This window comes from Poecilia mexicana, unplaced genomic scaffold (assembly GCF_051168715.1).
Source record: "Poecilia mexicana isolate PSO_F unplaced genomic scaffold, ASM5116871v1 scaffold_2, whole genome shotgun sequence".
NCBI classification, from domain to species: Eukaryota; Metazoa; Chordata; class Actinopteri; order Cyprinodontiformes; family Poeciliidae; genus Poecilia; species Poecilia mexicana.
In genome coordinates this window covers 33,589,120-33,661,208 of record NW_028263371.1, presented here as the reverse complement: position 1 = coordinate 33,661,208, position 72,089 = coordinate 33,589,120, and the positions used below count along the sequence as shown (strand labels likewise).

General features: G+C 38.4%; 1 protein-coding gene across 1 annotated transcript; it reads left to right on the top strand.

Annotated features, from left to right (window-relative positions):
- Positions 1-12,578: 12,578 nt before the first annotated feature.
- LOC106904869 (prospero homeobox protein 1-like) lies at positions 12,579-63,148 on the top strand. The gene is made up of 7 exons (XM_088015006.1): positions 12,579-13,082; positions 15,568-15,985; positions 16,075-16,665; positions 16,802-18,022; positions 24,131-24,238; positions 33,192-33,386; positions 59,667-63,148. The coding sequence occupies exons 2-7, from the start codon at positions 15,635-15,637 to the stop codon at positions 59,850-59,852; spliced, it is 2,652 nt and encodes an 883-aa protein (XP_087871132.1). The 5' UTR covers positions 12,579-13,082; positions 15,568-15,634; the 3' UTR covers positions 59,853-63,148.
- Positions 63,149-72,089: the final 8,941 nt, after the last annotated feature.

Sequence of the window (72,089 nt, the reverse complement as noted above, 5' to 3'; positions counted from 1 at the left end):
CCGCTGAATCTCAGCTCATCTTTTAAACACTTTTCTCATTTCTTTACATTCCACTTTGCCAGCTCGTTTGTTTTTCCTCATTCATCCATTTGAGCAGCTCCATTTCTCTCGCTCCCCCTCTGCTGTCCTCGTCCCTCTCACTCGCTCTTATTCTGCCGTCACCCTTTGTTGTCGTCTGTGTGTGAAGAGCGGCGATAAATAAAGACAAACAGGGCGGATTTTGTTTGTGTGTTCTTTCGAGAGGAGGACGCCTGCTCTCTGATAGCATTGTTAGCCTCTCCACCGCTCCTCACTCCACTGCACAGGCTTTCTTCTCCCCCGCCATCCCTCCATCCGTCCTGACCCACAGCCAGTAAGGCAGCTTCGAGGCCAAGTTTAGGCCAGGACAGGGGCTCCGCCGGGGGGCTGCAGGGGGCATCATTGCTGGAGGCTGAGGACAGGATCCAAGCCAAGCTCTGGACCCCAGACCCTGATCTGGCTGGCCAGCCTGCCCACAACAGGGCCTTGATGGCCGGACACGGCGTCGGGGAGAGCGGGGAGGTGGAGGGCTGGAGGTCTCAGCAGTGGCAATGGCAGCAGCTAGATTAAGACCTTTTCTCCTAGAGTCACCACAATGGACAAAGTCTACATACACACATATACACACCATCTCTATTCAGCTTCGTCCATCAGAGACAGAAAAGCGTGAATAAGCATGTGAACAGGTTGAAGCTTTACAAGACTGATTAAAAAAAGAACACATACTGAAGGAAAGAATAGCAAAAAAAAGTGGAGATGAATTATTTTTGTAGTGAAAAAAAGAAAAAAAAATGATGATCAGGAGGAGTATTTACAAAATCATCTTTTGCCCTTCTGTAGGTTGGGAAAAGTTGGGATTAAGCCAAGTTTGAACAATAAGTCAACAAAGAAGTTAATCCAAAAGATAGAAAACAGTAAATGTAGCATAATATAGACTGCCAGCATTAAGTAATATCCATTTAATATAATGTTGGTTCTCTGTTTCCAGATAGAAGAGGTTCAACTATCCTAAGCAGAATTTCTTTAGTGGACTGTTTCTTCCAGTAGTCTTATTTCTGAGGCAGACACTGATGTTGGACAAAGTGTTATGAACTTGCTTTTTACATTTTAATGTAATATTTACCTAGTGGGAGGTTCCTGGCAGCAGGTCTTCACATCCGAGACAATTGACATCATCCAAAAAGTTAAAGGTCAGACTGATGGAAATACAGATTAGAAAGAAAGAAAGAAAGAAAGAAAGAAAGAAAGAAAGAAAGAAAGAAAGAAAGAAAGAAAGAAAGAAAGAAAGATTTTTTTGATTTTTAACAACACATTTATTTTTCAATAAAAATACATTTCAGCATTGTTTACTTTAACATTCACATAAACATTGAGTTAAAAACTAGCTTTCTATCACCCACGGAGCACACGACATTATTAAAAAACCACAAAGATAAAAACTCTTTTAAGTCAATGCAAAAAACATAAACTCTGCTTTTACTCTGTTTTTCACCATCAAAATAAACATCTTGTCAACCTTTTCCCCCTTAACACCATTTAATTTATTTTTCCTGCTAATATAAATTGAAAATTTTGCCTGTCCAATAAGAAAATTTAACAAATTCCACTTATTGGCTTCCTTTTTTATATAACCTGCACCAAATATAAAAGCTACTTCAGACCAAGAGACACCACATTTTTTAAAAACATCCTCTAACAACAAAAACAATGGTGAAAGTCGTTTACATTCAAGAAACATGTGAAAAGTAGTTTCTATTTCTTCACAAAAGGGACAAAATTTATTTGTCTTTTTAAAATTTCGACACAAAGCTGTTAACACTCACAGCACCATGCAGAATCCTCCACTGTAAATCACTTGCCCTCTTACTCAAGGGGAGCTTATAAAAAACCCTCCATATCGGTTTCTGATTATCTCCTACTTTGAACTTATCTCTCCAAACAGTATCAGTTCTTCCACTCAACTGTTTCTTATTCAACCCTTGAACAACCAATTTATAAAAAAAAATTCCCATTCAACATGCAAAAAAGAAAACTTTTCTGAGTGAACAAAAGAGGACCCATCAAATCTGAGAAATCAATATTTAGTCCCATCTCTGGAAAAGGATCCGTAGAATCAGGGAGTTCTTCTCCATTATAACAGTCCACCAGCATCTGTTTTTCATCCAAAGTTAATTTTCCAAACCACCGGTCTAAAATAGTCTTCATGACTCGAATCGATTTTATCCCAAGCAGGGAAGCAGTCGCCTCTGTGTTTTGAAGTTCTGGTCCAGCCGTTTCCACAAGATGTCTTAATTTCAGAACTTTATTATGAAGCAATCTTCTTGACAATCCAACTTCATCTTCTAAAGCCAGACGTGCCTCAAAAAATAAAGGTTCTTCTAGAAGCCAAAACAAAGACACAGTTGGTTCCAGTCTTTTTCATTCAAAAATTGTCCATGCTCCAAACACACTTTTATAAAACATTGACATTTCATACAAATTCAACAGTTTGCAGTTTAATAAAAACAATGAACCATCTAAATAAAAACCTCCTACTCTTTTCAAAACAATACTTGTTATTGGTTTCCAAAAAACATCCTCCTCCCTCCCCATTAGATATTTCTGAATAAACTGTAACCTGAACGTGGCAGTCCTGCTCTCTAGATGAACCACCCCTTGCCCACCTTCCTCTTTAGGTAAGAAGAGCACTGCCTGAGATACCCAATGTTTGTCATCCCAAAAAAACTTAAGCATACAAGATTGAATTCTATTAAGTAATCCAACAGGTGGTTCTAAACATGCTAATTTATGCCACAATAACGAAGCAATTAAATTATTTATGATGAGCACTCTCCCTCTATAAGACATCTGCGGTAACAACCATCTCCACTTCTTTAACCTTCCCTCTACTTTCTCCTTCACTCCCTCCCAGTTCTTTTTTTTCTGTGTCCTCATCCCCCAAATATACACCAAGATATTTCAAACCCCCTCTTTTCCATTTCAAACTACCTGGAAGCTGAGGAAGTCCAAAAAACCAACTTCCTATTGCCAGAGCCTCACTCTTAGCCCAGTTGACACGAGCGGCTGATAATTTTGAAAACAGATCAACAATTCTACCTAAATTAATCACTTCTTCTTGATTTTTAACGATAACAATGACATCGTCAGCATAAGCTGATAAAGAAAAAGATACATTGCACCCTGGTAAAGCTAGTCCCTCAATATGTGACCTAATTTTCTTCAACAGTGGTTCAATAGAAAGAGCATATAACATTCTGGACAAAGAACAACCTTGTCAAACACCCCTTGTGACTCTGAAAGGTTTACACAGACACCCATTAATTTTCAGTACACTCTCAATGTTTTCATATAGAACCATAATCTTGGCAATAAATCCAGAGCCGAGACCAAACCTATCCAGCACCTTCCACAGGTAACTGTGCTCAACTCTGTCAAAAGCCTTTTCCTGGCCCAAAGAAACCAAACCAGCATCACATCCCAATGATCTGGAGACGTCCAAAATGTCTCTAATTAAAGAAATATTATCAAACATCGATCTGCCAGGGACACAGTAAGTTTGTGTTTGATGAATAACTTGATCCATCACCTCTTTCAGTCTGTTTGCCAGCACCTTCGACAACAGTTTATAGTCTGTACACAATAGAGAAACAAGTCGCCAGTTTTTAATCTCCTGGAGATCACCTTTCTTTGGCAGCAATGTAAGAACTGCTCTCCTGCAGCTCTGAGGTAGAAATCCTTCAGCAAAACTCTCCTCAAAAACCTCCAACAGGTCAACGCAGAGGTCAGACCAGAAAGCTTTGTAAAATTCACTGGGAAGTCCATCGATGCCAGGCGCTTTCCCTCCTTCCATACTTTGCACTGCAGCATGAATCTCCTCAAGAGTTATAGGTTCCTCCAACTCCTTGGCAAAATCCGAAGAAACTCTTGGAAGATTATTGCAAAAGTCGTTGAAACTGTCTTCATCTTCAATATATTCAGAACTGTACAGATCTGCATAGAAATCAGCTGCTCTTCGCCTGATGTCACCGTCTGCAGTCAAAAGAACATCCGCAGCTGATTTCAAACCATGCATGAACTTGCACTGTCCTTGCTTCTTTTCCAATGAGAAGAAAAACTTGGTTGGAGCATCCATTAAAGCAACTTTCTGAAAACGGCATCAAACTAACGCTCCCTGTGTCCTTGAGCCCAGCAAATCAGCCAAAGCAGCTTTTTTTGACTTGAGGTTCTCAAAACAAGCCCGATCTCCTGTGGATTGTGCAGAAGCCTGCAACTCCACTATTTCAATCTCCAGATCTCTAATAGACTTGGTTAAACTAGATGAAACATTGACAGTGTACTGTTGACATAGTTCCTTAATTTCAACTTTCCCACGATCCCACCACTGTCTTAAAGATGCAAAATCCTCTTTTCTGGTTTTGTGCACTCTCCAAAAAGAAACAAAACCCTCCTTAAAATTAGTGTCCAATAATAAAGCAGCATTAAAATGCCAATAGGCAGACTTATGTTTGATGTTGGCAATAAAAACACTACAAGAAACCAACGCATGATCCGAAAAACTTACAGGATGAATGTTACAGTTTTCAAAAATTCCACAATTATGCCTAAAACTATACATTCTATCCAACCTCGCTGCAGAAAAGAAATTATCTGTAATTGTAGCCGATGTATACTGTATTTTTCTTTGAGTGTGCATTTCTCTCCAAACATCAACTAAAGAAAACACATTAATCAAATGTTTTAAGAGAGTTGTCAAAGCTGGATGAGGTTCAAAATGATTCCTATCCAACTGATTGTTTTCTGTACAGTTAAAGTCTCCACCCAAAAAAAGAAAATCATCCATGTCACATTTACATAAAACATCTTCAAGTTTATGTAGAAAAAAACCCTCTCTCGTCTTGTATTTGGAGCATACACATTTACAAAAACAATATTAAAACACTCATATTTTGCTTTCACTACCAATAATCTACCCTTGATCACATCCTCAAACTCATAAGACACTGGTAGAAAATTTTTTGAGAACAAAATTGCAGCTCCTCCACTGGCCTGGTTTAAATGACTTAAAATAATTTTCCTTCCCCATTCTCTCTTCCAATCTATCTCATTTAACAATCACTGTGTGTTTCTTGTACCATTAACACATTTATACTTTTTAAATTCATTAATTCAAACACACTCACTCTTTTCCTCACATCTCTGGCTCCATTAAGATTTAATGTAGAAACTCTGAAGTCACTCATTACCAAAGATGGAAGGACTAACATTAAAATAAAATATAAACATTTAAGCTTCAAACTCATCATCTTTGTTGAATTCTTGCTTAAGTTTCCCGATCAATTTTTTTAACTGGTAAACTTCTTTATCATCATATCCTCCTTTTCTCTTACTGTTCAACTGTGATCTCATATGCATAAGAAAAAATTTCTTGTCAGGAAAGAAATCTTCAACTCTCACATTTTTCATATTCTTTGTAACTCTCAAAAATGTTTAACATTTTGCACACCATAACCTTTCCTGTGTTGACTTAGACCAGGTGAAAAGAAACTGGCCAAACTATCTTCAGTCCAACTTTCATCATCACCCTCCTCCTCCTCATCCATACTTTCTGACTCTAAAACTTTTCCTGAACATTCCAATTCTGTATCTCCCACATCAATTTCGGTTTGAGAACCAACAAAACTTCCAGAAACTTTTATTTTTTTAGACATTTCAAAACCCCCTTCCTCTGGTGTTTGACTGCATCCCTCCACCACTGTTTCTTCAGCATTTGTTTTTCTCTGAAGAGGCATCAGTAAACTTTGACTTTGTTCTTCTACACTGTCATCTTCCTGGCTTTCTTGTGAATCATTCGCCATTTGATTTTTCAAGATTGGTTCATCATCCTCTAGCATCTTTGTTGAATTCTTGCTTAAGTTTCCCGATCAATTTTTTTTTTATCATCATATCCTCCTTTTCTCTTACTGTTCAACTGTGATCTCATATGCATAAGAAAAAAATTCTTGCACTTCTCTTTCATTTTGAGCATTATTCTCAGATATCTGCCCTTCTGTATCTCTTATCTCTACACTCTCTGAACTTGTAGCCTCAGCTTGATTTGGCAAATTTTCACCTTCTTTATCTTGAATTTGCTCCGCATTCTCAGATTGTTTTTTTTCCAGGACACGCCCGAACCAAGTGACCGACTTCCCCGCAACCAAAACACACCAAAGTGCCCGAGTTTACATAAATAGCGTAATCAAACTCATCCACTCACACATTTAAGCACTAAGTTAAGATCTTCATTATTTTTATTCAGAATCATTAGGACTTGCCGTCTGTGAGAAACAACGTGCTTTAACTGCGGAGATTTACAACCTGACGGCATTTTCCTGATCGCGGAAACAATTTTTCCATGCCGCGACAATTCTCTCACCAACAATTCATCACTAATGAACGGGGGTATATTCCCAACAGTAACTTTTTTAGATGGCGTACTCAAAGGGAAAACGGACAAAAAAACATCATTCACAATAATGCCTTTCTCAATCACCTTGTTAATGACCACAGCGCTGTTCATCCGAGCAGCATATATCACAACTGATATCACAATATTTACCAATATTAATATCTAATATTGTGCAGCCCTATAACAAACTGAATTTTTTTAAACGTTGGCAAATTGCTTTATGTATTAAACTAACATCTCCACACATGTATTTCAGACCTTTATGTTTCCTTTTTGTTCTATTTCACAAGAATGCACTTCATTGTTTTGGTCTATTACATAAAATCCCAATAAAACACATTCATGTTTGTGGTTGTAAGAAGAAAAAGTGTGAAAAGTTTTCATGGAACTGTAGAAATGTGCTCACCATGTGCCTTAGACCATGATTAGCATCAGTTGTCCTTGCTAGCAGTCAAGCTAACGCCTCTCTCCACAGCACTTCGTAACATGACAATGAATGTTTAAAACTGTAAAATATTACATTCCACTTCTTGTTGGTACAGTGATCAGGTAGAATGCTGCAAACCAGGATACACACATAAAGAAGTGGAACTTTTTTGCATATTTTTGCTAATAAGCATCACTGTAAAGCTTTAAATCCTTTAAAAAAATTAAATGTTTTTTGTAGCCTTTCAGTTAAATTCAGTCATGTTTAACCAATCCTGGTGAGAAACTTGTAGTTTACCTGCAAAAATCCCACCATTAAACCAAAAGATTTTAGGCTGTTACACCTTATTTAGGTAACTTACAGTAGAGCTGCTGATTTTTTCACTGATAATTTACTGGAGTTTTCTCTATTTTTCAGCACATTGAGACTTTTTGGACAAAAGAAGACAAAGAAAAAAAAGGAGTAGATTATGTGTCTGTAAGTTCACCAGTATAAATAAACCCATATTCATTTCTCTTTGTGTCTGCTAATGTCCATGTTTCTGGTCACAGTGGAGCTCAGATACCTGGTAATGCCTGCAATAAGACCTTTTTACCACCTCTTACCTCTTCACCTATACCCCGCTCTACTTTTATAGTCAACGTGTGTTCGTGCATGAGTGTGTGTTTGCGTCAGAGCTCTCAGAGAGGACCCTGGGACCCTCCTCAACAGAGAGAGCTTTTAGCTCTTCCTCGCTAATGTCCTGAATAATGGCATCTTGATGGAGACGGAGCACAGGGAAAAGAGGCAGAAGGGGGGACAGAGACAGAAAGAAAGACAGAATGAGAAACCTGCGACCACGTGTCTTTACCTGCCGAGCGGGACCACCATTATTCCCTCTCTCAGCCCTTCTGGTTTCATTATTCCCTCTTTGTGTTTTTCAGGATGATGATCCAGACATTTTGTAAGGAGTCCCTCCCTCCATCCATCCTTTTAGCAGCTGCAACTTTTCATAACAATGTAGCATTATGGAAGAAAAGCTTTCATGTTTTAACACCAAAAAGTTTCATCTAGGCGTACAAAGAAGTAATAGTAACTCTGGATCTGAATGCTAAAAAAAAAAAAAAACAGGAAGTGGATGTGATACAACATATGCGTGTCCCTCTTGAGTGTGCGGCTGAAACAGAAAAAGTGGAACTGGAATAAAACTGCTCAAGACTTACAAGATAGACGCTGCTTCCCGTTTTTTCCCTCAACGATGTCACACGAGCAGCTGCTGCGAGCTGAGATTGTTCTTTCCGTGTTTCTGCGCGGCGAAGTGCCGCTTTTCATGCCCAGGTCCACCTCGGTCGCTCTCATTTGGTTCAAATCTGGCGTTAGCAGCAGCTAATGGCAGCGGCCGCACCACAGTAACATTCGTTTGCGTCATGTGCGGCATCAAATACTGACCACGATTCGGTGTGAGAAAAAAAGACATAAAAGCGCCACTCAAGATCTGTTTTCAACAGTTTTCTTCATATTTTCTCTTTCTGAAAAACGAGGGAAAATGTGACCTCCACCTGTGTTTGTTGCTTCTGACTTTTTTGTTAAAACCTGAAAATAGGTGAATTAGAATTTTGGAACAAAAGAAAAATCATAATACATATATTCAATTTTCACAGAAAGATCTATTTCAAGCTTTATTTTTGTTTATTGATTTTTGCATGGTTTATGACTAATTATAAACCAATATGGAGTTTCAAAAGAATAAAATTAATAATTCAAAAGGAATTTTAATCCAGAACTGGAATGTTAGAATTAACACAATCATACTAACACCTATCAGTTGTGGGTAATCCACAAAAAAATAATTTGTAAAGCTCTGTCTAGGCATTTTAATGGAAAGTTTAATGGAATGAAGAAGTTTAAAAAAAACTAACTGCAGTACTGGGCTGAATGAAGTTTCCAACACATTAGCCCTCTATAGCATGGCGTTGCCCTCAGGCAACAAACCATATATCTGTACCTCATGTTGCTCCTTTATTTTATTTTTGGGGGTTGGTGATTTAAAATACCTCCAGAAATATGTTTGTCCAAATAAAAGAGGTATTGAAGTTCATGTGACCTTTTACTTGGAAGAGGAGCAGTCCTTTTTATGAAGCAGAGGTGCATGCTACACCTTGCCTCCTACTTGTAAGTTATACATCACTTTTCTTCATGTTTAAATTTGGGTCACTCCAACTAAAAATATTTTCATATCTGTGAGTATGTAAAGAAGCATTATAAATCATTTCAAGACATTTTTTTAATAATTTATATGCTAAAACTGTGTTTTTTTTTTTGTTTGTTGCCTCAGAGCAACATTGCGCAGTTGGGGCCCTTTTACTCAGACAATATTATTCTAATGCAATGATATGCAATTGATTACAAAATAATTATCACAGCCAATTTTTTTGAGTTTATTATTGACTAACAGCAACAGGAGATGGATGCAAGGTCATTTCATTGACAAAAGATGCATGGTTCATAAGCTGGGGTCATTCCCAATGAAAACATGAGGATCCATTGTACAACCATTATTTCATTGTTTGTTTATCCTCAAAACTAACTTCAGTCCCAAAGGGTGATAAGCTGGTCATCAATGAACAAATGGCCCCATTCCAAGGCAGGCAAAGACTGAAGCAATACCTGCCAAATCCAAAAATATGGGTTTGCAGGGTACTTTGTATGACTGGTGCAGATGGTGTTCCTTACAACCTATACAGGGCGAGTTGTGCAACCACCAAATCTACCAGATATGGGAGCTGGTGGAAATGTTATCCTTTGCTTGGTTCAAATTCTAACAAAGAATCAAAACTACAAACTCTTAAAAAAAAGAACCTGCACCCCTAACTATAGTGACTGATGTGAATCTGGTTGCTACAACCCATAGATAATCAGATAAACAGATGGTGAGTCCCAGGTACACCAATAATCAAGTTCCAAAAATGTGATATACACTCTTTTTCACATCAGCAAGCAATTCCTTCCTGATGTTTAACATATAATAGGGAAAAAGACTGATTTCAACATCCTTAGTGATTCTAACTCCGCCAAACATACACATGTACAAACACACAAATGCTTGTTTTAGTAATTTGCTCCAATGTATCATTCATTAATGAAGGTTAGTTGTTTATTTTATATTTGGTGAGTTGGAACCATGTCTGATTTATTTTTGTCAAAAAAAGTTTTTTATGAATATAGTTTTTGTTTGATTTGTATTTCATTTCTCATAATCACTGTAGAAAACTTGACGTTTTAGACCCCTTGTAGCACAATGTTGCCCTGAGGCAACAAACCCAAATCCGGTTCCGAGAGGTGTCAGGGTCTAATTTTATGATTGAAATGTAATTAAAGGCCAATAAGCTCCCAAAGAAAGCAGGAAAATATTTTTTCCCCAAAAAAATAAAAAGTCATGCCATAGAGGGTTAAAATGCAATTTATATTCTTAAAATTATTTTTTAAGAATTCACTTCAGAAAGTGAAATTTATATTTTCTTTAGATTTATTACTCTTAGAGTGAAATATTTTCAGTGTTTTCGTTTTATGATCATAGCTTTGACCAAATGAAAAGCTCTGCTTCAGTCGTCCTCAAAAAGAAGAGAGGACGACTGCATTTTAAAACAGATGAAAAAGAATATCTATGTAAAAGATATGACCTAAATGATTTTCTGGATTGTTCCAGAAACTGCTGTATCAACACAGCAGACAACCTACTTAGCTTATCTGTAATGTCAAGAGGAAGATGAGAGACACCAAACAGATCTTCTGCTTCATTATCCTCTTAAGAAAGTGCAACTTTTTCTTCCAGAGTTTTTCCTTCCACCAAACTTTCCACTAATCTGCTTGGAAACAACACTCTAAACACCCTGCCTCCTTAGCGATGACCTTTTCTGCCTCCTTCTCTCGCTTCCCAGCTGTGACATAAAAATTTCTATTTAAAAAAAAATTCTAATTCACTGTAAGCAAAAACATCAGAATTAACAGCTTAGAAAAAAAACACAGTTTGGACTGAATTATGATAATAATATACTGAGGTGCTCCTGTTTGAGTGTTGGCCAGCTGAGACTGGAAGGTTGGTGTGTGTGGACAGTTTAGACAGTTTAGAAATTGTTTTCTCTGCGTTTTACAAATTGAAGCACACACACTCTCTCCCTGTCTTTCCTTCTTTCTCTGTGCGTGTGTGTGTACGTGTGTGCGTGTGCGCGTGTGTTTGCTAATGACTGCCCCACACAGCACTTTCTAGAACTGCTCATTGAAGCATCGAGTAATTAAATATATTTCAACAGCAGATATTTTAAAGATTAAAGTTTGATATAAAGGTGGAATTTATTTCTACTTCGGTGTTCTCTAAATAAAACCCTGAAATGGAACTGTAGCTCTGATTTATTTCCTTTCTTTGAATAAAAAAAAATACATATTTTGCTTTCATTTTCACGAAACTGACTGTTCCCCCTCCTCTTTCCTAAAAATAATTCCTTCCTTTTCGGCCTTACATGAAACCATTTCCGCCCTAAAAGAATGAGTATCTATGATCTGCTCCCTCGGTGCCAACAGTCTAAATGTCCGCGCATGTTAGAAGCTGCAGCATCCATGCCACCTCACTTATTACATATGAGTCAGAACGTTATGATTGCAGAGTATTTAAGATAAAACAATCGAGGCCTTGACTGGAACATGAGTTCCATTTTTATATTTGTTTAAAGGCTCCAAACGGCGCCGTAAAAGGCTGAGTAGCGCAGCGACTCACGGCGCTTAGGACACTTTTAAGGAGCCGCTCCCACATCTAATGCTGCAGGAAAAAAATAATAAAATAAAATAAAATAAATCAAAAAAATATTTTACATTTTCATTTAGCTCTTTAATTATTTTGTGGTTTAAGAAGTTTGAAGCGAATTGGAATGTGAGCGTAGAAGAGGGGAAGATAATTTATTTTAGTTGGGGAAAAAACTAATTAATACTTTAAAAACTTTATAGAAATTCTAGTTTTGTTCTGTTTTTGAATGAAGTCGGTTGAGAGTAAAAAATAAGCTCAATGAAACCACAGAGTTGGGCTCGTGGTGTCTTTCTAAGCTCTTTATGTTTACGTTTTTGCTGGAACGTCGCTCGCCTTTTCATGTCCAACAGCCTCGCCGACTTATCCGCGAGCTCTGACAGTGATGGCACGCGGAGGACCGAACGCGCTTATTCCAAACGGTTTATTTTTATTTTAGGTCTGTATGGAATTTTGAAAATAACTTATTTTTTTAGGAAAAATTCAGGAAATTACTGGCGATGATTAAAAAAAATATTTTTCATAATTTAACTTTTGTATTTTTCCCCAAAGTTATTCCCTTATGAAGAAAAGGTTTTTCTCTTTTATCTCCGTTCATTTGAACTCTTGAGTTCGTAAAATAAAACATCACAATAATAAAAAATAGTTCAATAAATAAATAAAAAAATAGAAAGTGAAAGTTGATATTTTAAAAATGTAGAATGAAAAAAGCTGAAAGAGCAGGTTTATTTTTATTACTACTATTATTATTTCTGGTGTTGTAAAATAGTTTGTCATTAAAACTGATTTATCTCCATAACTTAACATCAGTTTAAACAGCTAATAAGTGAATGAAATGAGGAAGTCCCAGTTTACCCCTCATCCTCTCCACTCTGACTGCGCGCCTTCTTATAAATAATATCCCCCTCTTCCCCCCCACCCCGCCGGTTCCTCGTCCTTATTGGTCAGACGGAGCCGTTACCTCACTCAGGGACCGGTGACGCAGCGTCTTCGCGTATCCTTCTCTTTTTTCCCCTTCCTTCTTGTTCCTTTACGCGGAGAGTCTTCCAGTCCGCTCAGACGGGATAAAGAGGCGCGGAGACGCGGAGCCGGCGCAGGGGTGCGCTCGATAACTAAACACTTCCATCCCGGTAGGAGAGCGGCGCGCAGGAACACACGCTCTCTCCATCTCCGAGCGTCTCCTTTTACTCTCTCTCTCTCTCTCTCTCTCTCTCTCTCTCTCTCTCTCTCTCTCTCACTCACTCACTCACTCTCTCCCTCTTCGTCCAGCGCACACACGCACGCTCTGCGCGCACACGCGTACGTCTCAACTTGGCCGTAGTAAATTACGGCATTGATCTGAAGGGCGAGTGTGGATCTGTCTCTTCTGTTCGCTCCTTTGCTCGACGGAGGGATTCGGGGAGGCGCAGAGGAGAGAAGTAAGTAGAAAAGCATTCGACCGGTCTGCTTTATCCACCGCAGCTCAACTTTACTCCTCAAATATTTTAGTTTGCTCCGTTTTCAAGTTATCTCCAAACGTGAGCACAAAAAACAGATCAAAGTTCACAGGCTAGCACTGATCCGCTGTTTTCTTATGTACATATTTTACCTTTTCCATCTGTTTAGTCTTTTAGTTTGGATCACCAACAGAGCGGAAGGTGTATCCAGTTTCCCTCTCAGCTGGTTTCTAGATTAAGACAAAATGCAAAGAAATGTCGTTCTAGACGAAAATGTGCGCAGTGTGTCATTATGGTGAACTTATTGTTGTTTGGAACATGACAAACGTCCCCGGGTCTCCAGGTCTCCTGTGCGTAAAACTCCGGTTTCGGAGCGCACATTAACTTGAACTTTAGATTTCAGACTCTCATTTAATTTTAGGTTAAAAAAAAATAAAAAATGTAGAGTTGCAGATTTCATTTTATTCTATTGTCAGATTTAAATGTAAATCAAAGTGTTAATAAAACCTTCAGATTAAACTTAATTCTACTCCTGCATATTGTTTATTCCCTCCTTACATGTTAAAATAGTCATTACCAGCATTCTTCCAGTTTCACTTCTCATTTGCAGAGATGTTTTTCCTGCTATTTACATTCAGAGTAAAACTTAAGTTTCGGTTTTGACACCAAAACCTCACTTGCGCACCCTTCTCACATCTCCTTTTCAGTCAGTCTCACCTTTAAAGCTTCCAACTTTCATCTGTATGGAGGAGAAAATGTGTAAATGTTTCAAGTTTGAAGGAGATACCTGCTGTTTTTCAATCAAGTGCAAAGTGTCACTTTTAGATAAATCTCAGTTCAAATAATGCAATATGTGTATGAATGCATTTGTTTTATTCAAAAATAATATTTTATAGAAAATCTTTGAAGCTTCCCAGTTCTGCAGAAGTGCATGCTTTATTTTCTGAGTCATTTTCCAACAATGACTGACCGTGAAATGCTTTGCAAAACAGATGCAAACTGTGACACGGACAGCGTTGCTTGTGTGGGTATGTGAGATGGTAATAACCTGCTTCCACAACAGTTTCAAATTTTTCTCCGTTTTGAGAAAAAAAAACAAAAAAAAACAGGGGGAAAGAAACACTTTGTCATTTGATGAAGCTGAACATTGATAGATGAATCAGTGAGAGTTTCAAATATAGAAAAAAAAGATAATTGCAGCTTATAAATGCTGCAATTGGAGAACTGAATAAGTTAAAAATTTATTACTTAGGCTTTTAGATGCACTGGTGGTGGAAGTTTCTGCCATACAGGTCAGTATGTGTCAGAGACGAACAATATACGGTAGCCATAACTGCCCAAAAAGGCAATGAAAAATAAATAGCATGACTCAAGTTATGAACATATTCAAACAGTTCCAGTCTTTTATCCCACTTTTACTTCAAATCTAAACATGAAATTTCAATCTCAAATCAGTTAAATTTATATGGAATAATATAAATTTAAAATCTCGGCTCATTTACATGAAAGCTGATTGTCGTAAATGTTACTTTTTGTTTTGTTGTTTGGATCGTCTTCTTTTTCCTTTCCTCCCTCTTCATGTTGTCGCTTACAGAAATTCAAAGTAAAATTCTCTGTAGGCTAATTATTTTTTCTAATTTCATAGTGGAAAAGGATTAATGGGCTGCATTGTGAAATTTTGCGGGCAAACGTCACTTTGACCTTTCTTGTTTACTTAAAAACAGGTCCAATGTCCATCTATTGGGAAACAAACAGAAAGCTGGATTCGCTTCTTTACCTCCAGGGTAAATTCTATCAGAATACAAGTTTTACTTAGCTGAAAAATAGACCTGTTGGACTATAATGTGATTCTTTCTCTTGCATTTAGAAATGCAAGTGAAAGAATGCAGAGCAACAGTAAGAAAAACTTCTGTTTTTATTTTCATGACTGGAACAAAGCCTTAAATTTGGTTTATCTGTATAGAGCCAAGCTGATCAATATTTGGATATATTCTCCTGTAGGAAAAAAGAAACCTTTCGTCAGTTGACAACATTCACAATCCCGACTCCTCTTTGACAAACAGAATACAAAACCAATTAATCTCAAAGAAAGGCGATTTAAAAGTAAATCAGAACACAATTCGGATGAAAACATTTCATTTCGTCTTCAGAGTGGGGAGGAATGCCTCTGACAGTAGGAACCTGTTGACTCCTCCCGGCTTCTTCCAAAATGCAGAAATCAAGGTTACCCCTCAATAGGAGGCAGCAGGATTGGGAAATTATTTTTGTTTCTCCAAACAGGTGTTTGAGATATTTTAAAGAGTTTCTATCGGTGGTTCTCTTGGGTTATTTTTAATAAGAGCAACAAGTTCTTTCTTCACTGATAAAAGTGACTCACTTTTGTTCTTCTGAGTTTTTTCTGCCCTTTTGTCTCCTTGACACTAACTACACATTCCAATTTGTCTTGATTATGTTTCTTAATGACCAGGCTAATCCTCTCACTGTCCATTTGACTGTGAGGCCCCCTGGACATGCCTGTTTAGTTGCCCTGCGTGATGCCTGATCATGACAGCACCACCCTCTTAACCAGACAAACCAAACGCAGACGTGTCGACATCGGGGTGAAAAGGACTGTGGGTAGCGCAATATTTCCCCGTGCCCGGGAGACCCTTCTCGAAGCCATGAACCAGTCGCACGGCCCTGATCAGGACGGAGATCTCTCCCTGGTGAGTCATGGCCACGGGGCCGCCAACAGTGACGGAGAGAAGTCAAATGTCCTCAGAAAGCTGCTTAAAAGGGCCAACTCTTATGAAGACGTCATGATGCCTTTTCCTGGGGCTACAATCATCTCCCATTTATTGAAAAACAACCTGGGGAAGAATGGAGGGAGTGACTCAGGCTTTCAGGTACGAGTTGATCTGCAGATCCTAGTGAGATTTTTAAAAAAAAGTCCTTAACTTTAAAGTCTGAATGAAGCTGCTGTTCTTTATTGCAGGGTAGTGGAGCTCTGTCCAGTGGAGGTTCGGAGATTCAGGCCGAAGACGCCTGTAGTAACTCTTCGAGGGACAGTCCATCCGACTGTCTTTCCCCTGGTCCTCCTCTACCTCCTCCATCGTCTTCTAACTTTGGACGACCGTTGCCGCCCTCAAATCACATTTCTCACACCTCTTCTCAATCTTTATCCTCCTTTGACTTGGACCGACTGTCGGACGAGCATCTCCGTGCCAAGAGGGCCCGCGTGGAAAACATCATCCGCGGAATGAGTCACTCCCCATTGGTCCGTCCCAATGGCAGTGACCACAACCAGGAGGGCAATCGTGAGAATGAAAACGGCAGCAGCAACAGTAACGACCACAGAGGAGAGGACGTCAGTCATAACAGCAGCCGCCGCGGCGATTGTCCTTCCCTCCTCCGCTCTCCTGGTTCGCGAGGCGGTGTGGTTGGCATCGGCGAGGTTTACAGAGAGAATAAGAGGAAACAACGTCTCCCACAGCAGCAACACAGCTTCACCCAGCTAGTTTGTTCCAGACAGGAGCAGAGACAGGAAGAGAGAAGGCAGCTCAAACTACAACTTGAAGACATGCAGGTAACTAGATCTTTTAGTATAGATCTCCACAATTGTTTACCAAATTGTTCTCTAGTATAATTCTTATTCTTGTAGCAGAATTTGAGATAATAGAAAGATCAACCTATGTGTTTTTTGTTTTTTTTTTCTTTTTCAGAAACAGCTGCGCCAACTTCAAGAGAAGTTCTACCAAATCTATGACTCTGAGACAGAGGAAGAGGAAGAAAACATAGTGAATGGAGAGGTCAACCGAGGAGGAGATAGAGAGGAGGATGGCAACCTTTCAGAGGACAGTATCCGCTCTGATGGCCTGGAGGAGAGGCACGGAGACAGAGGGCGGCATAACCATGATGATCTTTCCGAGTTGGACCCGGGACTTTTCCTGGACAGAGCCCGAGCCCTCCTCCGAGAGCAAGCCTTGATAGATGGAGAAATGGAGGAAGATGCTGACAGCAGAGAAGAGGAGGAAAGAAATGGAGAAAGGGTGATGAAGAGGAGAGTGGTAGCAGGAGGTGGGGGAGGAAGTGGCCGGCAGCTGGCCGAGACTCTAAAGCAGGAGCTGAACTGTGCCGTGTCACAGGTTGTTGACACTGTCGTCAAAGGCTTCTCCTCACCCAAGCAGAACGCCGGTCACCATCATGGCTGCCACAGCAGTACGCCAGCTGCACCTTCTTCCTCCAACTCATCCTCATCCTGTCCACCTCCTTTCGGGCCACTGCCCCCGCTTACCCCAGAGTCTCGCTTTGGTGGTGGTAATTTGGCACTCAACTTGAATGGTGAAGGCAGTCCCACCCCTAACTATCATTCCTCCAACCAGAGGCTGCATTGCTTTGGGGATGTAATTGTCCCTAGCCCTCTAGATTCATTCGGTGGTCTGAGTAGCAGGCTTAGTGGTGTGCCAACACCCAACGATCAAACAGAGGCTCTGCCGCTGGTAGTGCGCAAGAATGGGAGTGCAGTAGAGACCCCCAATCCTTCTCTTCCTCCACCTCCACCTCCTCATCATCCCTCCCTCCACCCATCTCCACTCACAGCTTCCCTTGGCTTTAGCCCTCCATCATTTCGCCACCCCTTTCCTCTTCCCTTCATGGGTTACCCTTTTGGGAATCCCCTAGGGTCACATGGGGCTGGAGGTGGCTACCCCTCAGGACCAAAAGACCACAGTCGGGTATCCCCCGACTCTATGGACATAACCCGGGAAACTGTCAGCCTCAGAACCAAAATGGCATCTCTTGGTGGGGCCCACATGGGTCACCATCACCACAGGCAGAGCTCTCCAAGCCACCATGGTCCAGAGGGCTTGTCACTGTCCCTCATCAAGTCAGAGTGTGGAGATCTGCAGGACATGGCTGACATATCTCCCTACTCAGGCAGCACTGTATCCTTACCATGTGTTACCTGAATATTGAAGGTAATGTATAAAAACTGATATTTTAGATGAGGACTATGATTTGGATTAATCTAGAAAAATTCTGTTTAACAATCTTTGAAACTATTGAGAAGATTGGTCCAACTTCTCTTAGGTATGTTAAAACTTGTGAGTTTTCCGGTTAAATGCCATAGTCACAATTGGGAGAAAATTTTAAACTAAATTTCAGTGAATAAAACATTTCATTTGAGCTTTTGAAACATGACATTAAAGACATGGCAGATACTAATTTGGAAGATGATCCACAAAATTGTTGCTATAATTCTAGATATTATTATTTTAGCTCTCTTGTCCACAAGAGTCAGATTTTTCATAATAGAGCGGCAGCAGGAGGCAAAGTGACAAAAAGTCTTTAATATCAATTAATCTGCATTAATTGGTTCCTGCTCTGAGCCTCTTGTTTCCTCAGTGAGTGGGAAGGATGAAAAGGGCGCACCGGGTCTTGCAAGAAGGGGGAGATTAAACAGGTTGCTCACTGCTCTCTCAAGCTCTTTTAAGTCTGTGCAGCAGGTTGTGTTGTTTAAAGGTGCAGAGTGAGCTCCCTCTTGAACATGCGGACACACACACACACACACACACACACACACACACACACACGTATACACGCACATACTGTGTGCACTGTCTGAGACACTTGGGTGCAGTTAGGTTCTCTTTCATCACAAAGACTTTGTACATAAATGCTCAAAGCAAATCATATTTCACTTTGTCTGAGTGCATGTGTGTGAGGTAAGACTTTGTTCACGTGCTCAAAGCTAATCATATTTCAAAGAGCATGACGGAGGAGCAGGCAAATATTTGGCTTTATTGACGGCAGCTTTCTAAATTTGTGCATATCAATGTTGTGGGCAACAATAAGGAGAAGTGTAATATCTAAAAGCTGCACAGTTTCCTTTTTATCGTTTTTAGCTCCATCTCCTCCCTGCTACCGTTTTGGAACCCACCCACTCACTTTCATTTGTTGGCCCTTCGTTCTTAGTTGCCTGGCAGCTGTGTGTGTTTACCGTGCACACGCATGCATGTAGGAACACACACCTCGCCTTTCATGGCGCGTGCATGTCGACAGGTGTTTGCAGGTAGCTGTTTATCTTTTCATTCCTAACCTTTCATATGGAGAGGGCTTCTCCCGGCCATCTCACTTTGACTCACACAAGAGAGCAAACAGGCGCATGTGCACAGACGTGCACATTTGAACAACAAAGTAAAAAGAAAAATAAGACTTTGAACTAGGCAAATGGGTACTCCTTGCAGCTGTGATGGGGATTCGATCACAGTGTCGCCTTCAAAGCTGATTTAGATGTTGCTTTCATTGAAAAACAAGAAATATTTGACACGGCTCTTGATCCTCTTGAGCCGTTTCATACCAGGATGCCCCCCTATTCATTGTTATAGAAAAACAAATCTTTGAAATGGATTATTACTTCAAACACACTGACTGGGCTTTAAAAAGATTATTTTTCTGATAAAATTGCTCATCTTGTCCTTTATCAAACAACAAATTTAGTTTCAACATAAAGAATAGAACAGATTTTAAAAGATGTATTTATAATAATTCGGTAGTAATTAGGAGCTCTGATTTTTAAATTAACTAAATTTGCAATTACTTTATGTTTTGTGCCTATAACTTCAAGTAGACATAGCTTGATGTTGATTGAAATATTAAATAGATATTGAATGTTTTTCCAATTTGAAAAAAGCTAGAGACACAAATGGAAAACCTGAAATGATATCATCATTTCTGTATGCCCTACATACAGGAATGATGTAGCCCACCAAAGCGAGACTCTGAGGCACCATTAGCGGTACCCTGCTAATGGTGCCGTTTTTTCCCCACGTTATTTTTTTTTACATTTTCTCAAATTCAAGACCACTAAATAAAACCAAATGGTAAACAACTAGTGGTAGACATGTCAAATGAAAAGTAAGCTACAACTCTTTTGAATCAACCACTAGCTGGTATGCTAGTCCTAGCTAAAAATTCAATAGCTAGAGTGGAAATTTGAGGACATTGTTTTTAATCATTAACATGGAGCTTATCACAAATGTTTCAGCACATTATGAGATTTCCTTTTCTTGTCTTGTTAGACAAATTTGTAAAAAAAAAAAATGTAAGTAGACAAATTCATACCCACACAATATGTTGACACACACACACACACACGCACACACACACACACACACACACACACACACACACACACACACACACACACACACACACACACACATATATATATATATATATATATATATATATATATATATATATATATATATATATATAAATTACGCCATTCTTTTTCTTGGTTGTTAATTGGTTATTAATTATAATTCAGAGTAAATATTGTGCAAAAAAGCTGATTTTTAAAATATTTTTAACTAAGTGTTGTTGAAACCTGCATTAATCAAAGTAATGCTGTTATATCCATCTCATTTGCATCAACAACAAAGGCAAATTATCTATTTATAACACCAATACAGTGAGGACTATTCAACAAAAGAATGCCGTTTTGTGAATGTATGGCTGTTCCTGAGTCGAACTGAAATGAAACTGCATAAAACCTATGGCTCCTTTAGATTAGAAAAAAATGGTGTAGTTTTTGAGATAAATCTTGTTTCCAAAGCAACAGCTATGAAAGCAGTGTATGTGTCCATTAAATTTGTATTAAGGTGAACACAATGAAAATTTATTTAAATCATCTCTTTGTATCTCTTTGAAAGTCACACATGAAACATCCAAAACTGCAAAATTTAAAATTGTATAAATTATCAGCCATATAATGTATACAGCCATATAATATTACACATATGTGTATATGTGTACACATATAATATGTGTATATAATATAATATAATATAATATAATATAATATAATATAATATAATATAATATAATATATAAGTTGTTACTGGTCTTTGCGGTTTCTTTGCTGCATTTTGCAATGATCATCCTTCACCTGAAAGGCTGTCTTTTGCAGTGAACACACTCAGGTCTGTGTATCTTTAATCCTTTGTACTGAGATGAGCAGATGTCCTCCATTCATTTATGAATTTATCCCTCCACCCTCCCTCTTTGCCTCTCAATCCAGCTCTTCCATTTACACACATGGACACACACACACACACAAGCGCATACACATACACACCTGGTAACAAGGTCAAGTTACTGCTGGTATAGTGAGCTCTGCACAACACTCACAGGCTCTTTGACAGATATGCATTAGGCTAAACACAAACCAATAGGAAGACAGGAGCAAATTGGGAGAAAGAGGAATGGAAGGAAAAAGAACATGTGTGTTGTTTATTCACAAACTCCCTTTAGCTACTGTTACACACACACACACAAAAAAACAATGTCTCATTTACTCTTTATTCATTATATTATCTCACAGTTGTTTACTCTGAGTCTCATTTTGTTTGTTTGTGTCCCAAAAGAAAAAGAACACAGACATCAAAATCCTGGACAAAATGTACCGAATAAGCACATGGTGACAGGTTGGTATGAATGTTAACAATGAGATTGGTGTTTTTTTGTCCTGTGCCCCATGCCTGATGAATCCAATGCTAAATGAATGATGGATGGATCACGTTGAGACTCACTTCTGGTTTAACATGATTGCTGCATCACGGCACTTTCCAGATGTTTCTTATTTATGGTTTGGAACATTGGCTGGGATTTTTTTTTTTCGGGAACGGCAAATCTCTTAAAGATAAAAAGCACCAAATGATTATGTTTTCATATATTATTCTGTCATCAGATTTTTCCTTTTCCTGTTGTTTTTTCCACCAAATAGTTGATGCCACTCTTTCCTCTTTTCCAGCTGTACACATGTCCCGTGAGGTTTTTTGTGTGTGTGTGTATGTCCCGTGAGGTTTTTTGTGTGTGTGTGTGTGTGTGTGTGTGTGTTTGTGCGCGTGCATGTGCGTGTGCGTGCGTGTGCGTGCATGTGTGTGTGTTTCTGTGTGCTAATTGACCTTGCAGGGGGCTCCATTGATTGCCTCATCTTCTCTGATAGATTATAGGCCTTTTAATGTGGTGGGGAAATGGCAGGATGGTGGGGCACAGCTGTTGCCACCACACACGCATACACGCACGCACGCTACCACACACACACACACACACACACACACACACACACACACACACACACACACAAACACTGAACACACAAGCGCTCACCACCCCTGAATCCAAGGCCCTCACAATTATTATTTTTGTCGCCAAGTCTGTGGGATGAAGGGATCTGTGGGATTTGATCAGAAGCCAGCAGGTGCTTGTGTTTGCTCTGGGTGGAACTTACTATATTCATCGCAAGACCAGGCCCACTTTGTTTATATCCATTTAGCCCTAAGTGGTATATAAAGTAAAAAAAACAATATCTTCAGTACGTGGAAGTGTATATTTTGGTGTCTGCATTCAAAAATCATCAGTGCAAGTTTTCTGTTTGGAGACACACGTTCATCCAAAACTGACAAATCTCTTTACTTTGGCTATTTTTAATGTTTTGGGTGGAAAGCACTTTATCCTCACTGTTACGGTTTTTAGAAAACTGTCTGCCAAGTGACAATTTGTACCAGCTACACACCACCATGTTTTTATGTAATTGTTTTTCTTGATCATTAAGTTAGTTAAAATGTATTTTCTTGTACATTCCACATAGATTCTGTAGTAGCAATTGCAAATAAAAGTTAGTTTTTTTTCAAGTGGAATAAAAATGTCACCTGCTAGCCACAAACTAGCTTGATGCATGTAGTGGATGTTTCCTGTATGGGGAATGAGGATGTACAGTTGTGAAACACCAACCCCATTTTGCAGTAACAGCACTGAGCTGTGTAATTTGTAATGTTTTTTCTTTCTTGCTTGCTTTGCTTTTTTCTGTCCCTCACTGTCTCGCTCCCTTGCTGCTAATAGTACTGATCATATATCAAAGCTTGTTGAACAGTCATCCAGGTAGAACACTGCTCTAAAATTTGCCTTAAAGAATTTTAAAAATTGAGGTTCTCGAATTGTTACATCTACTGTAAGTTAAGCAAAAAGAGATTACAACTAAGATAAGATTGGTGTGATCAGATTGGTGTAATAATTAGAAAAATATTCAAGCCTATCATAAGTGACATTTGAGCATTTTGACTTTAGTCTACATAAGTCATCAAAAGTACAATAAATAAAGAATATATGCAAAATGATTGTAGTTTGATAGATTGTTTTGAATATGTCCATCCAGAAAACTAGAAACACTAAAAATGCATTGAAATGTGTGTGATCATTTCAACCTAAACAAAATGTAAAATTTGAAATGAAATCGATTCTGAAATTTTTTTGTTAGCTATCAACTGCTTGCTAAAAAAACAACAACTAGCAAGCAGTGTGCTTTTTAAAATAATTTTCAGTAAATTTTCTACTTTCTTGTAATGATTTTGACATAAAATGCATAGAAAATAATAGAAAAAAACAAATTACAGGCATTTGTCATGTAGCTGTAAAGTTTTTCAAATTCTGTATTATCTAGCTTTTTTTGTTGTTTAAAAAAAGCTGCTTCATCAGTAATTATGCGTTGCATTGAACTTTAGTAAATAGTGATTTAATAATGATAGGCTATTCCAAAAAAGAACTTTTATTTTCACTTCAATTTATTTCTTGATGGAAGTTGAAATTTGTCATTTTTCTCTTTTTGACAGCAGAAGAAACAAGCAGTTACTTTTCTTGACATATTGACGTAAAAAAAAGAAAACACAAAATGTGACCAAAAAGAGACTGTAAGTGATTAAAATATGACAATACAAATACCTTTTGGGCATTTATAGCCTGAATTATTAAGTATGTTCAACAACCATGAAAGAAATTACTTAAACTGAAGGCAGGAGCTAATAGTTTGAGAAAACTATTACTAAACTCAGTTTTCCTTATTGAGGTGAGGAGAAAATTTATGTTTCTGCTCAACTTCAACAGACATAAATAAATATTATCATTACCAATGCAGGAAATAATGAGAGAAGAACCTCCCTTATGTGTTTTTATTTTAAAAGATTTTGGCACCTTAACATATCATGATTCAGATTCAGGAGGGCTTGTCTCCAAACCATTTGAAGAAAGCCAAGCTGATGTTCTTCTACACTCGCTACCCTTCCTCCAACATGCTCAAAATGTTCTTCTCTGACGTCAAGGTAAGACCAGTTTCTATTTTTATCCTTCTTCCCTTTTGAAAAAGTCACTCTTGTTCTTTGGTGTAATTTTTTTAAATGTCTTGTTTGACCTTTTATAGTGTCTTCATTTAGAATAACATTAAAGAACATTTAATTAAAAACGCTTTGGTAGAAATATTCAGACTTTTCAGATGTTTCTCATTTTGTCTTTACGACCATAAACTTCATCACATCTTAATGGCAACTTAGTCCACTTCCTGCTGCATTTCCAGCTGAAAAATGTCATCTCTGTTTCCACATCTAGTTGAGTCTCTTTCAGCTAAGATGGAGCGTGTCTTTGAAAATGTCTAGCCAAGAAATTCTAAATTATATGTGAATATTAGGGAATAAATAATTAATTTGTTCAAAATTATTTAAATTTCAGTAATTAACTACATAGATTTTAACATGCCACAAATGTAAATGCAATTAATTGTATCTTATGTTCCAGGTGGAACCTTTGTATTTGCTTATTTCTGGTACAACATTAAATCTGATGCACAAGCGGCATCCGCTCACAACAAAGCTGCTTCTCTTTGACCCACTTTGCAACAATAAAGGGTTTTTCAATTAAAAATGTTACAATGAATTAATTACAGATCCTTCAAGAATTTGCTAAAAAAATTAATCAAGTTCAAATTAACTATACTTTGATCTAAAACATTCTTTTAAAGCTGTAGTTGTACTTTTAGTGAAGCACTAGCTCTGTTTTTAGCTTCATCCAATTTCCTTTAAACTTTAACATGGGATGATGATTCTCCTGTAATAAAGCACACCCACACCATTATAATGCCACCCACATGTTACACCAAACCTTTCAATTATACAGACACTAAATGAAACAGAAGGGATGAGCTAACAGTTTAGCTCATGAAATTCAACTTTGAAGTTTGTGGTTGTAAAACTGTGCAAAAGTTGTAGTTCAGTTTGGAGGATACTGAATGTTGTTTATTATAATTATAGCTAACTTTTTTGGTAAACTTCCATCATATTCAGCTGATAATTTCTTCACTCTGCATCTGAGTGCATGTCTCTGTCTGTGTGTGTGTGTGTGTGTGTGTGTGTGTGTGTATGTGTGTGTGTGTGCGCGTGCGTGTGTATGTGTGTGTGCGTGTGCGTGTCTGTGTGCATGTGTGCATGTGTGTGAAAACTTAGAGCGCAGATGGGTGTTCCAATCTGGCACATTTTTGTCACATAATTAGAGTTTCTGGCCTTAATCGGCCTGGGGTTAGTCAGCAGGGTGGGAGGGGGGGGGACAACACCCACTTTCCCTCTCACACACTCCCACACATACTGTACAATAGCTTCCCCTGACTCACACACACCGTGACCTGAACCTTTTTGCCATTGTCACTCAAAACACACACAGCTATGTTTGTGCGTTTGCTCTCGTCAGCACAATTAAATATGAACCTGGAGGAGCTGTGGCCGAGCAGGAAACAGACTCCAGAGATTAGGCTGAGAAAAGATAACAGACCCCCAGGAAGTTTGTCATAAGAGGGAAAGAAGAAAAATAACGACCAAAGTGTGTGCAAATGATTGCATGTTTGGAGAAAATGAGAGAGGGATAGTTGGGGAGGAGAGATGTGAGGGGGGGGGGTAAAATGAAAGGGAAGACAACAGAACTGGAGCTATTAAACAAAAGCTCTGATTGTTTGGTGTTTACAGGCTGCAACGGGTTTTGCAAAGGAGCATACGGCTCCTCGACAGATTCAGGACGCTCTATTCAAATGAGCAACCACTCTCTCTCTCTTTCACACGCATGCATACACAATCACACACACACACACACACACACACACCATATGCTCTTTGGTTCATGTCTATGGTGACCACTTCCTTGTGGGAGTGCCACATCCTCATTGGCTGCCATGGGACACCAGGTTGCCAAGCAAACTCAAGGTTGCTAAGCTGACCTACCGCAGGAGAGCGAGTACCTGACTGGCCATCAACCAGGAGTCCATTAAGTGATTAAAAAGCTGCTGAAAGGGGGAAATTACCAAATTGCAACTAAATAAGTGAAAAACATCCAAAAATACAGGCAGCATAGCTGGTCCGCTCTTGTAAGAGTTCAATTAAAACAATCAAAATTTATACAGTTATAACATTTGTGAAAATAGTTTTCCTTCACACTTGAAATTAAAGCCATGTTTGATGATTAAACTACAACAAATAAATAAAAAATGCACTAAAACACTAAAAAGTCTATATAAGTCAAAACCTTTTACAGAGATATGAATCCATAATATTAGATATTGTTCTCATAAATTCACCTGAATTTTTTCAGGATATGTCACTCAGACTACCTCCCCTCTTTTTTAGTACATTTGAGTTTATACCAATTATACCACCCGAATTTATAAATGTATAAATGACAACAAAATGGTTTTGAAATGCAGCAGGCTGAAACATAACAGGGATATATTATTTTATTTTTAAATAAATCTAATCAAAACATTGAAGACAACTAATAACACTCATACCAACACTTATATCATTCTTTAATCAAATTATTTGACTATATTCTTAAATTTCCAAATTAAGTTGTTTTGTTTTTAGTTCTGCCTTATCAAATGACTTCCTTAGAACTATGAAGTTTATGCATCGCATAAGCTCAGGTTTTGTGTTGCAGATTGAAATGAGGTTAATAATTCATCCAGCCTGTGACTTTATCTCCAGATTGAGAGTCAGTAATTTGACGAATCTCTGGAAACTTACGTTAGGGAAATGTTTCTGCTGGCCACTTTGCTCAGCAGATGGCCACTGTTAAGTTTCTATGCAAGTCAAAACCGCTTTTGAAATGTAATTTTTTTTTTCATCGCTAAGGTTTGTTTTTTGACACTGACTGCAAACACATTTCATATTTTGTTATATTAGAGCAACACACTTTGGTTGAGGTTCAGACATCTACAACATTTCTAAATTGATATGTAAGGAACAATTTACATTTTTTAATAACTAAAGCCAAAAATAGGCTTAAAAATGTTCCTAAATTTGAAAAAGAAGGAAAAAATAAATGTATGTACAGCTATTTTTTCTGTATACATAAAGAAAATAATAAATAAAATGCAGGTTGTGGACATCTGCTTCTTTTGTTTCATAGCAGCGAGACGGACCACCAAGAAACTGTCTGTGGCAATTGACTTCAGCGAATATATAGAGCCACCTGCAGGCAAAAGTCTAAATACTTTGTGTATTTAGTGTATTTTAGTATGTGTGGGATCTATAGAGCTGTTAGCTGCCCCTTTCTTGACCTTTGACCTGTGCCAGTCGTGAGTGGAGGGACAGTTGATACTGATGTTTGTTGCAATCTGGACCTGGTCCTGTTCTGTAGATGTGATGATAATTAAGAATTGAACACACACATTGTCATTTTTCGGGAAATAAAGTCTCTTTTCAGTTTGTGTCTCATGCATTTGCATGTACAGTATAAACATTGATTTTAATGTATATACTAAACTTAAGTTTTAATTGAGTCATAATCCCAGTTAATCCATTTTATTTATGAGACACTTTCCAACTATTACTCTGCTTGATGGGGGGAAAAAAGTAAATGGTGGATAATCCTATTTGTGACAAGTGAGGCTTTTCTTTTTGAGGCTTTATTGAAGACAGGAGATAGCAGTCTGTGTCCCATTTAATTGTCCCACTGCATTCATTATCAGAACTCTGAAATCCGGGGCAGTGTCCCTTTCCCGTTCCCTTTCTCACCCTCACTCCGACTCCAACCGGCACCCCCTCCTTCCCAGGGAACAATAAGTAGCATGTGTTAGAAGGGTTCACTGTAAGGGAATTAGGGCCTGAATGGCTCCGCTAATTGGACTTGAATGGACTTCGTCTATGGAAAACTGGTTCTTAAAGATGAGCCTCTTATGTACAATGACCTCCTCGCTGAGTGTGGGAAGTGGGTTGATCTGACAACTGTTTTGGGCGCAGATAAGCAAGCGTACGCACACACACACGCACACACACACTCACACACACCCACGCGCACACACACACACACACACACACACACACACACACACACACACACACACACACACACACACACACACCTGCACACGCAAATACACACGTACAAAAGGAATCCTAGACCTCTTGCCTTCTGACCAGACAGTCAGAGTGTTAGTGCGAGACACCACTGGTGTCTCGCCTTGCCAGAGTCAGTGAGAGTAATTAAGACCTCGTTAAGATTGGAGGAGGATTAATTAGACGCTTTCTGGCTCAGGGAGCTCCTTCGAAGTCACACACAGCTGACTGTTTACACTCACACTAAGTTACAGGCATGTGGCGAGCGTGAAGCTGTGACGCATTTATCACTCCTGCCTCAAGAGGCTGAAGTGACATCTCAATGTATTCGCCTCAGCGGGAATCAATTAGAGCCCATGCCACCGTTTAGCTGTCCTGTCAATTAATTGCACAATAAGTTACACAGCCAATTTGGCAATGCCAGGAGAACATGAAGCAGCTTGTCCTAACAGATTCAACTGTTGCCAATACTCACCATAATGCTTCCTTGTAATAGTTTTCTTAAAAAACGCATACCCTTATCATAAGGGTGGCCAAAAAGTTTAGCTTTTAGCTTTTTGGCCACAATGGCTATGAGTATGTTTGGAGGGCTCAAGCAAACACACACTAACGAGAACTGGAAACATGGAGGGTGTCCGCACCTCTAATACATTCCTTCAACAATGCATTGTTGAAGGAAAGGCATTTGGACTGTGTGATCAGTCCAAATGCCTGATCACACAGGCATTTGGACTGTCTGATCAGTCCAAATGCTTATTGCCACTCAAACCCCTCAGCCATACCATGGTGGAGTTTCTGCAAAGACTAAAGTTCTCAGTCAGTCTTGCCTCAAGCAAAGGATTTAGACTATCATGAGAAATGGATAATAGCTGAAAGAGTTAGATACAAGTGACTGAGGTTAGTTTTGTCTGTTGGGTGTCTGGGCTCTCCTTTAGAGACAGAGTTCAGTGTACCAGTTGAAGCATTTAATCAGGATCCTTTTTGGCACCTGCTTTGAGACCCTCAGGACCTGAATTCAATTCCATAAGGTCTGGAATCATACTTGGGAGTCCCTCAGAATTACTTAGAACCTGTTGTTGGGGTGAGAGATGTCTGGGTTTACCTGTTACCCACACAGCCAAATCTCACAGAAGGGAAACGGTGGATACCACAGCCGTTCCTCCATATAGGACTGGTTTTTCTGAGACTTTTGCTGACTGAGCAAATTCCCTGTCTGTTAGAAAACAAACAAACAAAAATAACTTGCTGACCTATGGTGTTTTTAGTTGAAGTGGGCATATTCTTAAAGGATGAGAGTGTCTGCCCTTCAGTTGTGGCCCCGGGGCAATGACAACACCCACTGTCAACAGAAGAAAACGGGGAGTCAGGCCTCCCTGACACCATCTCTGACACGCTCCCTTTACTGCCACTTCATCGTAAACATAAAATGGCATTCCTCAAACTCAGCGATTTGCCTGCTCACCACTTCCATTATCTTTCTTTCTTTTGTCTGTTTTTTTTGTTTTGTGCTGATTGGGGCTGGGTGTGTTAATGGGAGAGCGGTTTGTCAGTTCATGGTGCATGTTTGAGCAGAAACATGCACCATGAGTTTCATTGCAGGAGATGCATTGATAAGCTGCAAAACATATGACTTCTGAATAGCTTTTAGTTTTGTATCTCAGGACAACAAACTTTTTTCAGCTTTTTATGCTTTTATTTATAGAGAATGTAATTAGAGTTGTAACTCTAGCAACATTTGATTTCATCTCGGAATTAAAGTGTTTTTGAACTGGATTGTGCAAAAGACTTTTTATGTCATCTACAATAATGTATAGATGGTTTGTCTACAAAAATCTGACTATATTGTTTCTATCCATAAAATGTTGCAGATATTTAGTTTATCATTGAGCAGATAAACTAGAAAAAGCAACAAAACGTTTATTTTAATTTGTGTAGTTTGTGCTCTCCACTTTATGATGTTGCTGGAACTTTAACAGTGAACTTTTAAACCTTCTCAGTGCATATCCCATCCAGAGTATCCCGAAAGAGGAAACTTTAACAGTTCCTTAATCTCCTCCAACCTCCTCAGATCATTCACTTGAAAGACTTAATTTGGAGTGAACAGCACTGGACTTTTATTTATTTATTTATTTATTGTTTATTTAATTCCACTCACAAAATAAATGTACTTGGTAACACTTTATTTGAAGGGGGTTGAATAAGACAGACATGACACTGTTGACATTATTCAAAATGTTTTTGTTATGACAACTTGACATTAACCAAGAAATCATTACTGATATAAATTTGTTATAAAAGTATTACTGATTGCACTTTAAAAATTAGGTAACTTTATGTTATTAAAGGTAAAGTTTAAACAGCGATGATTTATTGGTTAATGTCAAGTTGTCATAACAAAGACATTTTGAATAATGTCAACTTTGCATTAAAAGTGTCATAATTTACCGAATGACGCTTTATGACAACAGTCATAAATATTCATGAAAGCTTATTCATGTTCATGACATGTGTTATGTCATGTTTATGACAGTGTCATGTCAGTCTTATTCACCCCCCTTCAAATAAAGTGTTACCATGTACGCTAATTAAAATCTTTTTTTTTTTTAATTCAGCATGAGAAGATGCTGTAGAAATAAAATAGATATATTTTAAGGGTTTTTAAATCCATCCAGTTAGTTGTTGTTTCTAAACAACTTGTAGGTCAGAAAATGTACCCAACCTCACAAACACTCTCCCCTCCTGTTGCCCCCTACACCCCCGCCTGCAGTTATGCTCCATTATGTCACCCCCATGTGACCACCAGCGACAAAATATCTCTTTCCCTCATCTCATGCCCTCTGTGCATTCCTTTTTTCCTACCATTCATCCCTCTGTCTGTTATTCGTCCCATCCCCCCACCATCCCCCATCCCTCGTTCCTATGAGACAATGTCTTGTAACAATACAGAGCTTAATCTCCGTGTCAAAGCAGTTTTTCCCCTTCATCAAACACACACACACACAGGCACACGCATGCATGCACGCACACCTACACACACACACACACACACCTACACACACACACACGCACACACACACCCCCACGCACACGCACACACACACACACACACACATGTATTTTCACTGTTTGTTTTTCTACAGATTTTGCTTCCACTTAAGGCTAAAATGTTGTCAAACTCCTGCCCAGTAATTAACAGTTGATGTGAACTAATTTAAATGATCTAAAACAACAACAAAAAAATAGAACCAAATCTTGACAAAATCTTAAAAATTTTTTTCTTATAAAAAGTACGTTCCTGTTTTATCTGAGTAGTGGAGATAGTGGAAGTCTGTAGCATTAAAGTCTTCAGTCCTTGCAGTTTAGTCTGTATTCCTCCGTGTCTTTTCTTTCTGGAGACTGCTGTTCAGCAGTTTGTTGTTTTCTCTCTGTCTTTATGGCAGCTTTTCTACAGAATTAAAAACATCTAAGCAACATAATGAAGCCAAAATGAAGCTCCAACTTCTCTTACTAGAATAACCCTCGAATGAGCTTTATAAAACGTGATAAATTAGATATTTAAACATTTTACACTCTGTCCCTCCCGTCATTTCTTTCCAATGGGAGCAATGATTGTCTTACATGTGGCTTTGTCCATTTCCAAAAAGCATAATGTGAAAGTAAACGCGGAAAATAAAGTCTGCTTTTTGGTCCTGACAAAATGAGCAGACCAAAGGACTTTCCTGGTGTGAACACACCTTTTGCTCATCTTTGGATCTTATAATGGACCTTATTTCTGCACTCAGTGATTAGTCATGTGGGAACATGAAGAGACCAAGATGACTGGTATGCTGCAGCCTTTAGAGTTCCTTTCGCTTGAACTAAAGGGCCAAACACAACTCCTGAAAGTCTGTCACAGGACAAATGACCATGCAGTGTTAGGGTTAGGGCAAACTGACAGGAGCTAACAGTCATGTTTTTGGACTGTGGGAGGAAGTACTAGAGAGAAGCCACATATCTCAGGGGAGAACATGGACTATCCATGGACATGGATAGACTTCAGATTGGGATTTGAACCCAGCAATGTTGGTAGAGAAGAAAATGTTGTGGCCCATGAATCTGACAAGACTTATATGAACATTTCAAAACAATAAACTCTGTTACTTTTCAGTAAGACACATGAAAGCCATTTGAGACAATTGCTAGTCCTCCCAGGAGAGGAGAGAAAATTCACTGAACCAGAAAACACTCAGAGATTAAAAAAAAAAAAAAAAAAAAAAAGCTCCATCTTAAACTTTGCAGGCCTCATAGAGTATGTTAGATGTTAAACTTAATGTTTCATGCTTACTGTTAGGCGTGGTGGTGGATGACTACAATCGTCATAGTTGGCTCCGAGCAGTTGCTGTGGTGGAGCTATGGTGCCAGTGATAGGCTCTTGTTACATCTTTCCCATAGAAAGATGTAACAACGCTCAGAAAAATATATAAATAAAATATTTAGTTACATGTTTGAGTTGGGGGTTTTTTCATACTGCAAAACAAGAAAATTATTTGCATGGAAAATCCACGTTGCCAGACAAAAAGCAAATTCCCAAGTTCATGGATTGCCATAATCAATGCAAGCAGTCATTCAGCAGCTCAGATGAAGGCATGCTGTCATGCAAACGAGGACAAAAGCAAACATCGGGTTATGATGTGATACATGATACAGCAGAAAACATTGGATAGTTTTATTTAAATTTGGTTCATAGGCATAAGCCAGCCTATTAATAGTATTTAAGTATTTAAGCCTGGCTAGTGAGGTCCTCGACCGCAGTTACAGAGAACATTTTTAATTTTGATGAGTATTTTTGGGAAAGGCCACCTTTCCCAAATTTTCTTGATGTATTTGATTAAACCGTAAACATTCTTTTTTTTTTATCTCCCAGTTCAATCGGTGCATCACCTCCCAGCTGATCAAGTGGTTCAGCAACTTTAGAGAGTTCTACTATATCCAGATGGAGAAGTTTGCCCGTCAGGCCATCAATGAGGGCATAACCGTGGCTGAAGACCTGACGGTGAGCCGGGACGCAGAACTCTTCAGGGCTCTCAACATGCACTACAACAAGGCCAACGACTTTGAGGTAAGACTCGATGTCAGGCGCTTTGGTTTGGTCAGGAGAGCTGATGGACAACCCAAAAAACCAGGCTAACAATCTTTTCCTCTATGGATAGTTCTAGTTAGCAGGAGTTTAGTAAGTTGCACCTCAACCACATGATAAATAGTAAGTGGCCTGTACTTGTATAGCACTTTATCTAGACTAGAGGATTCTAAAGCGTTTCAGTCATTTACCCATTCACACATACACTCACACACTGATGGTCTGTCAGATTGCTGCCATGCACTGGCATGACCAGGCCTTCTGTCCACCATACAAGGGCAAGGCAGCTAAGTTTCTTCCCCAAGGACACAATTATAGGACAAACTCCCACCATCATCATTCCCGTTACCATGACATCCAGCATAATTCTGACTGGATTTTTGAACGCTCTTCTTGGAGAATGTTTGAGTTCCAATAAACTGATTAAACTTTAACTTTAATAACATAAAGCTACATAATTTTTAGTTTAATCAATAATACTTTTATTACTAATTTATGTCAGATCATGATTTCCTGGTTAATGACAAGTTGTCATAACAAAGACATTTTGAGTAATGTCAAGTTTGTATTTAAAAGTGTCATGATTTACCGAATGACACTTTATGACAACAGTCATAGATATTCATGAAGACTTACTCATGTTCATGACAGGTGTTATGTCATGTTTATGACAGTGTCATGACAGTCTTACTCACAACCAGTCAAATGAAGTGTTACCCAGTTGACCCATCCTGGAGATGTATGGTCCAGTAAACCATAAAAGACCTGTAATTAATGACATCCATATCCATTTATAGTTAAGAAATGTATAGACATGTTGGAAATGTATTTTCTCAAGTAGTTTCTTTAAATGTATTTAAGCACATTTTGTTCAAAACTACCCACCACCAAGTCAACTGTTCCCTTTGCGATTCTGCTGAGGTATGGATGTTGTAATAACGTGTGTGTATGTGTATGTGCGCGTGTTCGATGAGGCGAAAGAGGACGCCCGCTCTAGGCATGAGTGTCCTTGTCAAAGCGATTTGCAGAAATCACATCCCCTCCCCACTTCTTTCCAGCCAATATTGGTGTAAGGAGACCTGAGGGCCCTTAAACATCAGCAGCATTTAAACGTCCATTAGTGCACACCTTCCTGCTGACACATAAACTTGTCTTTTTTGCTCAGCGAGATGGGTGTTGAAGCTCAAATGCAACAAAGACAAATTGCAGACAAATTAGACACACGCACGCACATCGGAGCATCCTATGTATGAGAAGATAAATAGAAACGCTTTGCATGCTAAGCGTCAGGTAGCATTTCACAGGTGTGTATAGAAAGGCATGACCAGGAAACAGACACACACATGCAAATTGCTTTCTGTTTGTTTTGACTGGTCAGCACAAAGGTTATTTTTAGGGTTTAAAGGGAATAAGTTCAAACAGATGTCATACTTTATGGTTAAAGAGTCCTCTTTGGAGATAATCAGTTAATAAATAGCTTTTTTCCCATTTCATATTGTTTCTGAGCTATTCGTGCTTTGCTAGAGCAGCGGTGCAACACGTCGATCGCGGAAAGTTTTGAGTTGATTTCGGCATTAGGTGACAAACTGAACGCCGCCGGGGTGCTGAGACCAGCACGTCCTCCTCTGACTCCTTACCAAAACGTTCGTAACTTTATGAAAGAACAACCGCAACAACCACAAAAAATAAATTAAAAAAGTGTTAAAATGAATGACCCAACAAAAATAATAATCTCAGTAATTATAGTTTCAACAAGGTGTTGCGCAATTCTGTGCGTTCCGGTTACCAAAATAGCAGAGCAGGAGTTTAAAATTAACTAATCAACCACCGCTGTGTTCAGGGTTTGTAATAATCGCAAAAATAAATATCAAGCCTGAAAACCTAAAACCTAACGGACTAAATGTTTTCAAGTAACGTGCTCAGCTTGCGGAGCGCAGGCGGTTGCCGCGGCAACGGGTGTGCTTAAATGACAAAGACAGAGAGAGAGTAAGAAGGTGCGAGTGGTTTTGAGTTGATCACCTGTTCGGGCTATTTTACCTTTGTTTACCTTTGCTGTGGCGCATCACAACTGCTGTAGTTTCCTGAATGTTCAATAAATGACAAACTTGGACTAATTATCTCGTTCGTCTGTGAGTAAACGTCATTCTCAACAAACATCAAACACGGTAAATATGTTTGATTAAGTATTTAACAAACAAAAGGCTTCTACCATGATAATTATGTGAAATTAAATTAATTGTCTAATTAAAAAAAGTTTTATTACTCTGGCATCTTGCTTTGAGCAAGATGCCAGAGTCTGAGCTCTGGCATCTCAGACTTTCTCCAAAATAATAACCTTTTATTTTCTCCAAAATAATAACCTTTTTCAACCTTTATAGCTCCACTGTTGAAAATGAGGCTCAAACGTTCACAAATGACACTGAAATAAAATCCAGTCCAACGTCTGATTTGAGGTGATTCTTGCGGAACCTGTTGGAGGAAAAATATCCCAGCTTCAGAAGATGTGCTTTTAACTACAGAGCTCTGTGGTTCCTCCTGTCAGTATGAGAGTCAGAGTGAGGAGGCGCCATGTTAGGAAGACGAAGTGGAAGCTGCAGGATCTTCAGAACAAACAGGTCATGATGCTACTGATTATCCCTCTGTCTGGAAACAGGATCAATATAACCAGTTTAAAAGCTAAAATGAATAGTTATATGCCAGACATGGAAAACTGGGATGCACTCCATGCCATGATGTTCAGAATTTAGGTCTCATGGCATCTCATGGTGTCAACATTGCAGCCAGTGGGTTGAGGGAAATACAGCTCCATTTTGTATCAATTCAATAGCTAGTACCCCCAAGAATTTAAAACTACTTTCACCCCTGATGCTAATTAAAGACTGACTGAAACGTAGAAAAATCAATACAAATCCTCGCAGCTAACAGCCTAATTTGCAGAGCTACAACATGTAATTGTAATCAGTGGGTGCTGATGAGGACATCAGGAAAAGGTTGTGCTCGTCCCATAAACTAAAGGTACATTTACTTTGCCTTCCTCGACATTGTCGCCTTCACCTCCCGTATTCCTCCCATCCGTTCACCTTTAGGGAACATTACTGGCTAGGGACCGTCTTCCCCTCTCCTCTCTCCCCTCCTCTTTCTCTCTCTCTCTCTCTCTCTCTCTCCCTCTCTCTCTCTCTCTCTGTCAAACTCAGAGGCGTGAAACTGGAACCTCAGCCGATTCAGCAAGTCTTCCGATGTACACACACACATAAGTCTTCTCCTTTTGCCAAATTTAGCATCGTCTAACTTCCACCTTGGTTTGTCCCCCATCATGACTCCCTCTCCCCCTTCTTTTTTCCATCTTCCCGCTGAATGTGCCCTCTAATAAGCACAATTACCTCCTTTGGTTAAGTTTTGTTTTGTTTTTTTTTCTTCTCTCGTCAAGGATCTTAAATTGACTCAAGAGTTTTCTTCAAGTCACATTTTTGAGTCACCACTGATGTTCATTCTAATAGCTAATAAAGTCAAATATAAACTGTAGCTTTTTCAGATGTACAGTAGACTCCTGCCTATCCATGGTTCAGTTTTTCTTAATTCATCTAATTGCAAATTGTTTTGAAACTTGGAGTTTCAGTAACTACAAGTTACTGAAAACTTGTCTATTCAGAGATTTTTTTTTTCTTAGAGCGATGGCAAGAAAATGCAGTTTGGGAAGCTGAAATACCTAGAAGCAACACTACTTGAAAACCAGCCAGTCCTTGTGCACCATTAATTTCTTTTGGCATTGATTGGATTTGTCATCAAAAATGGAGCTAAGAAATACCATGGATGTTAGCCTCTACAATGCTAAGGTTTCCAAAGGTATATTTGCTTTTTGAACCATTAAAATAGGTTGTTATAGGATAGTTTTAGAGGGGAGCTACATGTTTAGCTCTTCAGGCTTTACTTCAGCAACTTTACTCCAGATTCCTCATCCAATCCCATCGGTTGAGTTCACCCTGTGAAGGAAGCTCATTTTCAACTGGTCGTATCTGCAGTCTTATTCTCTGCATCTTAGACTGTCCAGCAGTCTAACATGCTATCTGTATCTTGTGGCCATAACTGGTCTGAATGTCGACTGTCAGTGAAATTCTATCGCCTGCTCCATTGAGAGCCAGACACCAATATCAGAAAATTCTAAGAAGCTTTTTTGAAAAAGATCTGGGATGTGTTAAAATGGCCAGTCAAATCTGATTGAGATCTAAGGTAAGACCTGAAAGATGATGCTCACATTATTTGTCACAAAGACAAATTTTGAATTTCTTAATTTTGACCTTCTCTTCCATTGAACAATAATTAATCTGTCACATAAAACTGTTAAAACATAGTTTGTAATTGATTTCTTTGGCAAGGTGCCACATGTTCCCATTTGCAGATTTCTGGTGCTCTTAGTTTTGGTATTTGATGTTTAACATTGATCAGAAATGCACTTCGGAAGATTTCAGTCTTCAATTCAGAGGATTTCTTAGCAGTTGTCCATGTTAGTCAGATAAAACTCTTCCTTTTGGAATTGACAATTGCAAAAACTGATTTGAAAACCTAGTCTGTCATGAAGCATTCTGGTTTCAGAGAAAGAACACTTCAGTGGGCACATTTGGACAGCGTTTTGAATTCTTAATTCAGCCGGAGTCTGTGTGCTTTCCAAAGTTGGCGTAAACAGGCCTGAATAATTATAGCAGGTTCATTAATTACCGCCTCTTCAGCCACATTCTTTCTACTCTTCTTTTTTATTTACCTGTCTTTCCATCTCTCTTTCCTTGCTGCTCCTCCTCTTCACTATTCTCTGCTAATTGCTGCTCTTCCCACTAAATTAATGAGGAAAAGTGGGAATTGTCTCATCTTGCCAGGACAATCAGGGAAAGGTGTTGGTCTCTCGTGCCAAGAGGAAAAGAAATGTTTCCTCTTTTGATTTTCTGTTTGGTTTTTCCTCCGAGCAGATTCCCTAGCGATGCACGTTCGACTCGGAGGGGTTAGGAATGCCAGATTCCCATATGCCGTAAACACGGAGCGCAACAATCCAGGCCGCGGTATTCCGCTATGTGTGCCGGGTCAGCAGGGACAATGAGACATTTTTATGAAGCCTTCTAGAGGACATTCTCATCTTTCCAGTTCAAGGATCCTCGCTGGCTCTGTCAGCACCAAATGACAGCACAGCTGCGCCTCACACACACAAACACACACACGCATTCGTCGGATACACAGCGCCGGTTGTGTTCATCTGAAAGCGCAGATATCCTCTCCCTCGAAGGCCGGGTGTGGTTGCAACCAAAATCTGCCCTTTGACTTTGAGTTTTACACACACACATACACACACCTGGAGGCCACAGAGTGGTCACACACTCACATTTCAGAGCTATCTGCTTTCATAAGCTTTGCTCTTTATGAAAGGTTGAACTTCTCATGTCTTTCTCCACTGATTTAGAGTCTTTGTAATCCTTTTGCGCTCCTTATTCATCCAGTCACTCATCTTCTTCCCACTTCCTCTTCATGGAAGCTCCCTGAAAAGAAGGCTAAACTCCACCCAAAGGAATTGAGTCTGAAAGTGGGAGTTTTTATCAAATAAACTGATACACTCAGCGATGAAACAGTGGGACCACACTGTTTAGTCTGTTCCATGCATTTGCTCTTAAGTTTGTCCTTTTTGTTCCCTCTGCGTCTGCTGTCCTTTCAGTCATAACCTACCCAGAAGGCACGGCTGTAAAAGTGTGTGCACTTGAAGCAACGGATCAGCCCTTTAAAAGAAGGTGAACCTCAAAGTCTATAAAGATCTGTCCTGCTTTGTTTCCGTCTGCAACCTTTGTCTTCATTTCTGATCCCCACGCTCCTCCTAATTTATGCTTTCATCAATCAATTTTTAACATAATCTTTCCATTCTTTCAACTGAATTGTGTGAAAGGAAGCAGCTTCAATTAAAAAAATCAAAGCAAAACGTTTAGGATTTAAACTTTGTGCCAGAAAATAACTGCAGGTCAAAATATGTGATGTACAATGGGAAAACCAGTAACAAGTCGCCAAAGCAGAAACTGAGAAAAAAAAAGATATAAACCACAAATTTCTGAGAAAAAAATAAGTAAATAATAAATACAATAAATAAATTATATATATATATATATATATATATATATATATATATATATATATATATATATATATATATATATATATATATATATATTGCCTAGAACTGCACCTTTCTGGACTTGGCTGTGCAGTTCTAGGCACAGCCAAGATACTGCGCAGAACCCTCAAGCTCCCAGACCTCTGGTAGAGGACCCGAGCTCAGAGGATGAAAGAGACCACCCGCGGAGGGTGAGAAGGGGGGTATATGCCATAGACATAATATAAGCTTATATTATCTTATATTATATTATATAATCCTTATATTATGTCTATGGGTATATGCCACGAGAGGTGGTGACGTATTTCCGTTTGAATTTATGCCACATAGATTGATTCCGGGTCCTGCTTGCTTCTATTGTTTTTAGCCAAAGCTGCAAGATCTGTACCACGAAAAAGACGCAAAACTTAAAATATCTGCGAGCTACTATCGAGTTTTGTTGTGTACCGTGGTGTCCAGTAATTAGCCGGTACCATCCAGTGCTTAGTTTTTTCATTTCCCTGTTGATATCAAGGCGACAGCGGACTGTAGCCAAAACTTAGCCACTACAGCTAACACACGGTTTGTAGCTGCCTGCTATTTCAAAGCTTGAGGATACTGAAGATCCAGCGTCAGAAATGGGAAGACGGAGTTAAAAAGAAGCTGTACGTGCTTCGTTCAGTGGAATAATTTGTTGGAGGAAAATAATGCCGGAGGAAATCTACTGCTACGGAAACAGGCTGAGAACAGAAGCAGCGATTCGGCACAAGGTAAGTCAATACGTGTGTTGAGGCGTTTGTGTTATACGGAGTATGAAATTATTTTTAGGCAACTCCTTAGCTTTTGTTTGTATGACAGTTATATAAAATACATTTAACATGCAGTCTGAGCGACCCTCCGATACAACCGAGGGCAGCAACGCTTCAGTCCGATCCAAACCACACAAGTAGTCAGTCAGATTAAGGTCCAAAACCTTCGCTTTACAGCCGTTTAAGTGGCACCGATCCACATAAAAAACCCACAGAACAAATGGTACAAATCACGTATTTCCCGAATCCCGAAAATATGACATCTACCTTTGCTGTTTTATAATTATAATCCACATTAGAGTGAATTTTTCCCTTGGCTGCTATAATCTGTTCTTGCTTTACACAACGTAATTTCTCTTTTTTTTTTCCCCCTCTGAGATTCTGCTTAGAAAATGAGGTTATGAAGTTACATCCTCCCGCTGCTTTTTGTTTTTAAAATGGTAAATTTAGGTTTGCCTCGACTTTTATAAACTAATGCCTCTTATATGCATCATTTTTTTGTATTACTGTTGGTACAGATATTAGGCGAACACTGTGCTTTGCCTGCTAGTAGTTTAAATTAATTTCAGCTGCACACTTTCAAAAGAGTATTCAGATTTTAACATGCATTTTCTAAGTAGTATTTTAGTTCACTCTTACTCAGTAACTTAAGTGTTGTTACACCTCTGAAACATTTTTTGCAGGTCTCTTTGTGATACCAGAACTATTTCACTTAAACATTTAATTTCCTGAGATATTGTCAGCTTATTTTCAAGCAAAACTCTCAAAAAGAGCTGAGGATTTATTAGTTTTGATTACGTTGTGCAGCTAAATATGGACGCTTATTAGTTGTTGTTTTTTTTGTTTTTTTTTTTTTCAGGTTTGCATCGCAACACCTTGTGATGTGTTTCTGAGCCATGATTGAGCCTCTGTGCCTATTACCTTTCCATTGGATCCAAGCACCTGGACCAGCTGACGGCGTCCATCAGTCCACGGTCTGCCGAATCATCACAACGTGGACTAACTTTTTTTTTTACTTGGTTAAACGATCTGGAAACCAGAGCATCAGATATGCAAAAATCTACCTGCAGGCTTTGTTGTTGGCTACCCTGACACTGCAGTCATCCTGGACGGGGCAGAGCCAGTCTTCCTCTCCTGACGAGTTTTCATCACCAGTAAAGGCAAACAAGTCTGATGCCCGATTAGCTGCTAGGAAGTATATTATATATTCACTGTTCATTTTGCTATCCTGTTTGTACCTACAATAACATTTAATACTTACATTTCACAAACCTTTTTTTCCCCATTTCTCGGTGTTTACGTTATATCAAGTATTTGCATGTAGCTCAGGAATTCAAGTGAGATATTAAAATGCAACACTTTTAAGTAAACCAGCAAAGAAATGTGAATATTAAGTAATATGTAGTTAGTCATATAATTTAATATACTGAATAAGGCTGAATGATATGACTTAAAAGATTTTTTTCATACCAGATTTGATTTTAATTGATTCATCTCATCCTCAATTTCTATAATAAAGTCACAGAAAATATTTTCAAAAAGTGCCTTTATTTCAATCATCATTTCTGTGAGTTGTATAAGGGAGCATTACGGTCAGGATACAAGATTTTTTAATTGCAAGAATGCAGTCATTGTTACAGCAGAATAAAGATGCAATTTTATAACAATGTCTTAAAATTACAATAAGTCGTTTTTTATGAGAAATAAAGATTCAGATTGATCTGACGTAACCAGCTAAGTCCATGTGGTTCTGACATTTGTCAGTAATCAAGAGAATGTACATTTCTATCTCAACTGACCAGGTAAGCATTAAGGTAAAAATAATAATAATAAAAAATAGAGCAAATACTGTATGCAAAATGGAAAAAGAGCAACTGATAGAAATACTTTCTATATAAAGAAAAGCAAAAAATTTAATAGCAGGAGAAAAGTTTTTGGCAACATTAGCTCGGCCAATCTCTCTCTCCAGGAAGCCACCAAACAGAACTCCTGTCCAACTCCAGCTATAATAAAGATATAAAAAAGAAAGAAAACGGAAAGTTAAAATAACAAATAATGCCAATTTAATAATTCAGAACTAATGCGTTCTGGAATCTATTATTGACATTTTACAAATTTCACAAATCAATTAGAAGGTTTCACAAATGTTTTATGTTTGTGAAACATAAAACATTTGTTTTATGTTTCACAAACATACAGAGTACAGAATAACATAGTCAGGTTTGAAATGACTAGGTGTAGTTTTTAACTACAACACATTAAAAAAGCTCAAGATAGTGAAAAATTATACAGGCATCATTAATAGTCCTGCAGCAACTGAGGAGCCACTGTTAAGGTACTGTTGCCTGTGCACCGGAAGCAGTCTATGTGGCAAAAAAAAAAAAATGCGGAAGTGCTAAAACGGAAGTCCGTGGCATATACCCCATTGGTCCGTGGACCCATAGACATAATATAAGGATAGACGCCTCATGCACCGCTCTCGCCTATTGTCGCTGACGAGATTTAGGGTGGCCATCTTGGAGCGGTACGCCACTCCACTCAGCGTTATGTGTTTAGCAGGCACAATGAAGTATCAGCGCATTTAATCAATCATAACACGCTTTTTTGTTACTGGAAACCATATTCAAACATCTATCAAAGCTACATTTATAAACAATTGTATTTTTTAAGTATGTTTTTAATACATAGTTCAGCATATTTAAATATGCTTAGTGGCTATAACAATAGAATAGGAATGGAATATTCTGATATTGAGCATATTACAAAGCACACAGCCGTTCATAATTTATTTAATAAATTATTTAGTAATATAAATACATATTTATAAAACTATACAAACACAAATAAATAAAGATTAATAATGACACAAATAAATAATGATTAATACTGAATAATATAAATTGGATACATGTTTCTTCTTCCTCATATCGTGTCTTTATGAAACTTTCAAAACAAAAACGGAAGATTTGGGATGTATCTTACTAGTGAAAGAATTACATATAAATAATAGTCTTTACCACCTGTGTAAACTTTGCAGGTGAATGTTATAACACATAATATAAGTTTTATAATATGTGTTATATTGTTTCCTTTCTAATATAGGCCCTTGTGTCAGATAATCTAAGTCAATGTTAGAGAATAATAATTTTTTTTAGATTTACAGAATCTCAGTTAGCCTTCATAGCGGGGCTGAACCCGTATTACATCAAGCACTGTAGCTAATATTTGCTGGTATCTCGCCGGTGTACATAAATACAGTAAAGTAATATTCTAATCACAATATATACACAATAATATGTCCATCTTACTTGTGAAATGTTGTATGTGGAGCCCTCACATCAATAATTCATAGATCCGAACAACAATATCCCTCAGTGCTGAGGCATCTTCTGCTGTTTTGATTGAGCAAAGTAGGAGGGTGTACCGCTCCAAGATGGCCGCCGTATTTCCTGCGCCGGAGCGGCCAATGCGGGGTCTACTCTTATATTATGTCTATGCGTGGACCAATTGGTATATTGGTCCGTGGACCAATTGGTACCGGGCCGCGCAAGAAATAATTAAGTATTTCCGTTTTATGTATTATTTGAGGCTGGAGGATCTTTTATTTTGAAAATCCTTTAACCGGATTCTCTCGGTTACTTGCGCGCCACAAGCAGCAAAATGAGTAAGAAACAGATCAGGTGTCTTTGGAAAGTTTCTTTGCAATGTGGTAAAGGCCCAGAGAAGAGACAGGAGAATGGATTTATCCCGGACCGGTAGGTGAGACCAACATTACAAGCCCGCTCTGCGTAACATGCGGCGACCGGCTGCTAATGAGGCAATGAAGCTTCAAACTGCTTCACCTCGTAGAGACCAAGCACGCTGTGGATATAAGCAACACTTCGGGTGTCATTGTCTCCCATCACTCCCAGATGGGACCGTCTCGTTGCAGAGAAACAAGCTCAGGGTCATTAGTCATTATCGTGAGTTAAAATTTTCACGAAAGTAAAATGTCTAGTTTTTGTGGCGCATCTGTATCTTATTTTGAAGGGATATGTAAACGTTACCATAGCGACCAGAGTCAGAGAGTGGTCGAGAGGAGATGAGTCGAGCTTGTGAGTCTTAAGTCTGGTTTAGACGGCAAGATTTAAGAATTGTTGGCCGATTCTCCAAACCTCTGTGACCACAGAGCTAATAAAAGTACAACAGGTTCGATCGGTTCGTGTCTCCAGCCACAAGGCAGGAGCGGCACACCACACGAACCGATTAAAGTCACGAACATCGATTCCAGAGGATAATCCAGTAAAACCCCCCAACATAGCGGGAATTTAGAATAACCAAACACGGATGACAATGTAGGAGCAATAGTGATTGTTTGTGGACTCATTTTAAGAGATAAAAGACGTAACAAAAAGAAAAGGCGGTGGATAAAAGATGACGGGAGCAGCCGCTCTATTTACTGCAGTATGATTTGGGGCTGAATTATGTTTTTTCATAGTTAACATTTTTAATTGAATAAACATAATAAACATATATAATAATGACCTTTACATATAATAATAAACATTTCCACATATCATCTCCGATATCCACCGGACTCACAGTTGCGCGATATGTCAGCTGTTTGGGATTCCCCTCTGTTCTTACGTCACCGCGCTTCCTGATTGGCTACCTGTCACATTCAACATTCTCGTTCCCAGTCAGGGAAAACGGCTGCGATAAAAAGGCCAAGACAACCCAAATCAGGCTTTAGCAACACCAACATGCAGAAGCCTTATTTGACGACCCCCTCCACCCCTCACCCTGGGAGGCAGCAAAATTTCCAAGTCTTGACCGTTCTCGGTAATAAAATGGTTGGGGACCACTGATGTATAGCACTGACATGACATTGGGATGTCATTTGGACTAGAGAAGTGTGGTCAGATGGTTACAAAGAGAGGGAAGGTCATCCACACAGAAGGGGTCTCACTCCCAGAAGGAACAATAGCAGACATAGAGGACAGTTACAAGAACCTCGGAATACCACAAGCAAATGGCAACCTCGATGAGGTCACAAGGAAAGGAGCCACAACTAAATACCTCCAACGAATAAGGCAAGTCCTGAGAAGTCAGCTCAATGACAAGAACAAGATCCGTGCGATAAACAGCTATACCTTACTAGTAGGAACCCTGCAGGAATAATTAGCTGGCCAAAGGAGGAGATAAAGACCATGGATGTTAAGACTCGGAAGCTACTAACCATGTATGGAGGGTTCCACCCTAAATCCAGCACCCTGAGACTGTACATGAGCCGGACGGAGGCAGAGCCCACTGTCCAGAGGACTAGCCACTGTGAGAGCCACTGTCCAGGATGAAACATCCAAGATCCATAAATACATCAAGGGCAAAGCCTCAACAGACGATGTGCTCAGCGAATGTCTCAGACAATGGGGAACAGAGGACGAGGTGCTGGAGGACAAGCCCCTGTATGGGATGTACCACCGACAAATAACTGAAGTGGCTGATTTCAGGAAATCTTACAAATGGCTGGAAAAAGCTGGACTCAAGAACAGCACAGAAACACTCATCCTGGCTGTACAGGAACAGGCCCTAAACACCAGAGCAGATCTACCACACCAGACAAGACCCAAGGTGTAGGTTGTGCAAGGAGGCCCCTGAGACAGTTCAGCACATAACAGCAGGGTGCAAGATACTGGCAGGGAAAGCGTACATGGAATGACATGGACATAGTGTACAGAAGCATATGTGCAGATTATGGACTGGAAGCCCTGAGATCAAAGTGGGGAACACCCCCAGAGGTGGTGGAGAATGACCGAGCTAAGATCCTGTGGGACTACCAGATCCAGACAGACAAAATGGTAATGGCGAACCAACAGGACATTGTGGTGGATAAACAACAGAGGAAAGCCGTTGTGGTGGCTGTAACAATATCAAGTGATTGCAACATCGGGAAAAAGGAGCATGAGAAACTGGAGAAATACCAGGGCCTCAGAGAGGAACTGGAGAAGGCCTGGAAGGTGAAGACAACAGTGGTGCCTGTGGTCATCGGGGCCCTGGAGCAGTGGCTAAAACAGATCCCAGGAACAACATCAGACATCTCAGTCCAGAAATGTGCAGTTCTAGGCACAGCCAAAATACTTCGCAGAACCCTCAAGCTCCCAGGCCTCTGGTAGAGGACCAAACCACTCCATATTATATGGTAATTTCAGAAGTTTTAAAATGGTGAACTTTGTTTGAATTCAGAGTACACCGCTTTTTCAGGTGAGGGGGAAACTCGCTGCTTATTAACATTCTGGGTTTTATTGGCCATTCTCATGACTTTGTTATTGATCATGTCTTCTTCGTGCAGAATATTTAAGATTGAAAAGTCGAACCACTAAAAGGATTTTATAACATCTCAAAATATATATGTAATTTTAGCTGAAAATACTGCCAGATTTACCAAAAGCTAATTATTTGTTATTAAGTTATATTAACAAATGACAACTAACTATTTGTTAGTTGTTAGGTACGAAGTAGTTGTCATTTGGTTAGCAATTATTTTTTTATATGGTTGGGCAATTAAAGAATTGTTAGTAGTTACTAATTAAATATTCTGATATGTTGCTTAGTAATTTGACTATTTGTTAGACGTGTTAGTTTCTATGTTATTGTTTCTAAGTACCTTTCAGCTTCATATCTGAATTGCATAAAAAAGTAATTAAAATGGTGTCATTTCCTAAGCCATTTGCTTGTGAGTTTGGATACACATTTACTTCTAAGCACAGAAAAAGCAACACTTAGTAAAACTGATAAGTCCAGTGTAAGTTAAAATCAGAGGAGGTTTATACATTTAGTTGCTAAAGCAGACTGATATTAGTAAGTAAACACTTTGAAGTGTTTGAAGAAATGTCCATGTCCTGTTTTCCAATAAACACCAGCCTATAATTCCCATTAATAACCCCTTGACTCTGCTGTCAGTCAATAAAATGAAGAATGCTAAATGAGTGAGAGTCCTTCGCTGTATTTCCTCTCAGTTTGTGCTTGACACAGAGCGGCATGCTGCAGACAATGCCACCTGCCAGTTTCTGTCACTATAATTATAGCTATCTGCTTGCAGCGTGTGTGTGTCTTAGTATTCCAGCTGAGAAGACGAAGGCATCATCTTTGTCACCGAGCCTGATTGGAGTCACGCGGGGGGCATAGGGGGTGTGAAGGCGTGTGCTGGTGTTGTGCTCGCAGTGATTCCCTTTTCCCTGCCCCAGCTGTCTCCTTAGCTTCAACAATAGGGCAGCTAACAAAGAGCCAGCCTTCAGCCTCCATCATGTGATGCTAGTGGTCTGCAGCCTCTCGGTCAGATGACCCAGCCCATTGTCCTCCACGGGTGACACACAAGAACGCTCACAGAAGGAAGCAAAGAGGGCAAACCCAAGGAAGCGCGGCACGCGTCAGTGGAGTCCCGTAAAGAGACACGGAGACGCACCAGGTCACTGAGGGGACAGACAGAGATGCAATCTGAGGACGCAGACCTTTCCTTCTGTCACATGCAGTTGGAACAGAGGGCCAGCCCTAGTGACAGTGAGATCAGTCAGTCGACTGACAAGACGTCAGCTGAGAAAGGAAACGTATTGCTCATGTCCTGGAGGAGTTGCTCGTCCTCTTCCTAACAGATACGATGTTTTCAAATCCACTTAAACAGCTGATCACTGTCACTCAGGTTTTCTCTCCTTTACTGTGGGACAGCTGCTCGCCACCTACTGCACATGAGTCACTGTGTGAAATAACAGATAGCTGTAGCCTCTCTTCTGGTCCGTACATCATGTGAAGCTGATGAACAGGACATCCTGAGCAGCCTCTCTGTGCTTTATTCATTTTACAAACATTCAGAATGTAATGTGTTGAAGGTTTCAGACTTTAAATATGAAAGAACAGGAAGGAAGAATGGAGAAGAAAAAAGGAAGGATTTAAAGGAAGGACAAGTCTATAAAGGAAAGAACCAGTCAGTGAAGGAAGGAAAGAACAAAGGAAGGAAGGAACGAAAGAATTAAGGAGGGAAAGAAGAAGGTAAAGGGAATGAAGGAAAAGTCAACAAATAAAAAAGTGAGGTAAAAAAGGTAGAATGGTCTTGGGAAGGCATTAAGGAAGGAAGGAAACAAGAAAAGAAGAATAAAAAATGCAACAGTTTGCATCAGGTTTTTCCAACTTCCTCCAAACCTGAATAATATTTCAGTCATATTCCATATGTTCCATTATTTTTCTGTATGTTGTGGTTTGCATAAACTAGTTCTAAAGCCACAAAGAAACTAATTCAGAACATATCGATGAAAGAGATTCTTTGGCGTTTAGTGGGAAACTTATCGGAGTGGACATCTCCAACCACATGCAGGCAAAAGTAAATGACAAAACTAAATGTTGGTTTGGATTTATTTGGTGTAAAACTAGAAATTCCAGCTCGGAACGCGCTTCCTGGTTTCCTCCGCTTGTTTTTGTGTATTTTCCTGCCAGGTTGAGTGTGACTAAAGCCAGGTCTGATAGGAGTGAGAGCAGAAGAGAGATAGGGAGAGGAAAAAGGAAACAGATGCCTGAGTGTTGGCACAGAATTGACACATTCACTTTAGTCCCAAACACACACACACACACATGCACATACGTGCGCACACACGCACACACATACACACACACACACACATCCAGCATTTGACAGTCCACAAAGGGGCAGCACATGAAAGAGTTCCAGTATTGTCTCCATAATGGAGAAATACTCAGCTGACCAACAGCAGAGCAGACCTCAAGGCCACAGAGCCAATGAATGAGGAAAGAGAAGAAAAGAACAGGCTGAAGGTGCATCACCAAAAATTAAAAAGAGCAATAAACATATGAAAAGATGCTAGAAACGGACAAGAAATTAGGAAGTTATAGCTGATTCAAACATACAGAGCTTCCTGTTTAATGTCATGAAGGAGGAGAGAGAGGATGAGCAGAAAGAGATCATGAATCAAGATTTATTTATTTATTTATTTATTTATTTAATTATTTATTTCGAAAAGACAATCAAGAAAGGAAAAAAATAAAATAGAATGACACAAACTAAAGAATTAAAAACTAAAACAAATTATTATGCCCAAGTGACATGCAAATTTTATATTTTCTGTTCGAAAAGGAGCAGGTAGAAGATACAATATCTTATAATGTCCTGCCCAGGGGCGCGGTAAATGGGTGAAAAGAGATGACAATTCTAGGTGCCCTGACCAGCAGGGCAATTATTTATATTTTGTTCATAGAAATAAAATTAAAAAAAATTGGGGTCCTGTCAAATACAAAATTAATAATATTGTATTTTCAAAGATTGTTTTTAGCAATAAAAATTTAATGTTACCCTTCCCAGACCAAAAAACACACATCCGTTTTTGCCCTGAACCCCCCTGGATCTGCATGAAATGGTTCGTTCCTGCCTGGAGCGCTTCACGGTGATTTAGCCGCAGTCAGTAGAAACTACAGCTGCATACATTTTCCACGAACGACTGAAGCAGTTACTATGCTGCTAAGAAAAGTTAGAAAATCAGGTTTTCAAAAACAAAATAGAGAGAGGGAGAGGGAGAAAAAGACAAGAGTGTTAATTTATAACCCTGTTTTTCTCCAAGAGAGGTAAGTAGACTGTGTGAGATTATCAACCACTTAGCATAGTTAGCTTAGCTACAGACTACTGTTTGCTTCCATTTCACAAGCATTTAAGGAATTAAGGAAAAAAATTACCAACATATTCATATATTTAACCAGGCACGTGCTGAAGGGGGAGCTGGGGGTGCTTGAGCACCTGCCCCTTTTGCTCCTTGCCCCCAAGTGCCCTTTTGGTCAATTTTTTTTTTTTTTTTTTTGTATTATTTTCTAAGCCCTCTTATGACACAAAGTAACATGTACTAAAATTATTTAGTCTTTTTTTTTTGTACAACATAATAAGCTCTCCGGTCACCTTGTTACCTTTGACCTTTTGCCCGTGACGCATGACGCAATTGCCTCTCGTGCAGTGAGATAAAGCGGCTATCTGGAACTCAATGAAGCAAACGTTACAGATTACAGAACAGTTTTTGGTGAATTAAAAAACAAACGTTTTTGGTGGAGTAGACTTGCTACTTGTCAGATGACGGAAAACGGTGAAGTATCGTTTCTGCTTCAGCACGGAGTAACGGTTTGTCCGATCTTCTAATTTCCTTTGCTGCATAATGTACATTGCATTCATTCCAGCGTTAGGTAAATGTTTCTTGAAGGAGAATAGCACTTAAATAAAAGTCCAACAAGGGTATTCATTTAGAATTAAAAATAACTCACCCTGAACTACCATGATAGATATAATGTAATAAAAGTGTGTCATTAATGACGGGGAAAAAACTCAATCCAGACTTTAAGTAATTTTAGGGTCTGGTTCGCAGAGTATGAAGTTAAATTTTTTCCCCAATTATTCAATGAAAAAAAATAAAAATAACTTCAGTTAAGTAAAATAAAATTGTAATCAAAACTTTTGGAATTGTAGTGATTTCTTTTTTAAAAACAAAACGTTTTGTTTAAAAAACTTTTTTGAAAAAATAAATAACTAATTTTTGTCTCTTGAACTTAAAAAGTTATTTGCTAATAATAACTTGGCAAATAAGTTATTTATTTGCCAATAAATAACTTATATATTGCAAATAAAATATTTCTGATCTTTTATTTGCACAGATCAGAAATCTTTTGTTGCGATTTTGGGCCCTGCCCACAACGTCATGTGAGAATCATTAACAAAACTTTGATTCACAAACAAAAACTTAGAATAGCAATAAAAGATTTCTGACATGCGCAAATAAGTTTGTTTTGCAAATAATTTTTTCATTTTGAGACAAAAATGTGTGATTTTAATTTTTAAAAAAGTTTTTTAAAGCAAAACTCAGTCTTTTCTCATGGTGACTCGCACTCCAACTCAATTTTTGCTTTTGTTTTTTTTTTTTTCTTTTTTCTGCAATTCCACGTTAAAGTTTGATGCAGCTCTGCTTTCCTGAATGAACCATCTTCATCTCCACTGCAAGTGTAGCAAACAGGCAGCTCTTTTTTATAGATTACAGTACACTAAAAGGTTGCATTGTGCCCTTGTTTATATTTTTAATAGTGTAATTTTGTAAAGACAAAATATGTCTGGTGGTCTAGCTCTGATTTACATATCTTACTAAATTGCGGGTTTGAATTTTGCAATACTTTCCTATAACAAAATAGACCTGCAGAAAGAAATTACTAATAATATCTTACATATGCATAGTTGTATGCTCTATATAGAGATTTTCCTTAGCTTTGATTGTATATCTCACAATTTTGTAATTTATTATTGTTTATTAAACTCTGGAAGCTGTGTGGCTTTAATATTCTGTCCTAGAATGCGGTTAGATGTGCCCTTTTTTTTGGGCACCTGCCCCTTTAGTGGTCTCTGCACGGCCCTGTATTTAACTTGTTCCCTGTGCCTTTTACCACTTAACAACAGAGGAGTCAGTCAGCAGCAGTTATAACCCATGTCCCTACTGACCAATCCTCTCCTAAGTGAAATTAAAGCTGCAGTAACTTTTATAAAAATATTTTTTTTTCACATATATTTTAAAATTGTCATTTTGTTGTGACAGTATTGTATGAGAGGTAATTTGTGAAAAATCTATTTTCTCTGTTTTCTCCCAATGCTAGAAACAATCAGTCAATGGCAGGAGAGTTTTAGTGCTGTCAATCACAATCTCATCTGGTGCTGCTCATCCTTCCTCCCCCTTGATTTTTGCCGAGTTGCAGCTAGCATAGCACAGAGCAGTGCAGATTCAAACTGTGAATGCTCAGTTTAGTTAGCATAGGTACCAATGACGGCAGATAAACAGTTTTTTGTAATAAGTTGTTTCTTCACCATTAGCACATTTAGCAGTGAGTGAATGAGGCTAATTGACAGTGCTAAGAGCGTCCTACAAGTTCTGATTGGTTGTTTTGGTCAGAAAGGTGCATTACTTTAACCAGTAATAGTAATTTAGGAAGTAGATGGAGGAGATTGATTGTTTTCACAGATTATCTGTCTCATAAACAAACTGCTACTGCTGCTTTAACAACTATGGAGAAAACATATTTTTTATTAAAGTTATCTACTGCAGTTTGAATAAAATGCAACTACATAGAATTTTTGAGAAGTTTGGATTACTTTATGTGTAGTTGCACATTGCTTTTGACTGTTGCTCATGGGGAGAGACATTTCACTAAAACTAATAGAAGAAATTTAAGCAACCTACTTGTATACTGTATGTGGACTGTTGGATGTAAAATTCATGAGCAGTAAATATTGTGCTAATTATCAGTATTGAACCAAAGAAAGCAAGACAGATGCAAGCCTTTTTTATGGGTCAAATAGACTCAAAAAATTGTAACAGCAGCTGCGCAGGGGGGCCCAAACAAATTTTTTGTTTGGGGGCCCACAATTCCTTGCTGCGCCCCTGGTCCTGCCCATTTCATATTTATCAATTTATAATCAATTAACTGTCAAAACATCAAAATGAGACAACTTGTTCCCACTTTACATGATATTTAAAGATGTACAATTATTTAAACACTATATCATCAGTGGCATTTATAGGCTTTAAAACATTAATCTTATAGAACATATTTTGCATTAAGCTCCTTTTTAAACAGTGTTTTAAAGCTGGTTTATATTTGTACTTTTTTTTTAAACTCATCATTCAATCCATTCCAGACATCTACTCCACGCACCGATAAACAAAAAACTTTTCCTGGTTGTTCTAATACATTGTTTTTAAAAATATCCTTCACCTCTTAAATTATAATCCCCTCTCTGTCAAAACATTTTCTGTATATTGGGATGGAGGATTATCTCATACAATTTTACTATGAGTCTTTAATGTCGGAATTCCACACTTTTCAGAATCACTATCCAAAGATGTTGATTCCTCTGAAGCAAATTCAGCAGAATAAATACCAAAACTCGTGCTGAGTTTTGCGCTGTGTTACTCATGTTTGCGTAATGTTTATGTTTAATTGGTTAGGTTTAAACGATTAACCCTAGCCTTGTTAGTTAGCAGTCCACTAACGTTTTAGCTAGCAGTCCACACCACTGATAAATACCAAACCTCACTAAGAAAATTCAATTAGATGTTTGTGTAAATGTGGGCACACTAAGAATACTAGGATGGAAACCAAACAAAAAAGTGACAGGAACGTCTTCTCCAAACTATAGTATTAGTATCTTTCGTTCTTTCCTTTCTTTCTTCTTTCCTTTCTTCTTTCCTTCCTTCACTGGCTGGTTCTTTCCTTTTTTCTCTCCATTCTTGATTCTTGTGTTCACATCTTCTGAAATGAACCACAATGGAAACGAAGCAGTTTGTCCTAAGCAGATTGAACACCTCATGTGTGAAAACACACTCAGTCTCTGATTGTTGGTTCCTCTGTGACAACAATTTCCAGAACTGTTTAAACGTGAGCTTTGATAATGAAGTAACCTACTTATGAAGGACCCTTCTTTATCCTAAAATATTTTTAGTCCAACCGTGGCCCTTTGTGCTTGTGACCTGCTTTGTCTGAAAATAAATAAATAAATCTCTCCTAAATCAGTGAAGCAGACGTCACTGTTGCCAAGTGCAGCATTGTTCAGGTTCTGTCTTTTTTCCCCGTTTGTTTTGTGACTCTTCAGGTGGCGCTTTTTCACCCCAGTGCCATTGTTACCATTCAGATGAACAACAGTTATTTCTGAAATTGCTTCTATAAATAAAATAAAATAAAATAAAATAAAAAACTGATTGGATGATTAAATTTCCAACATAAGGACCATAAAGCACAAAACAGACATCTCAGTGGGCTTCTTTGATGGGCAGCGATTTAAAGATTTACAGGCTCTTGTCCTCCTTGTGCGTGTGCCTGTGTGTGTGTTTGTGTGAAGACAGAGTAATTGAGCCTCCCCTCATCCAATATTTACCCAGCAAACCAGAGCAATCATGCGAATTATGTTTACTGGAAACAAAGTGTCTTTCTTCCTCTTTATCTTCCTTTTCCTTCCCTACTTTCCCAATTCCTCCCTTCTTCTGTCTCTCTCCTGGCAACTAGATACTATATCAAGATCCTGGCTAGGAGTTAATCATGCACACACACCAACACACACACACCCACACAGAGGGAAAACATGCCCATCTGTATTGATGATGGCCTAATTTAGATCTCTTTATTGGACTGATTTACAACAGTTGGACAAATCTGGGCATCTGGAATCCAAATGAGAGTGTGTGTGCGTTTGCGCGTGTGTGTGTGTGTGTGTGTGTGCGTGTGTGCTGACACCCAACCTGGACACTCAATATCCTGCTTGCTTAACCTCATCCTTCCAGCTTGTGTTTCCCTACGTCTCTGTGTGAGTCAGCGTTGTCCTTTTGGTCTTCTTGCTTCAGCACTTTGAATCATGTCGTCCTGTTGGGTTGGGAAAATGTCGACCAGACCAAGCTGCGGTCCAAACATACCGATGACGATGGTGCAAGGTTGCCGTCATTCGTCTTCTGAACATCCACTTGGGTCGAAATAAAATTAAGGAAATCGAGAAAAATGCCTGTGAGGGAATGAAAGTGAACAAAAGACGTGGTTTGCCTGGTTGTAGGATCTGAGGTGCTGAAGGATGCTGAATACCGTGTTGGTGTGGCAGGAGGGAAAGGTTGTCTCAAAGGCACATTCATCTTCAAGATCAAGCTCAGGTTTCGACTTTTCAACGGTTGCAGTTTCACAGCAACCGTTAAACAGCATCTCCACTTTGGGGTTTTCTCCATAAGCTGCTGCCTTTTACAGAGTACAGAAATATTTTTGTGGCACCGGCGGAGACTTAATGGTCAAAATTTGTTTTCATTTTTACCATTTTCTGGACATTTCCTGCATGGATATTTTCAGCTCCAAATGATGGTTTTTGATTGGCTACAAAGTGAAGAGCTGCCACAGCTTAACCCTTGTGCGTGTGAGGACTGAGGCAAATGATACAAGCGATACGGGTGTGGGGTCGGTTGGACCCCATTTGTAAAACACAAGGTTAAGAGCTGCTTAAGAATGATCTTAAGCAGTTCTTAAGAACAACCTTATGGGACCCATGAGGGTCCCATAAGATTGTTCCCTTGGTTGATTGGTGTCCAGGTCCACTAAGTAGTCAAAGACCCACATGGACGGGATCCATGTGGGTCTTTGGTGTGTTGCTGTATCAATTTGCTACATTGCTATAATTTTCTACTCAGAGATGACCCGCATCAGGTTGTGTGGGTTGCTGGCACGGTGCCATTTTGTAACGAATTACAAAATGGGGTCCCATTTTTTACCGACATACATGCTTCTGGCTTTCCTTGACCTAGAAACTAGACATTTTTAACTGAACTTATTTGATAACTAGGATGAATTAGATTTTTTTTGCCTCAACATAACATTTATTGAAAATTGAATTGAGTTTTGATTTTAAAAAATAAAACTTTAAATATTGAAGTTTCAAACTCGATAATTTCTTTCAATATTAACTGAAATAGACCATTCGCCATGGAGAGACAATGGAAAGTCAAAAGCCTCAAAAATTGGACATAAGTGCTATTTAAATGTTCACTTTAATTTGAAAAACCAGACTTACTTCAAATTTGAAGTAGGTGATGTAAATCAGACCATCATCATCAGAGGATTATTGGGATGAGCACTTTCAGCCAACAATTTGTAAAAGATTTTGCTACACCATCATCATGGTCATTTGGATACAGTGTTATACCTCCAGTTCTCAATCAGGGACTTTAAATCCCTGTCTTGAGTCTTTTGAAATATATTTCAAGAATTTGTTAGAAATGGACAATGCGTGAATATTATGGGTGCACTGACTGCAGTTTTCTGACTTATCGATTGTTGAAAATTCTGACTTTGACTGGTACCATTTTTTATTGTTGCTGTTTTCTTTTTTCTCAAAGTTACTAAAGTTATTATTTTTGGACCTAAAGAGGAGCGATATAGAGTCAACACACAGCTTCAGTTAACCTAGCGATCAGGCCCGAAACCTGGAAGTAGTGATGGACTCTGACCTGAACCTTCAGAGCCACATAAAAACAGTTGCAAAGTTGGCCTGAAGAACATCTCCAGGATTAGAGGACTTATGTCTCAACGAAATCTAGAGAAACTCATCTATGCGTTTATTTTTTAGTCGCATTGATTACTTCAACAGTGTCTTCACAGGTCTGTCCAACAAATCAAACAGCTACAGCTGATCCAGAATGCTGCTGCTCACTTTCTCACTAAAACCAGAAAGATAGAACACATAACACCAGTTTTAAAGTCCCAACACACTGTGCTACACTCCCTCAGAGTATAGACTTTCTCTGAGCTACTTTACACAGTGAGCTCAGACAAATCACTAACTGTGATCATTAACTAAATCATGGCTAGTGATTTAGGTATGTTTAGCACATAGCTAAACTCTAAGAAAAAAAGTTTAAAAGAGTTCATATTTCTTTATTTAACCATCTGGTTTTCTCACTAACTATTTTAGTTTCAGATTAAATCATAAGCAGAAAGAGTGATGTGTTAGAAAAAATAAGAAAACTATAAAACAATACTTATGAAATTATTTAAAGTCTGTTAGTTTATAAATCAATGTGTTGTCTTTAGCACCACAATACATTAAAGATCTGTTGTTGTTGTTGTTGTTGTTGTTGTTGTATCAACCTTTCAGACCCCTCTGATCTTCTGGTTCTGGTCTGCTCTGCATCCCCAGAACCAGAACCAAGCGAAGAGAAGCAGCATTCAGCTTCTATGCACCACAAATTTGGAACAAACTTCCAGAAAACTGTAAAAAAAAAAGCTGAAACACTGAGTCCCTTTAAATCCTGACCAAAAAAAACAAAAAAGTTGTATTTGAAACGTAATCAATTACGAATTTAGTGATGGCACTTGACTTTCTGTAATGTTTTGATTGTTGATTCTATGTTGCATGACTTTGTGTTTTTGTGTTTGTTATGATGTAAAGCACTTTGAAATGCCTTGCTGCTGAAATGTGCCATACAAATAAAATTTGATTTGATTTTAAATATAGTGACAAAGTTGCTAAATTGACAACAGAGTTAGCCGCATACATTCAGATGTGACCTGGTGGGCGGGTCTGGCAATCAGCCTTTTCTGACAGCAGAGTAGAAGAGGATAGTGACTGATTGTTAGATAAGATCAGTAGCAAAGATCCATACCAGCCAAAATTAAGGAGCTGATTTATCATCGCACTCCAACTGAATACATTGTATCTTTTCAATTGTTCTTGGATTACTTTATAACACTTTAGCATAATAATCCAAAACCTCCAGCTTACCAGTAGAGAGCAGCTGAAAACTGAGTGTTTTCAGTGACAACCTTATAAAGATTATGAGGTTATCACTGCAAACACTTCCAGAGAACTGAAATCTAAAAAAAAAAAGAGCTTCAAGGAGACGCCGTTTGCAAACCTCAAACCAACACTGTAGATATCATCTAAAAGTTGTGTGTGTTGTGTGTTTGTACAGGAGCGTCTGCAGTGAGACAATGACAGAGAGCCTCATTGAAATAACAGTGGTCTCAGGGGGGCCAGCTAAAAAGAGAGGAAGGGTAGGATGTGGTAGAGGGAGTATATGAGAGTCCAGGGAATCATTTAACTGGTGTGTGTGCGCGCAGAGTGATTCATCCGTTCTGGTGGCGACTAACCTTGGCATGTCCTGCCACGCATGACGGGGTTACACTCCACTGTCCTCTACATGTGTGTGTTGGAGTTTGTCGGGTGTATAGGTTATTGTATTTAGTCTGGTGGAGTCAGCAGTGTGTGTGTGTGTGTGTGTGTGTGTGTGCGTGTGTGTGTGTGTGTGTGTGTGTGTGTATTAGTATGCAAAAAAAAAAAAAAAAAAGCAGCAAAAGGAAAAGGGAGGAAATCATGGTCAGGTTGTATGATAATCTTGGCCTTAGAGTAAACGATGTATGTGTGCTATTGTCCTCCTGTCAAAAACACTGTTAAAACACACAAACACACCCCCGACAGATGTTCACCTGCCCATGGTCGCTATCTGTGGATCATGGTGGTGCACGAGCCTGTGTGTGCAGAAGAAACTCTGGCAACAGGCACACCGACAGCCCCAGGCTCTGCAGAAAGAAGTGTGTCTTAGGGAAGTTCTGAAGAAGAACTTGGAATAGTAATAAAAACACACACCTCTTCTCATGGGCCATTTTCAGTCACACAGTTCACTAAAAGCAAACAATCACAACGTTTTTAACTCTTAACTTGTTCCTTTTAGTATGAATTTGCTTGTTTTTTTATTCATGTTCCCTTTCAGTGAACCCGTTTGAGCAGTGATGGGAGGAAAGATGTTTTTTATAGACCTGAGGATTTTCTTCAGTCTGTCAGTCACTCATCTCTTTGAGGGCTTCTGATATAATCTTCATTCACTTTGTGCTCCATCTATTCACAAAATACCAAGAAACGAAAGAAGACATTTGCACCAAAACATTTCCTTTTTGCTCAAGTTTTTTGCAGGAAATCAGATCTCTACTTTGGTTTCCTGTGGGTTCTGGTTATTCCTGCGTATCCAAAGATTTGGACAGATCCTCCCTGCTGGTTATGATTTATTTTTTAATAACACAAAGTCTGTAAAGAAAAGCTTTGCTTTTTTGGTTTGGAATCAACCAAGTTTGATGTTGGACAGTCCTCACGTCACGCCTCATAAATTTGCTTTAATGACAGAAAAATCTTTTTTCTGTCAAAAAGATTTCACATATAGAAATCTGTTTTCTTCATTACAGTCAACATTTTAGATCTAGTCAACATTTTACATAGACAAGAAGAAAATACTTTCCCCATCTAATTAAACATTATCTTTAGCTTTAATATAGACTTTCTGGAAGCAGTTAGTGTTTGAGATAAACGTTCATTTGAAATTAATTCAATTGAAAATTTCTTTATTAATCCCAAAGAAAAGTAAATGTTGTGCTCATTGTCAATGTTTCTGCAGTGGAAACTACAAAACTGTGGATCACTTTTGTGGATCAAAGCGGCAAATAACTCATGAAAAACTAGCCTGTAGGATTTTTCAAAAACATGTCTAAAATATGCAAATATGGGCTCAGTGGGCTCATGCAATGCATTTACAATTTTGTCATTGTAGAAATCTAAAACGTAACTTTCTCAAATTTTAAGGTATGTTATTAGTGTCCATATAGTTGACACTGATAAAATATGGAAGTGTGATTTTAAGATGGAAACCACAAAAGGTTTCAGTGGTGTACATACTTGTTGCACCTTTTTCATTCTGCATCTAACAGGTGTGACATTGTCCTGGGTTAGCCTTTGTATTCACACACTTCTACGCTTTCTGCCAGGTTCCCGATCGATTTCTGGAGGTGGCCCAGGTGACGCTCCGCGAGTTCTTCAACGCCATCGTAGCCGGGAAGGACGCCGACCCATCGTGGAAGAAGGCCATCTACAAAGTGATCTGCAAACTGGACAGTGATGTTCCTGAGGTCTTCAAATCCCCCAACTGTCTCCAAGAACTCCTCCATGACTGACTAGGACGAGCGAGGAAACCAGGCAAGAGGAACAAACCCGCCAGGACCATCAGGAGGCTGTAGAACTAAACCTAGAGCACGGTTCTATTCACAGGAGGTTCTGAAGACAACACTGCCCTTGATAAGATTTCATGTGAAGAGTTGTTCCTTTTGAATAACAATAAAGGGCTCAAGCTCAATTTTAGATATTTATGTCTGGACTTTTAGAGATTAAAAGCAAAAATGTGAGCAACTGATGATCCTCCTTGCACTTAAAGAAAAGGTTTTGTTTGAACTTTCTCCTCACCTTAAAGGAAAAAAAAGATGAAAAGGATGCTGGACAGGAGCGAACTAATAACAAAGATGATAATATATATAATATATATATATAAAAAAATCTTCTTATTGTGGATGTTTTTGAGTTACATGGATGATTTTGAAGAAAAGAAGTGTTGTTTGTGTATTTTCTCCTCCTTTGTACAAGTCCCCATCCTTCATGCACACATAGGAAAGCACAGCAGCATCCTGATCACAGAAAGCTGCTCATCTCTGTACGTTAGCCCCTTAGAACATCAGAGTTCACCTGCAAACATGTAAGTCTCAGTGATAGTGTTCCTGCCCAAAACTTTGTGTCAGTCTATCACGTAAAATCTCATTAAAATAAAAGTTTTTCTGACTTTCTGACGTGATAAAACGTGAAGTTCCAGGGGTGTGAATACTTTCCACAAGCCACTGCATTACATTAGAGTGTCTAAAAACACTCTGTTTTTAGAAATTACTAAAATAATTTATTTCTTGAACTTCAGTTGTGGGTTTGATTACTTTCTGATTTCTAAACCATTGCTAAATGTTGATGACCTTTATAAATGAGACAAGAGAAAGCTAGCTGACTATTTTGTCTAATATGAACAAAAACACATAATGCCGATAAGCATAAGAAATATTTGCATATCAATACATGTATTTTTCCATTCACATCCATGACTGAACCATTGACATTTTATAATCAGTTCAACTTATTTTAAAAACCACCCAAAAAGCATCACATTTGAAATATTTATGCAGACAGTAGCAGACATTTTTAATAGAATTCAACATTATGATAGATGTTTAATATTACAGATATTTGTGTCTTCTATTTGAACTTGGAAGTAGATTTTAAGAGTTCTCAGTTTGAACAAAACCAGACCATCTTCACAATTCACACATTCCATAAAAAAGCTGAGGCTGCAGGTATAAACTAAGTTTTTATTGAAGCAAACCTATTCAAATAAATTACAGAAAAATTAAAATCGTAATATGTAAAATATTCGTTTTCTATTTTTTGCTTTTGCAGTGACATTCAGTGTCTGATTGCAAAGCCCTCATTTAATAAATTTGACTTAATAAAGTAAGAATTTCCAAGGAAGCAGTGACCTATATTCTCTTATTGCTAAGAATTCTAAAAATAGATACCAAACCCAAAAAATATGTATTTATTATTTATATTATATATATAAATAATAAATATCAACTATATATGCCTTTCTTTTAATAGTAACCCTTTAAATGTTTTGGATATTGAAAGGTTTACGCATTACACACACAAAAAAACTGTTTACTTTTTTTATAGTTGAGATGGTGCAAAATAAAAAAACCTAATACAATTGTTTTTGTGCTTTTAATTAAAAAATTACAAGATTTTGCTGTGTAGGCAGCCCAACTTAAAGATTTTGGTCCTTGGGAAGAAAGGTCAATGAGTAACATTCTTGTTTAGCATTTTAGTGTTTTTGTTGACTTGGAAAACGTTTAGTGCACTTGGCTTTCCCTAAATTCACCTTTTCTGAATAAACTCTTTTAAACTTTCAGCTGAATAAATTGCAGCTGAAATCAAAAATTTGCATATGAATTGTTTTGAGAACTTCACCACATTCTCCTTGGGACACATCAAAATGGCTGAAGTTAGCACTTTAGCATTAGCGTCCGCTAACTACCATGATGGCATAGCACTACAATAATTAGTTGAACAAACGCACTTTATGGTAAGTGCAGCTTACTGGTGTCCACAATTTCCAGTCTCTTACAAAAATCACCAATTCTAGATCAAAATCACAATCATCTTACACAAATTACTGCCAATATGGAACTGAAGTATTGTTTAGTTGAATTCATCCATCCGGACAGGGAAACTAAGCCTGGTGACCATCAACAAGAACCTCCTATTGGCTCATTTTTATTCCATACTTAAAGCTGCACACAGTACGCAGTGTTCTATGTTTTTGTAAAATTATTTCACTTTTTTTTTTTATTCCAGGGTCTTCTGAACACACCAAAGGCTCTGATGGCTGTCCACTGGGATTTAACATTTGTACATCAGGATCTACAACACAAACATCACACTACTAATATAGTTAAAATAAAATCCTAGTTAGTTAAAATAAAACAAAACAATAGAGCTGCTTTTGAATCTAGAACAGTTCTTTCAATAGAAATAACCAATAAAAAGATAACACAACAAAAATCAAACTTTGTGTTTGGTTTCCGTTACCAATTTAAAACATTTATTTCCACTTAAATTTCACCACATTTGTGAAAACAAAATATTTGTGGATGTGGCCCAAGAACAACTAGACAAAACTTCTCAATTATGTTTTAGTGGAGTTGATGTGATGAAAGGATGAAATGACGTGTCTGCAGTCCTGACCTCAACCCATCTGAATTCTCTTTTTAATATTCATCTATTAAAAATCGCCATTTTTAATAGACCAGAATAAAAACACCTGCTTAGGGGGATTTTCACTATACTAAGCTTTAGTAATAATTCAATACCTGGTGTTTTTTATTGGTTATGTTGAATTTTTTTTTACCATATGATGGCATCCTCATCTCCATGTGTACAAGCACCAGATACGAAAATATAATTTATCTGTCAGATTTGGCCCTTCAACAAGTTTTCTATTGCATTGATAGATTTCAAGTCAATGTAATAGTAGATGCCCCCTTGTGTTGAGAATAGGGAGCGTATGTAACGAGGTTTGATCAAATGATTTCCTGCATGTTGGAAATGGATTTAACTCCGTGCTCTGATTATCTGAACCAGGTCATGTGTGAAGACTTTAAAAGGTCAGAATGAAAAGTTGACAATATTTCTAACTTGTATAGATGTATTAATATTTCTGATCACTCTGATTTTGTCTATAACAAATAATTATCCCTCTTAATGTTCTTCTGATGGTGATAAATATTACTGATGCTTGCTGCAGATTTGAGGAGTGGTTTTAGTCATTGTTTCTCCATCACACTGCGACATGAAATAAATTATTCTTTGAAAAAAAAAACATCTGACTGGGTTGTTTAGAGTTCAACATGTGGACCGTTCATACGTTCAGAAAGCGGCTCACCATCCACCCAAGCCGTATCCAGGCAACACAACAACCACTCTCCCTCCGCCGGTGCCCTCTCTGGATTCTGCATGTGGACATGTGATCCCTTGTTGTTGTTGCTGATGAATTGAAAAGAAGAGCGCTGTGTGATTATTGTCAGCACAAAAGCCTGAAAAGCTGCTGACACCTAGATTAGGTGGAGTGCAGTAGAGGCTAACACTCAGACACACACTGATGAGGCCTGTCTGACCTCACTGCCCTCACCTCCTGCTCTCCTTCGTCCTTCTCGCTCCTCTTCAGGTCTGAATACTTTGCCTTCCTTTTTCTCCCAAAAGCAGCTAAAATACAGGAAGTCATAAACTAATAGCATACAAAAGAGATTTTCAGAAACCATGAATTATAAAAGGTGTCAAAGAAAGAAAAGGCAAAGTTGTCAACTCAATCTTAAATTATGATGTCAAATCAACTTTTTTGAGCTTTACATCATGTTATAAAAACACACCTGAAGTGTTGCCTTGATTCTTTCATGCATAGTTGAGAAATCATTTAATATCCATGGCAACCATTCAGCTGTCCAAAACACCTGGGTGGACCTAGCTCCGCCTATGAGAAACAACTCCTCCTCTGAGCTGAAGGTTCCAAGTTTCAGAGCTTATAACTCTCCCTCTCAGCTCCTTCAGACTGCCCAGCAGCAATTAGCAAACACCTGGTAGACCTCAGAATCTGAAGAGCTCATTACAGTAGCAACTTCACAGAGCAACGCTGGTAAAAACGTTGTTTAAAGGGTTAACAGAGAAGCCATGTTGTGATGACTTCCTGAAGACTTCTGGAGTTTAAAGAAGAGCAGGAGTTTTTAAAGAGACACAATTTCAATGCATTAAATTACAAAGTCAAATCTCTTTTAAGTCATGTAGCATTTTTATAATAACTGAAGTTACCATAGCTAGTTGATTGTGCTAAAATGGCATTATGTGCCTGGAAAACACATGATACTGCCCCTATAAAAACAGAAAGACAGAAAATAACCCAAATTACTTTTAGTCTGATTGATCAGTTTGATTAATTTTGACTAGCTTAAACATTACAGAGTGTGTTAGGGTTATATATGTCTGTCTGTCTGTCTGTCTGTCTATGTATGTATGTGTATGAATGGATGGATGGATGGATAAAAATGAGCAACTCAGCTGCTCTCAGTAAAACCAAAAAGGCTTGTGAGTCCTTCTGGTTTTACAAGGATGTGTTGTTTTATCTGTCACTGGCAATGTTTTTGATTAGAACAAGAGAGGCTGAACAGAAGGTGGGGGTTGCTCTATATGATCACACATGCACGCATGCACACACACACACACACACACACACACACACACACACACCCACACACACACACACGCCCCCTGGCTACAAAAACACATCTGAACAGTGCAACAATAAAACAGCTGTGTTTGTGTTGGCATGATGATTGTTTCAATCTCAATCACCACGTCATAAACACAGAGACGCAGCCTAGCTAGTAACTGCCTTTAATATAGAATATCTCTCTCAGTCTAACAAATGATAACTGTCTTCTCTGCTATAGTAATTCATATGATTATAGTTTCCTTTTTATTCTTGGTTAATATTCATTGTCTTTGGTGGTTTTAGGTGCACTTTTTTGGACTGCACTGCAGTGGCACAAAAAGTGGGTATGCAGCGCATGCAACGCATAGGAGCACAGCACCAGAGGGGGCGTCAAAACTCCGTCTGGAGGGGGCAGCGCACCGCAGATATTTTCCCATACACTTCAGCGCACCTTACGCTCCTTCACCTCGCGCACATAACGAGGTAAATGTAGCAAGTTTTACCCTTCACGTATCGTCGTCTAGAGCAAAGCATATGTTTTCCACGCTCCTTCAACCTTCCTTTGGGGGAAGGGGGAAGCGCTTATGTTTTCGCATCCACCTGAATAATGTGTAGTTGTGCCCCTGCTGCACTGTATAAACTGTCCTCTGTTGATCAGAGTTGGACTCTTCTACGCTTTAGAGATGAAATCTGGATCTGTGACAGGAATAAAACAAAGCTAGCTAGAAAACAGTCTGATCAAATCAGGGTATATGCCACGGACTTCCGTTTTAGCACTTCCGCATTTTTTTTCCACATAGCCTGCTTCCGGTGCACAGGTCACTCTGTGTTAGAGATGGAGTTTTTCACTTGGTCCTTGCTGGATTTGCCCACTGTAACCGTTAACCATTTTAAAAACAAAAAGCAACAGGAGGATGTAACTTCATAACCTCATTTTCTAACCAGAATCTCAGAGGGAAAAAAAGAGAAATTACGTTGTATAATGCAAGAACAGATTATAGCAGTCAAATGGAAAAATTCACTAACGTGGATAAAAATTATGAAACAGCAAAGGTAGATAATCATATATTCAGGATTCGGGAAATACGTGATTTGAACCATTTGTTCTGTGGGTTTTTTATGTGGGTCGGTGCCACTTAAATGGCTGTAAAGCGAAGGTTTTGGACCTTAATCTGACTGACTTCTTGTGTGGTTTGGAGCATTGCTGCTCTCGGCTGTTTTTAAATTACCGTGCTCGGTATCGCTCCGACTGCATGTTAAATGTATTTTATATAATTGTCACATAAACAAAAACTAAGGAGTTTCCTAAAAATAATTTCATACTCCATATAACATAAACGCACATCAACACAGGTATTGACTTACCTTGTGCCGAATCGCTGCCTCTGTTCTCAGCCTGTTCCCGTTGCAGTGGATTTCCTCCAGCATTATTTTCCTCCAACAAATTATTCCACTAAACGAACCACGTACAACTCCCTTTATATCCCCCATCTTCCCATTTCTGACGCTGGATCTTCAATATCCTCAAGCTTTGAAATAGCAGGCAGCTACAAACCGCGTGTTAGCTGTAGTGGCTAAGTTTTGGCTACAGTCCGCTGTCGCCTTGAAATCAGCTGGAAAATGAAAAAACTAAGCACTGGATGGTACCGACTAATTACTGAAAACAACGGCACACCACAAAACTCAGTCGTTGTACCAGCAGCTCACAGATATTTTAAGTTTTGCGTCTTTTTCATGGTACAGATCTTGCAGCTTCGGCCAAGAACAATAGGAGCAAGCAGGACCCGGAACCAACCTATGTGGAATAAATTCAAACGGAAATACGTCACCACCTCTCGTGGCATATACCCCATTGCCTACAAAACCCAGAATGACACTTTACTTCTACAATCTGTGGTGACCCCAACGCAGTCACAAAATAATCCTCCATTCTTCTTTCATCATATGTTTGTTTTTATCATCCTTATCAAAAGCTTAGATTATTTTTCTGAAACAATACCTCTTGTTTTTGTAACTTTGTCTCTTCATCGCATATGGACTGCTAAAGACACAGACAGGGAACGGCAGCGGAGTGCGGCATGCCGCTTTTCATCAAAAGACAGCCAGCATTGGTTTGTTCAGCATAAATAGATCTAATAGATAATGAGAGGAACAACTTTTAAAAAGGCTGGAAATAAAATTATAGCGCCCTTATATCTTATGGAAAATTGTCCTTAATATAAGAGAAATTCAACATGATAAAGACCCAAATATTGGTGAGTGGTGTTTGTTGGGAAATTAACATTAAAAAGTATCTTATGAATCAAAATGAAACAATATAGCAAATTGTACAAATCATCAGTCTCCGTATTAAACCAATTGAGTTTAAGGAAGAGGGAATTCTCAGAGAACATTTCTTAAGGTCTGAAATTTCAGGAACTGCTTGCCCAAAACATTTTGCAATAGGAAAGATGAGCAAAAATAAACTAAAAATAAAAAGCTGTTTCTAGTAACAAGATTACCTTTCTTGTGATGCCAACAGAGCATTGTCTTTCCTAGCTTGTCCATGCAGGGTTACCAAGAAGTTGATGTCTTTGTCCAACAGCCAGAGGATGGCAGGCATGATACAACGTGGACACACACCAGACAAACACCATAGACACACACACTTGGACCTACGGATAATTAAATGAACATAAAAGTTAAGTTGAGACTGTGGAAGGAAGCTGGAGTACCAGAACAAGTGTCTGCACAAACTGCTAGTACGAGGAAATTCCAAGACCCACTACATGTTACAATGACTCGTGTAAAAATCTCTAAACTGAAACTGACTGAGACCAACCAACACAATGCCAAGATAATCTGCAGTGTAGAGAGAACAATCTTAAGCCTCTACCTGACAATACTGTTTTAAAATCCTAGAAATAGTTGCATCTCGTTTTATCTTTAACTTGCAGAGCTGCTAGCAGAACTAGCAGAGAAAAATTACACACAAGCATCTTTGTGTGTGTGCGTGTGTGTGTGTGTGCTTGAGTGTGTGTATATTGGTTGTATTTTTCATGTTCAGTTAACCCAGTTCCCAGCTGACCAGTGAACCACGACCAGAAAGTGTTCAAAGAAACCGCTTAGCTGTTTCAAGCTGATTCTTACTGCTCATTAGTACAAGCTATGAGAAATTGTCTTTGCATCATGCTTACCTACAATTAAAACCTGTAGCATGGCAACTCTCAGAAGGGGGCTAGTAGAAGTTTGGAAGTATTCCCAACATGGCGAGAGTCCCACCACTCCCAAGAGTTTGAGTTCCAAAGCCGAAGCTGTGTTTGGACGGGAATATGACTATATAGCTCAACCACACAGCACAGCTAAAGATTTGTTCTCTTGATGACATGTCTTCAGAGGAATATCATGATTCTGGTTTTCAGCATTGATTTCAGCATTTGCCCAAGGACACAATGACCAATACAGACAGAGCAGGGGTCTGACCCACTGGTTACAGGACAAACTCCTACCATCATTGCCCTCTAGAACATATCCTGCCTCCAAGCTCTGACATGGTTGGACCATTTGGGAATGTTGGGTCATTGACAAGGACTCATGTTGCTGTTTCAGGGTAACTATAGCTACCAGAAAATGGTCTAGTCTCCCAAATCAGAACAGGTTTCAGCATTTACTGCAGTCATCCTTCATCAGAATCCTCATCTTATGTACTTTTTGGATTTCAATCCAAAAAGTACAAAAAGTACAAAAAGTTGGATTTTTGGATTTCAATCAATCATATTATGTAGCCAGAATGCAAAATGAAAATGTTGGTGCCATCAAATAACTCCAAATGGAATCACTTACATTTATATTTTTACATTTAAAGCTCTATTTTTAGATAAGGAAATAAACCAAAATGCTAATCAGTGATTTAAGTCATATTCCTGAATATAACAGAGGGAGAAACAGGGACAGAAATGTTGATAGATCCTTGGTTAATAAAATGTTAAGTGGAAAGGAGTTTATGCGTGCATGTAGAGATGAGTGTTTTATAAATTTGTTGGCTGATGGAACCCCTGGCATTCCTGAAAGGTCCTCATTGACAGACTTGATGCCTTTATTGGATATTCGATTCATGGCTCTCTCCACAGTTGGTATGTCCAGAAAAAAGCTGCAAGTGAGTCTATAATCATGTATTAATGCGTATGCATGGCCTCGTGTGTGGTCTGCATAAGGCTGTATTGATCACCTCACCAGATGTGTCCTCTTGCTCTCTGCTTGGTAGAATTTTACCATCACAGAGTGTCCAGAAGCTGCTGTCACGATGTCGGAGCTTGAAGGGCAAAACATCTTTCAATTAGTGAAAAGTTTAAAACTTTGATTTCAGCTTTTCTCTGAGGCTATCAAACTTTCATCATGTGAAAGATCAACATTTTGTCTATGACGGTGTCTCTTTGACCAAACATCTGCAGGATGTCTGCACAACATCTCTGTCAATTCATTTGTTTAATTATTAGTTTATTTTTGTCATAATCGGTGGTTTGTGGTGAGGATGTGGACGCAGGCGGACCCAGGAGGTAGGTGAAAATGATGAGTTTATTGATAATAATCCAAAACACAGAACAACGGAGAACAGCACGGGGAAACAGGCAATACATGACATACGACAAGGTTCCGACAAGAGACAAGGACAACAGGTGGGTTTAAATACACACGGGATAATTAAGGGGATGAGACACACCTGGGAAACAATCAACGGGGAGGACAGGACAGAGACTTACAGGAAAACAGGACTGAACACAGAAAATCTAAAAAATAAACACACAGAAACACAGATCATGACAATTTTGGTGTTTTCTTTGACGATCTGACTTTGGTCTTGACTTTATAGATAGCAACCTAACAATGATTGTCCTCTAACAACCTGACAATCTTTGAAATAAATTGTACTGGTAGGCTTTAAATGTATCTAGTTCTTGTTAAGTCTTGTTAAATTGCTAAGTTGATATAAGATGTTTCCATGGAAATTTTATCCAAGGTGTTCCCTGCCTCTTGTCTGTGGAATACTGGAGGTGTGATGCAATGAAATCAGACAAGGATCACATGAAAAATGATGGAAGGAACTGAAGTGATGGGAGGAACTGTTATTAAATAAATAAACAATAAATAAACAAAGTTTTTATATGATAAAGTATATATATATATATATATATATATGGGTGATTCTATAATTGGAGATACATTTGGCACTTCAAGAAATGACAAAAAAAAACTTTTCATTTCTTAAAAATTTTCTTAGGTAGTCTATTGAAAAGGCATTAAACTTTAAAAAAATCTGTAATTGCCAAACATTAGCTACATATTTTATAATTTTTTCTCAGAAAAAACGTATATTTTGCGGTATGTTATGTCAACTCTGTTACGGACAATATAGACAGTGAGTGAAAAAAACAATAAATTCTAGCAGACTAAAATATTTTTATTCCATTACACCAAGTGTCCTACTACCCAAATACTTTAAATGGAGATGTTTTACTTAAAAATACATGTTAAACAATCAAAAGATACTCAACTTTTCACAGAGTTGTTCGCATAGGGTCAAACGTTTTTCATTAAAACTCATTGAAAACCATCATTCTTTTAGAAATAAAATTGGTCAGTAATACTAAATCACAGCAGAAGTCAACCAACAATGTATATGGCACTCTAGACAACAGTTTTCCTTTTTTTTTTGGTGAAAGTATGTCATAAACATGTCAACTCTGTTACCTAACAGAGTTGGTGTTAGTAACAGAATTGACAGGACCATAATAATTTAGAACTGAAAACTCTGTTATTGTCAACTCTGTTACCCTATTTGGTAACAGAGTTGACAGTAACAGAATTGACAATTTCAAACATTTTTATTAAAAACTCCACTTGTGAGTAGAAATTGTGAAAAAACATGACACCACTGAGATAATGGTTTAAAAACCATTAAAAAAACTTGTCTCTGATCAAAAATCTGTTGTATTTTTCTCATGATTCTTTGGTAACAAGATTGACGTTGAAAACGATAACACCTGGTGATTGTGATTTTTAAACTAAAATATTTCCCAGAGAATGGCACATAGACCTCTGTGTGTTTCAGGTCTTATCAGTAAAAGTAAATGACTTAATTTTATGCAGTTTATATAGCCGTAGAAGGCAATTTCCCAGATTTACAGGGACAAAACCATATGGTAACAGAGTTGACAAAAAATTCTCGGACACATATTTTTTCAAAAATAAGGGTATTTTGAGTTAATTTAATGTGATGTTGTTATTAAATTGACCTTTTAGGCAGTTTAAAAAAAAGACAGAAAAAACAAATTCACCAAAGAAAAATAATAAAACATAGGTTTTTGCATCATTTTTCAGGTTAATAAAAAAGACAGTACCCAACTCGGACGACAAGAAATCTTGGTTTTTCAGCTATATAAAACAATTTTAAATGTATTTACTTAAATGTTTTTACTTGTTAAATATTATGATCCATTAAAATGAGTAATAAATTACGAAAACATTTAAAAATTGAAATATTTTAATATACCAGACCAAAAATAATGACTCTGGACATCAAATGTATCTGCAATTATAGAATGACCCATATATATATATATATATATATATATATATATATATATATATATATATATATATATATCCTCCTGTCATCATGGAAAAATAATATATAATGATAAAAACAATTTACTTAGCTTAAGCAATTCTGATTATTTTTTCTTCAAAATAGCGTCGCTCCTTCACTCCGACGTTCCTTCCCTGAATAATGTGTAGTTGCGCCACTGCTCATAATCCCAGATATTGTAACTGCACAACTGCAGAGAAAGACACAGTGAGCTAGCCATGGAGCTAGCCATACAGTAAATAAGTAAAGTACAGCGATATATTTGTTTTCTCCTCTCTTCCGACGTCAACATTAAAGACTACATTTCTACACTTAAACAGTTTTCTAAAGTGGATTTTCAGTTGAAGCAGGAGACAATAACTAAAGGAAGACCAACACCGGAGCTGAAAGTTTTGCTTCGAGACAGTTTGATGATTCTTAAACGGAGTAGAAAAGACATGCCGAGGATAGACTTGGCTTTGGATGAACGGATATTTTTGTGCAGAATTAGCGGTGCATAGATTTCATTGATAAGTAAAGGTAAGACAGCAATAAGATGTTTTTGTTTAGTTTTTAAATGAAAGGTGCGTTTTGTGGGCTACAATATGTCTGAAAATTTCAGTAAAGTAGAAGCGGTAGCTAATCTACCACAGCAATTATTTATTAATAAAATATTAAGCCTAAAATGTACAGACTGAATGGCAGACTGTGTGTTGTTGTTGTTGTTGTTGTTCTGTGTGCAAAATTCTTGAATGTTTTTTTTTTTGTGTTAAATCCTAAAATATGAAGTGGCATTGTTGTCAGTTGCTATGGCAACGAGTCTGCGTGTAGATTGGCGGATACAGAGCGAGAAAGTGCTTTCTCACTTTCCCTTTGCTGTGGATCATAGCACGAAATTAAAACCTACATTTCTAAGTTTCACTGAGTTAACGCGGCTATGGATTACATGTAAAA

Bases quoted from the DNA above. Each gene is read 5' to 3' on its own strand.
- LOC106904869 (XM_088015006.1), top strand. From the start codon at position 15,635: ATGCCTGATCATGACAGCACCACCCTCTTAACCAGACAAACCAAACGC. The intron at 18,023-24,130 runs GTATCCTTACCA...ATCATGATTCAG, and splicing joins CTCCCTACTCAGGCAGCACT to ATTCAGGAGGGCTTGTCTCC. The intron at 33,387-59,666 runs GTAAGACTCGAT...GCTTTCTGCCAG, and splicing joins ACAAGGCCAACGACTTTGAG to GTTCCCGATCGATTTCTGGA.